At 43.3% G+C, this 72,089-nt stretch overlaps 2 protein-coding genes across 2 annotated transcripts; both read left to right on the top strand.

Moving 5' to 3' along the window:
• Positions 1 to 6,406: 6,406 nt before the first annotated feature.
• LOC311120973 (E3 ubiquitin/ISG15 ligase TRIM25-like) lies at positions 6,407 to 18,802 on the top strand. The gene is made up of 6 exons (XM_084195523.1): positions 6,407 to 7,029; positions 7,441 to 7,536; positions 16,020 to 16,253; positions 16,362 to 16,521; positions 16,647 to 16,706; positions 16,943 to 18,802. The coding sequence occupies exons 1-6, from the start codon at positions 6,433 to 6,435 to the stop codon at positions 17,452 to 17,454; spliced, it is 1,659 nt and encodes a 552-aa protein (XP_084051649.1). The 5' UTR covers positions 6,407 to 6,432; the 3' UTR covers positions 17,455 to 18,802.
• A 17,416-nt stretch (positions 18,803 to 36,218) lies between these two features.
• LOC311120972 (tripartite motif-containing protein 16-like) lies at positions 36,219 to 45,731 on the top strand. Its single transcript, XM_084195522.1, has 6 exons — positions 36,219 to 36,900; positions 37,159 to 37,254; positions 43,920 to 44,153; positions 44,268 to 44,427; positions 44,553 to 44,612; positions 44,849 to 45,731. The coding sequence occupies exons 1-6, from the start codon at positions 36,304 to 36,306 to the stop codon at positions 45,361 to 45,363; spliced, it is 1,662 nt and encodes a 553-aa protein (XP_084051648.1). The 5' UTR covers positions 36,219 to 36,303; the 3' UTR covers positions 45,364 to 45,731.
• The last annotated feature ends 26,358 nt before the right edge of the window (positions 45,732 to 72,089 follow it).

Here is a 72,089-nt window from a genome sequence, read left to right on the forward strand (position 1 = left end):
ATGGTGGAAAATAAGTATTTGGTCAATAACAAACGTTTCTCTATACTTTATTATATACCCTTTGTTGGCAATGACACAGGTGAAACGTTTTCTGTAAGTCTTCACAAGGTTTTCACACACTGTTGCTGGTATTTTGGCCCATTCCTCCATGCAGATCTCCTCTAGAGCAGTGATGTTTTGGGGCTGTCGCTGGGCAACACGGACTTTCAACTCCCTCCAAATATGTTCTATGGGGTTGAGATCTGGAGACTGGCTAGGCCACTCCAGGACCTTGAAATGCTTCTTACGAAGCCACTCCTTCGTTGCCCGGGCGGTGTGTTTGGGATCATTGTCATGCTGAAAGACCCAGCCACGTTTCATCTTCAATGCCCTTGCTGATTGAAGGAGGTTTTCACTCAAAATCTCATGATACATGGCCCCATTCACAGGCCTGATCACCCTGGACCAATGCCTGTTGGTAATTTCAGTAGAACCAAGCAACTCAAGTAGCTATTCAACCTCAAAACTACCTGGTTTTGCTATACATTCAAAACAGCAGTATAATGTGAATTTTTTTTATGGGCATTTAAAAATGACAGAAAATCTTTTCCAAAATGGTCTCAAATGAGCTGTACTCTCAGGCCCATGGGAGAAAGGGTTTTACTAGGCAGGGAGTGTAGAACAAGATGCATGGAGCTCCAGAGGTCACAAGGTCAATGTGGGCCTGCATGGATGTCAGCAGGGCATGAGGGAGAAGGCCCAAGTGAATAGGTGTGTCTGTGTGAGTGTGTGTGTGAGTGATGTATGTTGTTAAGCTATGGAATTAATTGTACAGCATTGGATTGGTGTTGGCATGGGGTAGAGGGAGTTTACATATACCAGTCATTTCCTTTTAAATCCATGAAGGGAAGTGGACAAGTTCACACTTAGAAAGGAGATAATAGTTCCACACCTCATGTGTCCTGATAACTACAGGAATGGAACCATATTGAGGTTGGCTGCTTTCTATACGGTTTGATGGGAGGAGAGAGAGAGAGAGAGACAGAGACAGAGAGAGAGAGAGAGAGAGAGAGAGAGAGAGAGAGAGAGAGAGAGAGAGAGAGAGAGAGAGAGAGAGAAGAGAGAGAGAGAGAGAGAGAGAGAGAGAGAGAGAGAGAGAGAGAGAGAGAGAGAGAGAGAGAGAGAGAGAGAGAGAGAGAGAGAGAGAGAGAGCAGAGAGAGAGAGAGAGACAGAGACAGAGAGAGAGAGAGACAGAGACAGAGACAGAGACAGAGACAGAGACAGAGACAGAGACAGAGAGAGACAGAGACAGAGAGAGAGAGAGAGAGATAGAGAGAGAGAGAGAGAGACAGAGACAGAGACAGAGACAGAGACAGAGACAGAGACAGAGACAGAGACAGAGACAGAGAGAGAGAGAGAGAGAGAGAGAGAGAGAGAGAGAGAGAGAGAGAGGAGAGAGAGAGAGAGAGAGAGAGAGAGAGAGAGAGAGAGAGAGGACATCAGGTAAAGTTCTGGAGATGAGGGAATATGTGTGCAGAAAGAAACCCTCCAGTATGGTTAACCCCAGTTAGGCCCAGTATGGACTATCAATACAAGTGACCATTTAGAATGTGACCCAGTTCAATGGGTCTTAACAGAACTGGGGGATGTCAGCCATGAAGTTGTCTAAACACAACTGGAATATAATTTGTTTGTGATTCATTGTTAATGGATTTTCCATTAGGAACACAGGGGGAAAACCTAACACAACAACACACATAACACACAACCAAAAAAAACAAAGGGGGAGGAAACCACTAAAGGCATTACCATATTGTCATTTTCTAACGACAGGGAGAAAACATGTAAAATCTAGAAGACTACTTTAGATCTGGTCAGAAGAAGCCTAGTGCACTACGTAGGGAACAGGGAGAGATTTGGGACAGAGACAGTAACTCCTGTATGGAAATCTTCATTCTAATGACAGTGAGCAAATCTCCACCCTATTCCCTATGTAGTGCACTACTTTAGATCTGATCAGAAGTAGCCTAGTGCACTACGTAGGGAACAGGGTGTCATTTGGGCCAGAGTCAGTAACTCCCCTGGGTATGAATTGTCTCTCTATCTTATCTGTCTATGCTTGGTTGACCTAGCAACTGGGTCTGTTTTAATGTCCAGACAGCATGTACCCAACAGTGAGGTCAGTGGGATTGGAGAGAGTCCCCTCTCCCTCTCTCTGTCTCCTCCCGAGTATCATTTCTTACTCGGCAGGATCCGTCCACGTTTTCGGAGGGCTCCTGGCAAGCGGGGAGTCGCCGACCCGTGTTCAATGTGCCGGTCCGCTTAGCGAGTGCGTCCCGCACGCCCCCATGTCTTCTTTTTTTTCATTTTCATATTTTTGAAAAAATAATTTTTCATATTTTTTTTTCTGCTTCAAAGTAGATTAAGTCAGCTTCTCCAACATTACGGTTTTTTCTCTGCTTCAAAGTAGATTAAGTGAAGCTTCACCTCCATTCAGGCAGTTATCACACCCCCCCACCCGGATTCGACCCCACTGGTCATTTAAAGACGTGTTTGGCTACGGGCACGTGGTAAGTTATGCGTTCACCTGGTAGTCGTCTTTTTTTTCATTTTCATATTTATGAAAAAAAATATTTTTTATTTTTTTGGTAGTCATTTAGCAGACACTCTTATCCAGAGCGACTTACAGTTAGTGATGCATATTTTCTTCATATTTTTTATTTTTTTTTATATATTTTTTTTTCTAGCTTTATAAAAAAACAAACGGATAAAAACCTGGTTTTCCTATTTGAAAAAAGTTGAAAGGCAACGTGGATCTACTGTGGTGTAGTTCTTCCCAGCATTGCAACCAAATCAGATTTGTATTACATATTGCCTGGAGTGATTTAAAAAGGAAAGAAAGCTCTAATCTTTACCCAAATGGTCTCAAATTATAGGCCTGATCACCCTGGACCAATGCCTGTTGGTAATTTCAGTAGAACCAAGCAACTCAAGTAGCTATTCAACCTCAAAACTACCTGGTTTTGCTATACATTCAAAACAGCAGTATAATGTGAATTTTTTTTATGGGCATTTAAAAATGACAGAAAATCTTTTCCAAAATGGTCTCAAATGAGCTGTACTCTCAGGCCCATGGGAGAAAGGGTTTTACTAGGCAGGGAGTGTAGAACAAGATGCATGGAGCTCCAGAGGTCACAAGGTCAATGTGGGCCAACATATTGGGTTATTCACGCAACCAAACTGTCTGGGTCAAAATAACCCAACATGTTCTTTCCACTACTTAACCTGCGCTGGGGTACTAAATAAACCAGATTGAGTGCAGTGCAGACATACCTTCACCCCAAGACCTATTCTGAACAGGAGTGCTGTGCTCGCCTAAGTGGTGGAGAAACTGAAGAAGACAGGACTCCAAGCTGCTTCTCCTGCTCACTGTCATGCTGGACCTTTAGATGTGGGGTGTGACATCCTCAGTGCAGACAGACCTTCACTCCAAGGCCTAATCTGAGGAAAAATAACATGTTGGCTGAGATGGTGGAGAAACTGAAGAAGACAGGACTCCAGGCTGCTCCCCCTCCTGCTCTGTGCTATGCTGGACCTGGAGATGTGGCGTGTGATTTCTGCACTGGGACCAGAAAGCAGAAAACCCTCATGTCCTGTCTGGTGTGTCTGGCCTCTTACTGTGAGACTCACCTCCAACCTCACTATGAATCTCCTGCTTTCAAGAAGCACAAGCTGGTCAAAGCCACCGTACAACTATAGGATCAGCTTTAATATTGCAGATATATTGGGGCTTCTATCTGTGTAATTGTCTGCATCATTTCCAATCCCCCATATATATGTTTTGTAAATATTATTTTAAATATATTTTCCTTCTTTATTATTTTCCCCTAACCCTACCACCCCTCCTAAACTAATGGACAACAATACTTAGGCTTCCACTTCCAGCTTATAAATGTACATACTACATATATTTCACAGACACTACATTTTACATTAGTTATCTTTTGTTTGTTTTTAGTCCCCGCCTTCAGCTACCCGAAGCCCCTCCCATCTATCTCTGAAGACCATCCAGTTTTGATTTCTAGCTGCCATACAGTGCATTCGGAAAGTATTCAGACCCTTTGACTTTTTCAACATTTTATTACGTTACAGCCTTATTCTAAAATTGATTAAATAAAACATTTTCCTCATCACTCTACCCACAATACCACATAATGACAAAGCGAAAACACGTTTTTATTTGTACACACTTATTGAAAATACAAGACAGAAATACCTTATTTACATAATTATCCAGACCCTTTGCTATGAGACTCAAAATTGAGCTCAGGTGCATCCTGTTTCCATTGATCATCCTTGAGATGTTTCTACAACTTGATTGGAGTCCATCTGTGGTAAATTCAATTGATTGGACATGATTTGTAAAGGCACACAGCTGTCTATATAAGGTCCCACAGTTGACAGTGCATGTCAGAGCAAAAACCAAGCCATGAGGGTGAAGGAATTGTCCGTAGAGCTCTGAGACAGGATTGTGTTGAGGCACAGATCTGGGGAAGGGTCCCAAAACATTTCTGCAACATTGAAGGTCCCCAAGATCACAATGGCCTCCATCATTCTTAAATGGAAGAAGTTTGTAACCACCAAGACTCTTCCTAGAGCTGGCCGCCTGGCCAAACTGAGCATCGGGGGAGAAGGGCCTTGGTCAGGGAAGTGACCAAGAACCCGATGGTAACTCTGACAGAGCTCCAGAGTTCCTCTGTGGAGATGGGAGAAACTTCCAGAAGGACAACCACCTCTGCAGCACTCCACCAATTAGGCCTTTATGGTAGAGTGGCCAGACGGAAGCCACTCCTCAGTAAAAGACACATGACAGCCCGCTTGGAGTTTGCCAAAAGGATCCTAAAGTATTCTCAGACCATAAGAAAGAAGATTCTCTGGTCTGATGAAACCAAGATTGAACTCTTTGGCCTGAATGCCAAGCGTCACGTCTGTAGAAAACATGGCACCATCCCTATGGTGAAGCATGGTGGTGGCAGCATCAGGCTGTGGGGATGTTTTTCAGAGGCACGAACTGGGAGAATAGCCAGGATCGAGGGAAAAATGAACAGAGCAAAGTACAGAGAGATCCTTGATGAAAACCTGCTTCAGAGCGCTCAGGATCTCAGACTGGGGCGAAGGTTCAACTTCCAACAAGACAACAACCCTAAGCACACAGCCAAGACGCAGGAGTGGCTTCGGGACAAGTCTCTGAATGTCCTTGAGTGGTCCAGCCAGATCCTGGAGTTGAACCCGATCGACCATCTCTGGAGAGACCTGAAAATAGCTGTGCAGCACTGATAGCAACAACAACCACCGCAGAAAAGTTGGCTGTGTTTACAGACAGACAGACATACAGACAGACAGACAGAGGTTGTTTACTATGACTGGATGAAGGGATACAGTGTTGAAGGCTTCCTTTAGGTCTCCTGGTCTCTTGGGATTTAAACAGTGAATACAGTGAGATAGTCCTAACCATTCAATCAATGTACAGAACAAACAGTCATCATTAACACTATACAGAGTGGAGCCTATGGATATAATATATTATCAAAGAATATAATACAATAGAATTTTATGAATAGAAAATAATAAATGTTTTGACATGAAAGCACAGCCAGATGATTTGACTTGACAGTGTGTCTCTATACCTCAGTCTCTAAAGACACCCAGCAATGGTTAGGATTATTAGAGAAGCTTTTCCTGCTGAAAGGCAGTTTCATGTCATCTGGTTGCAGAAAACAATTCATTGGATATGTTCATAACCCCGTCCACCTATAAGATGTGGGGGGTTTCTGTCTGACTAAGAAGAGATACAAAGAACTCTGATTATAAAACGTCTTCTCTTTTTAGTCCTAGATATGGCTAGGGTTAGGGTTACTGCTGAATGTAGTAACTCTAACCCTGACCCTAGGCCTAACAGTAATAACCACACTGTAATGTAAAGTATTACCTCATTCTCAATGATCAGTCAATACATACAGTATTCATTTAAACTACAGTATATTGTATCAATATCAAACCCCCCCCCCCCCCCATTACAACCACTTATTAATTATTATAGACACTTATAATCAGTGTTATAACACATAAGTGTATTATAAGGCATTATGAAGCTTATTAAAATAATTATAATATGTACTTCATAGGAACTGTTACCCTTTATATATTCTAACAACTCATATTTGTTAGATTTATTCCAAATGAAGGGCCCTAACCTAGAAACTAAAATATTTGTCTCCCTCTCCATGTTGAACGCAGTTCTCTCTCTATCCCTCCCTCCCTCCCTCCCTCTAACCTCACCTATCTGGCAGAACCAGGAAGTCCCTCCCCCTCCCAAAAACTCACTTATGTGGAAACGAAACTGATCTGAGTCTCTGAGTCGTCTGTCTGTGTGAGAGTGAACAACCATCCAAATGGCTCAGCAGGGAGTTCTGCTGGACCAGGACCAGTTCTGTTGTTCTGTCTGTCTGGATCTACTGAAGGAGCCGGTCACTATCCCCTGTGGACACAATTACTGTAGGAGCTGTATTGAGGACTGCTGGGATCAGGATGTTCTGAAAGGGGTCTATAGCTGTCCTCAGTGCAGAGAGACCTTCACTCCAAGGCCTAATCTGAGGAAAAATAACATGTTGGCTGAGATGGTGGAGAAACTGAAGAAGACAGGACTCCAGGCTGCTCCCCCTCCTGCTCTGTGCTATGCTGGACCTGGAGATGTGGCGTGTGATTTCTGCACTGGGACCAGAAAGCAGAAAGCCCTCATGTCCTGTCTGGTGTGTCTGGCCTCTTACTGTGAGATTCACCTCCAATCTCACTATGAATCTCCTGCTTTGAAGAAGCACAAGCTGGTCAAAACCACTGCACAACTACAGGAGAAGATCTGCTCTCATCATGACAAACTGCTGGAGGTTTTCTGTCGTACCGATCAGCAGTGTATCTGTATGCTGTGTACAATGGATGAACATAAAGGCCATGAAACAGTGTCAGCTGCAGCAGAGAGGACTGAGAAACAGGTAAGACCAGAACTACTTGTTGGTGACTGTCTGATAAACAAATAATTAAAGATACAGTAGGAAATAAGTCTGTTTGAATATGAGAGAAATCAAATGAAATTGATCCTCATCAGAACAAATATGAACACAAACCATGAGTATATTGAGTTTGATCCAAATGTATCACCATTTTCTAAAGTCAAACACTATTATCATTCTGAATCCAAAGTTCAGCCTTAACCCTTTGATACGTGTACGCCTACCATAAAAACTATAATCTTTCACATAGCAAGATAAACAAATATAATATTGGAAAGTGACTTCCTCAAGATTATATACCTTCCTCTCTTTGTGCACTATGTCCCATTACTATACTATTGATCTACTGGACAAATAAAGCTTGATAGCTCATTGAAGAGTGATTCTCCACAGAGGCAGCTGGGGATGAGTCAGCAGAAGGTCCAGCAGAGATTCCAGGAGAGAGAGAAGAAGCTGAAGGAGCTCCAACAGGCTGTGGAGTGTCTCAAGGTGAGTATTGTTGACCAGAGGAGACACACCATTTCACTTCTCTCCTCCAGTCAGAGAGAGAGAGAGAGGGGCCCGTCTCCAATCCCACTGGCTCCACTGTTGGGAACAGGCTGTCTGGACCCCTTTCAGAGAATAGACTGCTTAATGTAACCGGTGGGATATGAACCCGGGTCTACTGAGGAGAGAAACCAACATCTTGACTGTTTCACCAAGAGGTCATTCCCCATTAGGCTGACACTGATTTTGATGTCGCAGGAGGGGTTACCTCATCACATAACCTTGAGTAACCATGAAAGACTCAAGTCCCCTATACATTAAATGGAGCTCTCTCTCAATTTAATTCAAAGGGCTTTATTGGCATGGGAAACATATATGTTTACATTGCGAAAGCAAGTGAAATAGATAATAAACAATCAGAAATTAAAAGTCAACATTACACTCACAAAAGTTCCAAAGGAATAGAGACATTTCAAATGTTATAATTCAAGTGAAAACCGAGTGAGCCGTGCGCCAGACCGAGTTCTGGAGGTGAAATGGAAATGAATGAGGGAGAGTTAAGTGAGGTAGAAGGTGTGGTGAAGAGCTCAGAACCAGAGCCTGACATCAATGGACATGATAAAGAAGAATCTGGTGCAGTAGGAGTTACATTGTAGGAGAAAGTGGATCCATACCTTTTGGCTTATCCATTTGTGGTTTCAGGGTGGGTGGGAAAGGAGGTGGGTGCAGTTGAATCAGTGAAGGTAACCTGTAGTGGACTTGGGATATTTGTTTGTGTTTCTTCTGACCAGAGGGAGTGGGCGCTCCGTGTCACGCAACTTGGGTCAAGATCTGTTTCTTGCTTTGCTCTTAGGAACAGGGCACCATTGAAAGGAGTGATTTCTGGGGTAGCGTTAAGTGTAGAAGTGGAGCAATTAAGGTTGAAGACTGCTGGTGTTTGTGATTCCCGCCGTTTGGTGCAACGCAGATCCGGTGGTGAGCGTGGTGAAACAGAGGAGTCACTGTCAGTCCTTTTGAGGTTTGAGTCTTTACTCAACAAAGTCATGTTAGGATATATCAGTTATCCTGTTAGAGCTTTTGTGGTGAATCCACTGCTTTGTTTCAGGTGCAACGTTTATGGTCAGCAGTTTGTAGGAGGGAGATTCCAAGATGTGGGAAGTGTGCAGGAGGGCATGGGATAGAGGATTGTGTAGTTTCGGTGGATAAAGTTGTGTGTGTCAACAGTTGGGATACCCATGTTGCTGGGAATCGGAAGTGTCCGGTGCGAGAGAGGCAGGTTGAGGTGCCTAGAGTGAGAGTAGTGCAGAAGGTGTCGTATGCTGAGGCAGTGAAGAAAGTAGAGGAGGATGGGTCAAGGGTGAGAGATCCTGAGAGGATCCCTGTGAGTAGTAGATCTGTGCCAGCACAGAGGGATAGGCCAACGAGTGATATATGCTTTAGTAAAGTTAGCTTCTTAGCATTCATAGCAATGGTTATCAACTGTACCGCAGAAATGGAACGTAAATCACAGAAAATATATATTGTGGTGGCAGCTGCAGAGAAGTATTTGGGCATACAAGATTAGACTTCAGAAGAGTTCCAGGGTGTGTTGAGTGGTGGTGTCCCGTCCTCCCAGGCCGTTGGCATGGTGCAGGAGCAGATAGGGTCAAAGTAGTGGAATAGGGTAGTGGGTATTTAATGAGTGTTTGGTTAGTTGGAAGGTTTTTTATTAAATGTTCCTTTCCCCTTTTCCCATTTTGTATCACAAAGTAAAATAGATTTATATTATAGTCCAGTTGGGGACGTTAATGCAACATATTGGATGCCAACCGCCGTTAAACTCCAAAGAAGAAGAAACCTTATATTATGGCAATGTACAGTGTCTCTGCCTCTCTCATTCCATCACTTTTGCAGTAGTTGGTTGTGTGGGTCTCTGTCAGCACCCCATTCATAACCAATCGTTGATGGATATTTATAGAGCTCTGATCAGGACGACAATTGATAACGGGTGTATAGTTTATCGAACAAGGCAAAACTTGGCTTCAGAAGCTGGACAGAATCCAGTATATAGCTTTAAGGATATGTATTGGTGCATTTAAATCAACATCTGTATGTGCCTTACTGGTGGAGGCAGGAGAGATGCCTTTGGATATACGGCGTAAAAAATGGTCATTATCTTATTGGGTTGAAAGGCTGTGAGGTTGAGCATCCCACTGCTACTATTCTAGATGACTGTTGGGAATATACTAGTAGACAAGGCAGTGGTTTTGGTTGGACAGTTGGAAAGCTTGCTGATGAGAGTGGTTTGAGGGAGTTGGAGGTTGGCCCTTCTGTGGTGATAGGGGATGGTTCCTCCATGGTTACTCCCAGACCCTGTTGTTGATCTAACCTTGGTAGAGAAAAGGAAAGATTGGTCAGAAGTCAGTGATATAGAGAAACTGGTTGACAATTACATTGGTAGAAGTTTTTATGCTTTTCTACCACTTTTCACAGATGGATCCAAGGACCCAGATAGTGGGCTCACAGGAGCAGGCGTTTACGTTCCTGAATTTGATGTGCAGATATGTAGAAGACTAACAGATGAACTGTCAGTATACTCAGTTGAACTGTTGGTGATAATAGTTGCCCTCCAGTGGGTGGAGGACGTACAACCTGTTAGAATTATAGTATGCTCAGATTCTCTGTCTGTATTGAATAGTTTATCATCTGGTAAATCTAATAGGAGTGATCTGCTATTGGAGGTATTAATGTTATTATGGAGAATTGAGAGAATGGGTTTAGTAGTGAGATTCTGCTGGGTCCCAGCACATTCGGGTGTGGAAGGGAATGAAATTGTAGACCAGTTAGCTAAAAGAGCTTTGAAACGAGATATAATTTATATTAATGTTCCACTGGGTAGAGGTGAGGCCAAATGTAAGATCAGAGACATTTTGATAGATGTGTGGCAGAAGAGATGGTACTCTGAGCACAAGGGCCGGCATTTATATGAATAGTTTACAGTTTTACAGAAAGGTCGATGGACCAAGATTCAAAAGTCAGATTAGGAAGGAAGAGGTGGTGTTTACTAGATTGTGTTTAGGACATTGTACATTGATCTCGTCATTACATCTGGTTGGCAAGCATGGGAATGGTTTGTGTCTGGAAGGTACGGTCGATGAAACGGTGGAGCATGTGTTGTTATATTGTTGTAAGTATGTTGAAGAGAGGGAAAGATTGAAGTGTAGGGTCATTGAGGTTGGACTGGGTTGGGGGGGGGGGGGTTGGAAGGGATTTTGGGGATGGGGGAGGGTCTATTAGAAGTTAGTAGGGCTCTTCTTTATTTTCTCAGAAGTACTGAGTTAGGTAGGAGGATTTAGAAATGTTGGAAACCGTGATTGACCACACACTCCAGCACAGTAGGTGGCGGCATGCACCTTTAACGTTGGTTTGTGGACCGCCATTATATCATAGAAGAAGAAGTTGGTTGTGTGAGAGATTTGTGGTTTGTGAGGAGGGCTACTATTCTTTTTTCTTTTGGTTCTTGCGTATTTTCAGAATGTATTTTCTCATGGTGGAGGGTTTGTTTATTGGTTTCCACTGTTTATCATTTAGAGTTGAGGGGGGAGTAGGGGTAGTTTGTTAGGGCGGCGTGATGGCCTCAACCGAGTGGAGAAGAAACGCTGTCGCTTCGGGTGCGTTCCGGAGAAAGGTGTGGAGGAAGTCTTGTTGTGAGTGGGATTTTTGTGAGGGGTGTGTTGGTGCAGATTTCGCCTCTTTCGATAAGAGTTGTGGTGGCTAATCTGCCTCCGTTTATTACTTACGAACAGACCGCAAGTAGTTGGTTAGTTTTGGTAAATTTGCAAGTGGTTTTCGTGTGCTCTCGGCTGGGTGCCAAGCGGAATCTGTTAAACATGTTGTCTCTTTTCGTAGACAAGTGTTTGTTTCTTAACAAACCTCAAGGTTACACAGGGGAGGGGTGGAACACAGGGTTTGCTAGCACAGATAGTTTTCGGTGTTTCTAGTGTGGGGATCATCAGTTATAGGCTACAAGCAGCAATATGATTGATAGGTAGTAGAGGTATTGAACCCAAATAATCCCTACTCAGATGTGCTAACCTCAACCCTAGTAAACATGCATTATAAAAACCTTCTATATAAAATTATCTCATATTGGGAGTAAATAGCCTCTGAATAGAAAAGAAAAAACACTGCATCTTCCAGCCCACCAATAAATTACATAATGCAACCGTCGCGGTTAGCATATTTACCTCAACATGCCCCTCGCTTGCGTGAGAAGGCAGAGTGCTCGATGCTGGTTGATGAATTTGACAATTAATGTACTAGGAAAATATGTTTTTGTCGACCAGAGGTGACTGAATTAATGTTCAGGCGTATTGATAATCATTATAGTAATGAAGTATAATTTCAAAACATGACCATAAAAACAGGTAATAATAAACATGAATCATCATTATATTACTTCACAGTAATGTGTTTTCAGTCCTTCCTCTTGCGTTAGCAGTGTGGAAAGGGACAGTAAAAAGCTCAGGCAGGAGGAGTTTTCCTGTGAGGTGGAGTGGTGGTGTATCCAGGGAGAGAACTAAACTAATCTTCTGAAATGTCATTCATGGTCTTATGCTGCCATCTATTGGAATTATTAAGCAACTGCAGTAGTACTGAATAAAGTGCTTTTCCTTACTAATCCTTACTAAAGTAGTGATTACTCAGAATTGCAAAAAAATGGCAGGGGTACCAGGAGGGAGGAGAGTAAATGTTTTACATTTTAGTCATTTAGCAGATGCTCTTATCCAGAATGACTTACAGTTAGTGAGTGCATACATTTTCATACTGTCCCCCCATGGGAAACGAACCCACAACCCTGGTGTTGCAAGCGCCATGCTCTACCAACTGAGCTACACGGTAGTAGTGCATGGCCAAGTGGTGGTGCGCAGGCCGTGGAGAAAGCGGTGGTGGGGAGGGTTGCAGCTGGGCTACATGAGCTGAGGCAGGTTTCTGTAGTAACAGAGACTCCGGTGGGCGAAGGCTTGGTGGGCTCATCCCAGGAAATATTGCCTGTCATTGGGGAAGATGCACTGATCATGGGGGAAGTGCAGGGGGGCAGAGACTGGGGAGGAGGAGGACGGTACCGTGCCAATGGAGGAGGAGGAAGAGGGGGGAGGTGAGACTGCGGGAGCGGAGAACAAGGCGTCTCGTTTTCAGACGGCTCATTGGATCCAGAGCTGTCAGGCTGAGGGCCCAGTATATACGCTGAGAGAACTTTCTAGGTTCCTGATGGAGACTAAAGGGGGAAAAGAAGGTTCTGCTGGAGTCTTATTTGATTGATCCTGGAAGGTTTGTAAGGTCAGTACAACACGTGATGAAGAATGAGGGGTTTAGTGTCCTCTCACCCAGGAAGCGGTATAGGCTGAGAAAATGGGTCATGGGTTCTTAAGGGCATGTCTTCAGAATCTGCTTAAATGGATGGTTTTTTCTGGCATGGCGGCTTTATGGGCTTCTCTACTGGTTTCTGATTGTGGTGATTTCCCTCCCACCTCTTATGGAGATTTCACGGTTAGACTTCCTTAACATGAACGCCGGCAAAGACTGGGGGAATATGTCAAACAAAAACATTTAAATGCCATGGCAGAAATCTTAGTGCAGGGGTAGCAAAAGAGGTGTGTAAGGGTAGGTTGTTAGTGTTTAGAGCCCAAATAATGACCTTGTCTTTGCTTTCATAAATGTGTCTGCACCTGGTCCTCTGTAGCTCAGCTGGTAGAGCACGGCGCTTGTAACGCCAGGGTAGTGGGTTCGATCCCCGGGACCACCCATACACAAAAAATATATATATATATATGCACGCATGACTGTAAGTCGCTTTGGATAAAAGCGTCTGCAAAATGGCACATTATATTATAGTACAGGGCTCAGTTCTCTGTTTCACCAGAGGGGTTGGAAAAACAGAGTGGGGAAACCAAGAAAATCCCTTGTTTTACGTTTGTCTGATGGGCGGGTAACTTCTGTTGTGGGGGTGATGAGGGAGCCTGATGGGTGGGTAACTTCTGTTGTGGGGGAGATGAGGGAGCCTGATGGGTGGGTAACTTCTGTTGTGGGGAGATGAGGGAGCCTGATGGGTGGGTAACTTCTGTTGTGGGGAGATGAGGGAGCCTGATGGGTGGGTAACTTCTGTTGTGGGGAGATGAGGGTGCCTGATGGGTGGGTAACTTCTGTTGTGGGGGAAATGAGGGAGCCTGATGGGTGGGTAACTTCTGTTGTGGGGGAGATGAGGGAGCCTGATGGGTGGGTAACTTCTGTTGTGAGGAGATGAGGCTGCGGCTGTGGAGTTGTACTCTGATTTATAGAGGGCAGAACTCTGTGGTCCTCTGTAGAGCATGGCCCTTGTAATGCCAGGGTAGTGGGTTCGATCCCCGGGACCACCCATATGTAAAAATGTATGCACATGACTGTAAGTCGCTTTGGATAAAAGCGTCTGCTAAATGGCATATTATTATTATTATTATCCTGGGTGTTCTCAGATTCTGCTCACAGACCTTTCCAAACTCTCTCTGTCACAGATAAATCAAATAGACCTTTCCCTGGCCTTACACAAACTCTCAGCTGCTGTCTCTCAGACGGTCTGCCTGTGGATTTTTATAAAAAGTTATGGGGAATTATTTTACAGGACGTGTGTTGCGTGAGTGCGTCGGGTTGGGGGAGCTGTCGCTAAGCTGTAGACGGGAGGCTTTGACTCTCCTGCCCAAAATAAGGATTTGAGCGACATAAAGAACTGGAGGCCTGTGGCATTGCTCTGTGTGGAATATAAGGTCTTTACTAAGGTCCTTGTTAACAGACTGAAGTCCCACCTGGACTCTATTGTACACAAGGACCAAACGTACTGTGTACCAGGACGCTCAAACACAGACAATCTGTTCATAATCAGGAGAAAGCCTTTGATAGGCTGGACCATGAATATCTGTTCAATGTGTTGTTTTGGTTGTGGGGAGAATTTTGTGGCCTGTGTTAAAATGCTGTACGCTGGGGCTTCATGTATAGTCAAGGTGTGGGGAGGGCTCAGTAGGCCAGTCTGGGTAGGGAGGGGCATTCACCAGGGAAGCCCTCTGTCAGGGCAGCTATACACTCTTGTTATTGAGCCCTTTCTGGGCCTGCTACGCAGGAGGCTACAGGGAGTGTGGGAGCCAGGCATAGGGTTGGGGACAGGCATAGCAGTGTCAGCATACGCTGAAGACGTCTGTGTTGGTTAGGGATGAGCAGAACCTACAGGCCCTGGAGAATAGTTTGAGGGTGTACGAGGGGGCGTCTTCTGCTTAGGTAAACTGGGGCAAGAGTGAGGCTCTGTTATGTGGGGCATGGAGGGACAGGGCACCTCCGCAGCTTCCAGGGGGGTTGCAGTGGGGCTGTGAGTGGCTCAAGATGCTTGGGGTGTATCTGGGCTCGGAGGGTTGGGATAGGAAGAACTGGGAAGGAGTGTCACAAGCGGTGGTGTCGAGGCTGACGAAGTGGAGGTGGCTCATCTCCCAAGTGGCATACAGAGGGACGGTGCTGATCATCAACAACTTGGTGGCATCCTCTCTATGGCTTAAATTGGCCATTCTCAACGCCCCCGGTGGTCTGCTTGTGGACCTGCAGCGCAAGTTAGTGAATTTTTTCTGGTCAGGGTGGCAGCGTTCTGACTCAGCAGCACAGAGGCTACTGTACCGTACGGAGGTGGGCTGGAGGGAACCAGCATGTGCTCTGTTGAGGAGGGCTGGTGGTTTGGGGCTGGATCAGCAGCTCTTCATCATGCGGCCGGAGAGACTCAATACAGCAGGGGTCTCTGATTTCTATGCTGCAGTACTGAGGGCTGGAGCAGCCTGAGGAGGGGCCACCACCGTTTCCACCACTGCAAGTGACAGCAGAGACTGGGGACTGGCAGGAGAGTCTGGAGGACTTACTGACTTTAAACACTCTGAGCTTAGTGGGAGTGAAGGGGCATCAGTGGCAGGGGGTTGTGGGGGCTGAGAGCATGGCAGGGTATAGGTGGAGGGTGCTCTATAAGCTCCCAGTGCTGGAAAGGTCAGGGGTCGTCCAGTGGAGGGTATTACATGGAGCCCTGGACACCAATAGCTGGTTGGCTCGGGTTGACCTGGGAGTTGGGGAGGGGTGTCCGTTTTCTGCAATGACAGACTGTTCATCATGTTTTTTCTGTGTTGCCAGGGTAATGCCATTACTGTTGACGCCTTAGGGTTGAGTTTGAGTTGTACAAAATGATCAACAGTGTGGAGATGTTTCAGGAGGTATGGGGGCTCAGGGGGGCTGTCTGTACGGCTGGAGAGGAGGGGTTGGATGGACGGTTGGAATGTGGTGCTGGATGGTGTATTGTACTGTGGTGTTGGGTACTGGATAATGTGATTGTGTGGAGGTTGTGGTGGCACGCAATGTGCTTTTAGGGGTGGGGGTGTTAGTGTAAGGATGGCTCATTAAAGTAAGACAAGTCTCTCTCTCTCTCTCTCTCTCTCTCTCTCTCTTAACAGCGCTCTGCACAGGCAGCAGTGGAGGACAGTGATAAGATCTTTACTGAGCTGATCCGCTCCATTGAGAGTAGGCGCTCTGAGGTGAAGGAGCTGATCAGAGCCCAAGAGAAGGCTCAAGTGAGTCAAGCTGAAGGACTCCTGGAGCAACTGGAGCAGGAGATAGCTGAGCTGAGGAAGAGAAGCACTGAGCTGGAGCAGCTCTCACACACAGAGGATCACATCCATTTCCTCCAGGTAACTCAACTGCCTTGATACCTGTGATATGAAATTAAAACTCTCAATAATTTGGTTCTGCTCCCTCTCTCTCTCTCTCTCACCCTCTCTCTCTCTCTCTCCCCCCAGAGTTATCAGTCTCTCTCCGGTACCAGTGTATCTTCAGACTTACCCAGCATCGTTGTCCGTCCTCTTCAGTACTTTGGAGATGTGAGTAAGACTGTGTCTGAACTGAGAGAGAAACTAGAAGACGTCCTTAAAGGAGAATGGACCAAGATCTCCACTACAGGTGTGTTGAAAATAATAAGAACATCAACTTTAGACCATTGAAAGTTCCCTACTAGTCATATACATGTGGAATATGGTGTGATGATAACAATCCCTCTCTCTGTGAATGTGTTTGTGTGTCTGTAGTGAATATAGTGGATGTTGTACTGCCTCCAGAGCCCAAGACCAGAGAACAGTTCTTACAATGTGAGTCTCTTTATTCTGAAGTAACTGACAGTCTCTTTTTACTGACACTCCTAACAATCCCTCTAGAAATATATAGCAATAGTAGATCTAATCAAAGACTGGGTATCTATCTGACTCCTCATATTTCTCTGATTTGATCTCTGCTGTGCTCTAATCAAAGACAGGGTAGATACAGTATCTGACTTCACTTATTGTTCTAACTCCCCTCATTGGTCTCTGCTCTGCTCTTCTCCCAGATTCCTGTCAGCTCACACTGGACCGAAACACAGCACACAAACGCCTCTCTCTGTCTGAAGGGAACAGAAAGGTGACACGTACAGGCCAAGTCCAACCATATCCTGATCATCCAGACAGATTCACTAACTACTGTCAGGTTCTGTGCAGAGAGGGTCTGTCTGGACGCTGTTACTGGGAGGTGGAGTGGAGTGGGTGGTGTGTTACAGCAGTCTCATATAAAGACATCAGCAGAACAGGGACAGATGGTGGATTTGGATACAATAACAAGTCCTGGAGGTTAGAGTGCTCTAGAGGTGGTTATTGGTTCAGACACAATAATGTTAAGACTAAAGTATCAGGCCCTCAGTCCTCCAGAGTAGGAGTGGACCTGGATCACAAGGCAGGTACTCTGTCCTTCTACAGTGTCTCTGACACAATGACCCTCCTCCACAGAGTCCAGACCACATTCACTCAGCCCCTCTATCCTGGGTTTTGGCTCTATAATGGTACTGCTGAGCTGGTTAAACTGTAGTAGGGTCCACATAGATACTAGTCATGCTGGTGTAGTCTATAGCTGAGCTGGTTAAACTGTAGTAGGGTCCACATAGATACTAGTCATGCTGGTGTAGTCTATAGCTGAGCTGGTTAAACTGTAGTAGGGTCCACATAGATACTAGTCATGCTGGTGTAGTCTATAGCTGAGCTGGTTAAACTGTAGTAGGGTCCACATAGATACTAGTCATGCTGGTGTAGTCTATAGCTGAGGTGGTTAAACTGTAGTAGGGTCCACATAGATACTAGTCATGCTGGTGTAGTCTATAGCTGAGCTGGTTAAACTGTAGTAGGGTCCACATAGATACTAGTCATGCTGGTGTAGTCTATAGCTGAGCTGGTTAAACTGTAGTAGGGTCCATATAGATACTAGTCATGCTGGTGTAGTCTATAGCTGAGCTGGTTAAACTGTAGTAGGGTCCACATAGATACTAGTCATGCTGGTGTAGTCTATAGCTGAGCTGGTTAAACTGTAGTAGGGTCCACATAGATACTAGTCATGCTGGTGTAGTCTATAGCTGAGCTGGTTAAACTGTAGTAGGGTCCACATAGATACTAGTCATGCTGGTGTAGTCTATAGCTGAGCTGGTTAAACTGTAGTAGGGTCCACATAGATACTAGTCATGCTGGTGTAGTCTATAGCTGAGCTGGTTAAACTGTAGTAGGGTCCACATAGATACTAGTCATGCTGGTGGTGATGGTCCCCAGATGTGATGATTCATTCTGCTCTGTTTTTATGTACAATGATTTGATTTATTTGATCTTCAGAAGATGTTATGAATTAAAATTCAATGCATTCATATTATTTGTAAGTGCAACGTTTTAATCTTATACATTTACATTAATCATGATGCATGCTGTTAATGTATGTTGGTTGTCATTCAGAACCATTGAAATGTTTTCTCAATTGGTTCTCTGTCTCAATGTAATTTTCCTAAGTATCATGGAACAGGTAGTGTTACTTACTTGCTAATTGAACTATATGGGCCGGTTTCCCGGACACAGATGAAGCCTAGTTCTAGACTAAAAAGCATGTTCAATGGAGATGTCCGGGAAACCGGCCCTAAATTTGGCATCTTTTATTCTCCCATACTGCTCAGTCAAGCAATATTAAACCTGTCCAGCAGGTGGTGCTATTAACCAAACAATAAAAACATCAGCTATCTTGACTTGTCACTCAGTATATCAGTAATGTTCAGAATTGTACTTTAATATCATTGGAGATTGATGGTCTTTTTAATCCACTATCTAGAGTCAGGAACAGATGAAGTTAGGTCTGCTACTGTTCAGTTATTAAATATGATTCATGGTGATGGGAAATAAAAAATCCATCTAGTAGTAGTTTTCCTTTGCTATTTATTCCAAGGTGTATCTTTAACTTGTAAATGGATTGTGTTGAAGCTGGCATGTGGTGTGGATGATAGAATAGAGTGAATAGAGGAGCGAAGAGAGGAGGAGAGGAGAACATCATATAGAAGACAGATAAGATAGAGAGACAATTCATACCCAGGGGAGTTACTGCCTCTGGCTCAAATGACACCCTGTTCCCTACGTAGTGCACTAGGCTTCTTTTGACCAGATCTAAAGTAGTCTTCTAGATTTTACATGTTTTCTCCCTGTCATTAGAAAATGACAATATGGTAATGACTTTAGTGGTTTCCTCCCCCTTTGTTTTTATTGGTTGTGTGTTATGTGTGTTGTTGTGTTAGGTTATTCCCCTGTGTTCCTAATGGAAACTCCATTAACAATGAATCACAAACAAATTATTTTCCAGTTGTGTTTAGACAACTTCATGGCTGACATCCCCCAGTTCTGTTAAGACCCATTGAACTGGGTCACATTCTAAATGGTCACTTGTATTGATAGTCCATACTGGGCCTAACTGGGGTTAACCATACTGGAGGGTTTCTTTCTGCACACATATTCCCTCATCTCCAGAACTTTACCTGATGTCCCGTCTCTCTCTCTCTCTCTCTCTCTCTCTCTCTCTCTCTCTCTCTCTCTCTCTCTCTCTCTCTCTCTCTCTCTCTCTCTCTCTCTCTCTCTCCCTCTCTCTCCCATCAAACCGTATAGAAAGCAGACAACCTCAATATGGTTTCATTCCTGTAGTTATCAGGACACATGGGGTGTGGAACTATTATCTCCTTTCTATGTGTGAACTTGTCCACTTCCCTTCATGGATTTAAAAGGAAATGACTGGTATATGTAAACTCCCTCTACCCCATGCCAACACCAATCCAATGCTGTACAATTAATTCCATAGCTTAACATGGGAAATGCTCACTGCCTCCCATAAGAGTCATTGAAGCGTTGGATGAGATAGGACCCTGCCTTCACCAGGGGATATTTGTTGGACCCCGTCACAACAGGTGAGGAGGGCCTCATCCTCCAGCTGCCCAAAGAAAGCCAGGGACTGCCTTGTGATCCAGTCTCCAGCAGGGGGCAGCAAAACCCTATGGACCTGAAAGGGAAAGTGAGGAGTAAAAACCTAAGGTGAATTTACATTGATGTTTCCATAGAGACCTGAGTCGTATTCACTAGGCACCAAACTGAAGATAATTAGCTGAAACAGGGAGGGACTAACTGAACGAGAAAAGTTTTGGATGTTTGTACTTTTAGGACTTTTCTATTGGTTCCATTACAACAGGCAAACTCAATCAAGCACTGCTTATTAAGTATTCAACATTATTTTAAATAGTATTTGAACGCAGGTCTGTTTCCACATGCAATAAGCCTGTAACATCTTGTATGATCTTATGAGGTAAAGGTGTGTCAAATGGAAGGGCAAGTCTCACCACTGAGAGGAAAACATCACTGGTCCACCTCTGCATCAGGTCAGCTATGTTGTCAGTACTGTGTCGTCATTCTGTTACCAAACTTTGCATCTGCGCTGTTCTTCAAGTCAATGTGTTTATGTAATTTTTTTGTGTATATATTGTTAAAAGTAGTCCTTGTGCATAAAGGTGTAAGGTTTGTTTAACTTTGCAATCATTAGTTTTTGTTTGACGTCCATTTTAAAGTGAAAAATCTGAGTGTCAGCGTCACTCTATTTCCATGGAACTTCAGTTTTACATTCCTAGGACTGAGCAGCCCTTCACCCAGGTGTGATTGTACATAGATAACCCCCTGAGAGAGAGAGAGAGCGCTGTACTCACTCCCTATGTGTCTGTCTGCACTCAGGAAGACCTCAGCCTCCAGGCCCAGACTGTAGGCCATCACATGGAGCACCCGGAGACTCAGGTCCTTAGATCCACTCACTCCTTCCCACGATGGCCATTTCTATAGACCAGGAAGAGTTGTGTTAGGACAGTGAAATCAGAGCTATATACAATACAGGATAAAGAAGATGACATGTTTTGACAACTTTAAATGTATTCTAATTTGTGGCCTAGTGAGTTCTGTTCCAAGATGGAGGTCTATCAGAGTGGTTGAACTCTGTATATGGGGCAGAGTGAGGTAAATCACTTTGTACCTTGACCTTAACACTGATAACAACAACCACCACAGAGAAGTTGGCTGTGTCTACATCTGTCACAATAGAGAGACAGACAGGTTGTTTACTATGACTGGATGAAGGGATACAGTGTTGAAGGCTTCCTTTAGGTCTCCTGGTCTCTTGGGATTTAATCTGTGAATACAGTGAGATAGTCCTAACCATTCAATCAATGTACAGAACAAACAGTCATCATTAACACTATACAGAGTGGAGCCTATGGATATAATATATTATCTTATAATAGAATAGAATATAATTGTATAAATAGAATAGAGTAACTGTTTTGACATGAAAGCACAGCCAGATGAGTTGACTTGACAGTGTGTCTCTATACCTCAGTCTCTGAAGACACCCAGCAATGGTTAGGATTATTAGAGAAGCTTTTCCTGCTGAAAGGCAGTTTCATTTCATCTGGTTGCAGAAAACAATTCATGGGATATGTTCATAACCCCGTCCACCTATAAGATGTGGGTGGTTTCTGTCTGACTAAGAAGAGATACAAAGAACTCTGATTATAAAACGTCTTCTCTTTTTAGTCCTAGATATGGCTAGGGTTAGGGTTACTGCTGAATGTAGTAACTCTAACCCTGACCCTAGACCTAACAGTAATAACCACACTAATGTAAAGTGATATAACGTCTTGTCATAGTGTTGTGGGAACTAAGTTAAATCTGTTAGATAGGTAACTCTTGGTGCCACATGGTGCCACAGAGTCTGAATGCCAAGGATTCTATTATCTCGAGGGAGCTTACTAGGGTTTATCTTAGAATGATTGCTAGATGGAATATACTGACTTGGGGTACAAGGTAATAACATCAGAGTGGGGAGTGCCCACTGATGGTTACCAGACGTTGTTGAAGAAACGTGTAACATGAAATATATAAACTGAGAGATTTCCTTTGTCCAGAGTTCGGATGACAAGAGGCAAAGCACGTGCCGTTTGTTATACGAACCCGGTACCGTAATCAATTAAATACTTTGCATCAACTCTCCATCTAAGTGTTAAAAATCTTCTTGCATCATGAATTACTTGATACCAGAGGAACTCATCATAACAGATTGGCGTCTAAATGAACAGAATGCAGTTTACTGCTGAAATAACAGGTAAGCAGACTTTAATTATATTAATTTAAATGTGCATGTGTCTGCTCAAACGGTCAGAAACAGACTCCATGAGGGTGGTATGAGGGCCCCACGTCCACAGGTGGGGGTTGTGCTTACAGCCCAACACTGTGCAGGACGTTTGGCATTTGCCAGAGAACACCAAGATTGGCAAATTCGCCATTGGCGGCCTGTGCTCTTCACAGATGAAAGCAGGTTCACACTGAGCATGTGACAGACGTGACAGAGTCTGGAGACGCCGTGGAGAACGTTCTGCTGCCTGCAACATCCTCCAGCATGACCGGTTTGGCGGTGGGTCAGTCATGGTGTGGGGTGACATTTCTTTGGGGGGCCGCACAGCCCTCCATGTGCTCACCAGAGGTAGCCTGACTGCCATTAGGTACCGAGATGAGATCCTCAGACCCCTTGTGAGACCATATGCTAGTGCGGTTGGCCCTGGGTTCCTCCTAATGCAAGACAATGCTAGACCTCATGTGGCTGGAGTGTGTCAGCAGTTCCTGCAAGAGGAAGGCATTGATGCTATGGACTGGCCCGCCCGTTCCCCAGACCTGAATCCAATTGAGCACATCTGGGACATCATGTCTCGCTCCATCCACCAACGCCACGTTGCACCACAGACTGTCCAGGAGTTGGCGGATGCTTTAGTCTGGGAGGAGATCCCTCAGGAGACCATCCGCCACCTCATCAGGAGCATGCCCAGGCATTGTAGGGAGGTCATACAGGCACGTGGAGGCCACACACACTACTGAGCCTCATTTTGACTTGTTTAAAGGACATTACAAAGTTGGATCAGCCTGTAGTGTGGTTTTCCACTTTAATTTTGAGGGTGACTCCAAATCCAGACCTCCATGTGTTGATAAATTTGATTTCCATTGATAATTGTTGTGTGATTTTGTTGTCAGCACATTCAACTATGTAAAGAAAAAAGTATTTAATAAGATTATTTCATTCATTCAGATCTAGGATGTGTTCTTTTAGTGTTCCCTTTATTTTTTTTTGAGCAGTGTATATTATCATTGAGGAGCTATGGTGAGGAAGTGAAGGAATTTCATTATGGATCAGATGTTAAGACTACAAACCATTGTAATTGGGCTATTTGGGGGATTTCTTTGTCATTTCAATAGCATTGGGTCAATGGCATAGAGTAAAATCTGGGTTTCTGAGTGTAATTCAACTGTTGGTATGTGTTGCTTAGACATATACTGCAGCCAGTGTTTGTTTTGTGATGTAGACTGGAAGATTTAGCAGTTTGTTTGGTTCAAATTGAAAGACTCACTTATGCCACAGAAATAGCGTGACGATTTCGAGGTAGTAATTTTTTTTTTGTTGCCTAATGGTTTGCTAGCTTAAACGACTGAGAAATGGTGTCGTAATCTCAATCAATAGATTGAATATTAATAATATACAGTGAGGGAAAAAAGTATTTAATCCCCTGCTGATTTTGTACGTTTGCCCACTGACAAAGAAATGATCAGTCTATAATTTTATTGGTAGGTTTATTTGAACATTGAGAGACAGAATAACAACAAAAAAATCCAGAAAAACGCATGTCAGAAATGTTATAAATTGATTTGCATTTTAATGAGGGAAATAAGTATTTGACCCCCTCTCAATCAGAAAGATTTCTGGCTCCCAGGTGTCTTTTATACAGGTAACGAGCTGAGATTAGGAGCACACTCTTAAAGGGAGTGCTCCTAATCTCAGTTTGTTACCTGTATAAAAGACATCTGTCCACAGAAGCAATCAATCAATCAGATTCCAAACTCTCCACCATGGCCAAGACCAAAGAGCTCTCCAAGGATGTCAGGGACAAGATTGTAGACCTACACAAGGCTGGAATGGGCTACAAGACCATCGCCAAGCAGCTTGGTGAGAAGGTGACAACAGTTGGAGCGATTATTCACAAATGGAAGAAACACAAAAGAACTGTCAATCTCCCTCGGCCTGGGGCTCCATGCAAGATCTCACCTCGTGGAGTTGCAATGATCATGAGAACGGTGAGGAATCAGCCCAGAACTACACGGAAGGATCTTGTCAATGATCTCAAGGCAGCTGGGACCATAGTCACCAAGAAAACAATTGGTAACACACTACGCCGTGAAGGACTGAAATCCTGCAGCGCCCGCAAAGGTCCTCCTGCTCAAGAAAGCACATATACAGGGCCATCTGAAGTTTGCCAATGAACATCTGAATGATTCAGAGGAGAACTGTGTGAAAGTGTTGTGGTCAGATGAGACCAAAATTGAGCTCTTTGGCATCAACTCAACTCACCGTGTTTGGAGGAGGAGGAATGCTGCCTCTGACCCCAAGAACACCATCCCCACCGTCAAACATGGAGGTGGAAACATTATGGTTTGGGGGTGTTTTTCTACTAAGGGGACAGGACAACTTCACCGCATCAAAGGGACGATGGACAGGGCCATGTACCGTCAAATCTTGGGTGAGAACCTCCTTCCCTCAGCCAGGGCATTGAAAATGGGTAGTGGATGGGTATTCCAGCATGACAATGACCCAAAACACACGGCCAAGGCAACAAAGGAGTGGCTCAAGAAGAAGCACATTAAGGTCCTGGAGTGGTCTCCAGACCTTAATCCCATAGAAAATCTGTGGAGGGAGCTGAAGGTTCGAGTTGCCAAACGTCAGGCTCGAAACCTTAATGACTTGGAGAAGATCTGCAAAGAGGAGTGGGACAAAATCCCTCCTGAGATGTGTGCAAACCTGGTGGCCAACTACAAGAAACGTCTGACCTCTGTGATTGCCAACAAGGGTTTTGCCACCAAGTACTAAGTCATGTTTTGCAGAGGGGTCAAATACTTATTTCCCTCATTAAAATGCAAATCAATTTATAACTTTTTGACATCCGTTTTTCAGGATTATTTTGTTGTTATTCTGTCTCTCACTGTTCAAATAAACCTACCATTAAAATTATAGACTGATCATGTCTTTGTCAGTGGGCAAACGTACAAAATCAGCAGGGGATCAAATACTTTTTTCCCTCACTGTAGATATACATTGAATGTATGATCGTCCAAAAAGAGTAGATGTTTGTTTTACTTCCTGTAGCCTAATTAGAAGGGACAGTTACCTAAATCTACTGACTTCTAATAATAGGGGACTGGTGATTGGATAGAGCTGTAGCCATGACAACATTCTAGGGAAGGGGCACAATATAGAGCAGTGGCTGTAGTGTTGAGAGAGTTGTTATTCTGAAACGAGCTACAGTACTGGGGAGGCAAGTAGGCACAGATAGAAAATAGAACGTAGGAATATTTGATAAAATAGGGTGGGGTCTAGTGACCCGAAGCTGAATAAATCATTGGGGAAATACCTAAGCACAGGAGAGGAAAGTGGTTTTATAGGTTTGAGATGAGATAAATAAAGAATGTAATACCAAAGCACAGGAAAGGGAGTGTGTTTTCTTAATGGGAAGTGAAGCAAGGGGACAAAGAGAATAAACAGACTATTAAAAACACAAGGGATAAAAACTCATTGTTGAAAAGAAGCAGAGTATGAAGATATATTAGGGAGAGAGATACCATTTAACTGAGGGCTAGAAACACTTTTTGCTGAGAAAGCTAACATAAATAATTTACCTTGCATCCTAACAGAGACACTGAACCAAAACATAAAGCTACAACAGCAATCTAGGATTGTAAAAGTTGTCAAGGTAGTTTTTAACCTTACGATAGAGGTAAACGCAGAACGCTGTTTGAGAATGGGTTTTATTTTTTGTCTACTAGTAAGAATGGAAGAGTTTCCATGGTTTTGTCTGCGGGTGTTAGCGACTGGGGCTCGCTGAACTCCAGGGGGCTATAAGGGACATAATGGGTTCAGTTTGGTGTATTGGGATCACTGGTTGCTGCGGAAAAGGAGGAAGTCAAAGGGGGGGTGAGTGTAACCAGTGTGGAATGGATAGTACTTAGCGGGGAGAACTACTAGCGTTTCCATTGGTGACGTAACTCGCTCTGAGACCTTGAAGTAGTTGTTTACCTTGCTCTGCAAGGGCCGCGGCTTTTGTGGCGCGATGGGTAACGGTGCTTCAAGGGTTACTGTTGTCGATGTGTGCAGAGGGTCCCTGGTTCAAGCCCATGTAGGGACGGAAGCAAAACTGTTACATTGATGCTATTGACCCGGAGCACTAGTTGCTGTGGTTAGATTATAGGAAAGGGATTGTCCTACCAATCCATGGCGGCCTAGGATAACGTAGTAATTAAAGTGGATTCACTGTGAATAGATGTTTTGTTTGTTTTGACTATAATTTAACAATAATTTGACACCTGCTAAAGTAACATTGGATGGAAAGACAGCGGTAGAGAATAATTTAAATTGTAGAGGGTTTTCTGGGTTAAAAAGTAAGTAGGTTAATTGGGAAATGAGACATGTCGAATTGGATTGTTTGAGTAGACTAGTATTAAAATAATGCCTTCTAGTAATGTGTATGCAAATATGTTATTAGGTAGTAGTGGTTTGTGGATAGAATTGACTAATGCCATGATTTAGTCCACGGGTGAAAGAGAGTCATGCTCGTTGGGCTATATCAGGATGTATAGGACACAGAGGGTAATGTGAAGCAGAGATCTGAATAGGTGAATTAATTAATTCTAAAAACGATCATCTGTTTCTGTTATGTTGAAATTAGGGGATGGCAGGTAGTTTCGACTATTACGCTGATCGGGCAGCGCTAACTTTTTGAAGGTTCTAGATTTGTTGGTCAACAGGTTTATATTTTTACTAAATCAATGCAACAGATAGCGATTAAATTAACGGAAAGGGGTTATAGGTTTATTCCAATTAATGAAACGTGTTATTATCTGATGTGTCTTGAGTGGGAGTTTTTTTTCCAGGATTGATGGAAGGTCCCTACAGTATATGTTAAAGGAAAAGTAGGAGACAACGTCTCAAACAACTTTTTTAATAGATGCCTGGGATAAAATATCACGGCTTCCTTACCCGGAGTAATTGATTATATTGGCGAATGAATAAAATATGACATTTAGAGGGGTGACAGGAACAATATAAGGGGAAACAGATATTTCCTATGTTGTTGATCAAGTAATGGTACTAGGATAATTTGACATGGGAGCAAATAGAGCCGATTTTGGGGTTGAATAATCCTTGCGAGAATTACAGAAAGTGGATTCTAAAGGGTACTCAGTTGAAAATACTCATTGCAAACTCAGAGAACATTGGGTGGTTTTCATCTTGTGAGAGATTTTAGGTCATCTTATTCTGGAGTAGAAACGAGGAATTGGATTGAAAGAAACAATTAGTGATATGAGGTAGTACAGTGGAATTATCTGCATCGTGTTTTGTGTGTAATTACTATTTTGGGGATTGCTGATTATAACTGAATGTTGTTCAGATGTTCCCGAGTATGTGGTCTCACTGAGTGGACCATTTAATTTCGTTGAGGGGGTTTTCACGGGGTAGAAATTATATGTCTTAAAGGGACACACACATGGAATTTTTTGAAGTTATATTTTCTGAGTGAGTTTTAATTAATCATATGTGATTTATTTTGATAAGAACTGTAATGAAGTCTTACTGTACACTGGGGATACGATATGTATGAAATGTTTTGACTGTTGTTAAGGATTAGTCTACTATAGAATGAAGCACTTCTTTGAATGATTTGATTGACCTCTGACCTCTGTCCTGACTTTCTAGTGTGATTTGATCACCCACACTGGAAACCCGAGAGACATAGGATGGTGAATTTAAGGTAATTTATTATAACGAGTTGAGGGTAATTTGTAATACTGATAATTATGACGAAGGTTATGGTTCATAATCGTATATATGATTCGGACTATGACAAGGACAGAGAGGGAGTGCTAGCCCTGAATGAGGGATACCTGTCGCTAGTCAATTTTACTATTCTTTAATTACTTTATGGGATACAATTAAGTTAAGATATTATCAAAGGTTGTCATTTTAATTTCATTTATTATTTTGGTTTAACAGGCAATGTTGTTGTTTTGTTTTTTGAACACATGAATCACGATGTGAGGGCCTTTTTGGTAAATATGCAAATTGTATTAAGAATGTGAGCAGTAGTTATTAATGTGTTATGGGTTAGATAAAATGTTTATGTGCAAGTGTATTTGTGGTAGGAGGCAGGGTGTAGAGGAGGCCTGTGTCTGAAACTAGTTGACTACAACGGGCTGTAAGGATTTGCACTTCTTAATCTCAAGGTTTCTCTTGACTGAGGAGAAGACATGGTACAGTAGCATACTGTGTCTCACCTAACAATGTTCTTAAGACTTTCTTCCCATGGGTGAAGGCAACTTTGCCCAACCTAACAGGAGAATCTGGGCATTTTCTGCCACCCTGGAGGCTTTGTGGCGGTAAAGGATTACAGAAGTAAGAGCTGGACAGACCCTAGGTGGAGAGGTCAGTACTAGGTGTTACTGGCTACCTCGATGGAGGGGAAAGTAGCAGAGAGAGATACCTAGATCCATGTCTCTCACTGTAGGAGAGGTCCAAACCCGGAAGAGGAAGATGGCCTCGCCATTGGGTAGCGTTATTTTCTTTTTGTGTCTGTATGTGTCTGTGTGTCTTTGCAGTAGTGACTCTCAGCTTCCCTATTGGTATGCTGCCAGAAGGACACTATCCACAGACCGATGTCGGTGGATTGAGAGGGACTCTGACTGATCCGAGACCCTAGTGACGGAAGAAGGTTCAGAGCTAAAGGGACCGTACAACGTCATCCAGGCTACACCAACGGCTGTACGGATAGAGGGAAGATCAACCTCGTATCATCTAAACCACTGCACCAGAGTACCACGAGGAAACCGACGACCTGGAGAGGAGGAAGATGAGGATGCTGGGGATGATCAGAATCGGGAGATGGGAGACGATGGCAATGGGATGGCTAATGATGAGCTACGTGCTCTGGCTGATTCCACAGGGTGATAAGGAGAGTATATTAGAAATTGGTATTAAGAATAATTGGTAAAACATAATAATTTGTCATATAGTCAATGCTTATATGGATTTCTTGGATTAGAAATGAACTCAGCTGAACTGTTATGATCTGTCCTCTCTCTCAAGGTAACTACAGATGGAGTCTGGAATGCATAGCAGAGATAATTAGGTCAAGAACAGTGGGAACCTCAAAACCCCTCTAAACCGGCTGAAGATGAGCATCAGAGGCGTTGAAGACGTTCCTGTACAGCACCACTTCTACCTGCAGCCGATGTACAGCATCCAATAGAAGCTATCAACTGTCTTTTATCTCATGCTTTTCTCACGGGAGACAGGAGTCCATGTGGAGTGTGAGAGGAGTCCATGTGGAGTGTGACAGGAGTCCATGTGGAGTGTGACAGGAGTCCATGTGGAGTGTGACAGGAGTCCATGTGGAGTGTGACAGGAGTCCATGTGGAGTGTGACAGGAGTCCATGTGGAGTGTGACTGGAGTCCATGTGGAGTGTGACAGGAGTCCATGTGGAGTGTGACAGGAGTCCATGTGGAGTGTGACAGGAGTCCATGTGGAGTGTGACTGGAGTCCATGTGGAGTGTGACAGGAGTCCATGTGGAGTGTGACAGGAGTCCATGTGGAGTGTGACAGGAGTCCATGTGGAGTGTGACTGGAGTCCATGTGGAGTGGGCATGGAGAGAGATCCGTTCAAATACAACATTTCTCATGTTGTTGGTATACTGGTTGGCAAATGGACGAGACAGAATGGGGGGTAGAGATTGTAGCTGCTCGGATGAGACATTGAAATTGGGACATTGTTATGGGCAATTCAAGTTGAAATATAAAGCTATCTGAATAACATAATGAAGAAACGCCAGAAGATTGAGTGCCGGGGAAGGACGGGGTTGTCACGCCCTGACCTATAGAATTCTAGTTAGTTTGGTCAGGGTGTGAATATCATGTGTGTGTTTTTCAATGTGGACTTTCTATGTTGTGTGTTTCTATGTTTGGCCGGGTGTGATTCCCAATCAGAGGCAGCTGTCGCTCGTTGTCTCTGATTGGGGATCATACTTAGGCAGTCAGTTTTCCTGCCTGGGTTGTGGGATCTTGTTTGTGCTCTGTGAGTTTGTCTTGTTAGTGTATAGCCTTCCGACGTCACGTTTCGTTGCCTTTTGTTGTTTTTGTATGTTTATTCAGTTTAATAAACATGTATGCATTTCACGCTGCGCCTTGGTCTGACCCGTTCTTCAACGACCGTGACAGGGGTTGGTCAGCTGTGTCCATAATTAATTTGGACTTCTCTAAATGTGATAATTTGGGTATGAGGTTGATGTAGAAGGTAAATGTATAGTAATTTGGACTAAGAATGCATTGTGATCTGTAGTTATTATCATGATGAGGAAGGTAATTCTGGATAGTTATACTGTATGTTCATATAAATGTACATTCTGCCAGTGGCAATGGGTGCTAAGTTGAGCGTTTTAACTTTGAGTGATAGGAACAATGTGAATCACCAAGAATTGTCATTCTAAATTTGTGTTGGATAATTTATTTGATTTTGGTTATGATTTATAAGATGACTGAGTGATTTAAGTAAGTTGACACTGCAATTCATGTATTAGATATTGATTATTTTGATTGTTATACTAATTGGGATATGGGTAAAGAAGGTATGTGTGCTAAAGATGTTGAAACTATTCTCAGCATGCCCTGGCAGTGCTGCTACAATCGCAAGATACATGTCTTAAATAGATATTATGGTTAAAACAATGCTACATTAGTTATAATGTGTTAGGATACACTTATGATTTATCGCGAGTAGACAATTTGGAATATTACTGTTTGAAACATGTAAGGTTGATGCAAGGATTGTGCCTGATATCAGGAACATGTTGATTCACTGGGTTTGGTCACTCTATACATTATTATATTGGGACCTATGAAATCCCAGAGAGGGGAGATTGAGGTGTATTTTTACATTGAAAGGTTTAAACATTGGTACATATGTGTTGTTAGAACTTAATGGGTTCATATCACTGGGGTTTGGTGTGTGAAAGAGGAATGTTTGTTTTCTATCTTTATCTGATCTGACCTCGGGTTGAATTCCTCGCTCCTAACTAATCCAAGGCAGTCCTGATTTATCAGGGACTGGAACCAGAGTGTTATCCTTTGTCTCTATCTAAGGAATATTACTGGAACGGAGTCGGGGTTGAACAGAGTTCAGACTAAACATGGTATCTACTAACAGTATTGGGTTTTCAAGCAATTGGGTCTGAAAGGGCCCTCATTAGACAATATGTAATGGATACTCGCATAGCATTGGATGCTATTACAGCAGCTCAAGGGGGCGTGTGTGCGATTGTAGGAGGAGATACATGTTGGGCATACTTGCCATCAGAATCAGGAAGGTCTTGGGAAGCTAAGGGAAATATTAGAGAAATACAGGATGGAATTAAGAATACGAATAGAGATGCAAAAATATTAAGGGGATATAGCAATTTGAACGCTGTTGAAGTCTTTTCAAGGTTTGTTAGTGGTAATTCAATAGGAACATGGATGGCAAGCATTCTAGATCCCCTAGTGGCCATAGTAATTATTGTAGCCATAGTGATGGGGTGTTGCCATAGTAATTATTGTAGCCATAGTTATGGGGTGTTGTTTTCCCATATTTCAGGGATTGATTTTGAGATCTGTACTAACGATTACGAACATGCCAGTGATTACAGCTAGACATGTATAAGGCTAATCCCCGCCTTATCTTAACTCATTGGTCACCATAGCAACACCCACCCGTAGTATGCGCTCCAGCAGGTATATCTCACTGGTCATCCCCAAAGCCAACACCTCCTTTGGTCGCTATTCCTTCCAGTTCTCTGCTGCCAATGACTGGAACGAACTGCAAAAATCTCTGAAGCCGGAGACTCTTATCTCCCTCACTAACTTTAAGCATCAGTTGTCAGAGCAGCTTACCGATCACTGCACCTGTACACAGCCCATCTGTAATTAGCCCACCCAACTACCTCATCCCCATATTGTTATTTATTTTGCTCATTTGAACCCCAGTATCTCTATTTGTACATCATCTTCTGCACATCTATCACTCCAGTGTTAATACTAAATTGTAATTATTTTGCACTATGGCCTATTTATTGCCTTACCTCCATAACTTACTACATTTGCACACACTATATATAGATTTTCTATTGTGTTATTGACTGTACGTTTTGTTTATTCCATGTGTAACTCTGTGTTGTTGTTGTTTTTATCGCACTGCTTTGCTTTATCTTGACCAGGTCGCAGTTGTAAATGAGAACTTTTCTCAACTGGCTTACCTGGTTAAATAAAGGTTAAATTAAAAATTAAATAAAATAAAAAATAAATGTATCAGTCAATATTAATGCAAGGAGGAAAAGTACAAATTCATCATCTATATCATCTTATGTAAAGTGTAGAGTCCATTGATATTGTTGATTGAGGATTTGGGAATGTGATGTGGGAATTGTATAACGTTGAATATAAGGTTTACAGGATGCGTAACGGGGAACGTGACTATTTTAGTAGATCAGATAGCGCCCCAAGTAACCAGAGAAAAGCTTGGGGTTCCTCTGAATCAAGAAAATGAAGAATTCCGTTTTTATTATATGTTTTTCTTGTATGGTCTATGTGGGATTTTTTCTTATGTATAAGTGAGGTTTTGCCTACATAGATATAAAGCGTGAATATAGTAGTTAATCATGTATCGATCTTTTACTCGGACTGACTCCATAGAGGTTTGAGATGTTTGATCGTGCAGGAGCCAGGTGACTGAGAATCTATACCTTTTGTTGATAAATAAATGGAGAATCTGGTTGGATTCAGGTATAGAAAGTAGAGGGGGATGAATTCTCCGGTATCTAGCATAGTTTAGGCTCTAATCAGATATCTATACTACTGATTTGGGAACATTTTAGTTAATATGAAGTTTTGTGTGAATTGTTGGGTTTAAGTAATGTTATACAAGGGGAATTTTACTTACAACAAAAGAAAAAGAAATGGGGGATTGATATAACGTCTTGTCATAGTGTTGCATGAGCAATGTTAAATCTGTTAGATAGGTAACTCTTGGTGCCACAGAGTCTGAATGCTAAGGATTACAGTATGTCTAGGGAGCTTACTAGGGTTTACCTTAGAATGATTGATAGATTAAATATACTGACTTGGGGTACAAGGTAATAACATCAGAGTGGGGAGTGCCCACTGATGGTTACCAGACGTCGTTGAAGAAACGTGGAACATTAAGTATATAACATTTCCTTTGTCCAGAGTTCGGATGACAAGAGGCAGAGCACGTGGCGTTTGTTATACGAACCCGGTACCGTAATCATTTAAATACTTTGCATCAACTCTCCATCAAAGTGTTAAATATCTTCTTGCATCATGAATTACTTGATACCAGAGGAACTCATCATAACAGCTACTAAAAATGTCCCCCATGTGTACAACTTCTGTAAGTGCCTCTACTCTACTGCTCTATGCCACTACCCAAATGTGATGATATGAATGCAATGCTTTATTATGAAGGATATTTCTTTCTTCATGAATTCAGGTACCTCAGAACTCCCCAGGTCACCACCCTCTCGAGCTCACTGTTTGTTCCGGCACCTCCCGATTGACAAATTAAGCACTGCTGGGTTCAAATACTATTTGAAATCTTTCAAATACATTGAGTGTTTGCTTTTGCCTGCCTGGAGTGTCGGGTGGGCGGGGTTTTGGACTTTTCTCACTTTTCTATTAGCTCCATTGCACCAGACAAGTTTAATCAATCTTTTGAAATGGTTTCAAATAGTGAAATTGTAAAATAAGGTTCAGGAGGGCAGATTAATTCCCTTCAATGATATTACTTGCTGACGCGTTCCGAAGAAAGCTTCTTCGTCAAAGCACAATTATAACAGTGTTAGAATGTTACAAATACACATTGACATGAAAAGGGAAGCATGATTATAGATTCATATTTAAATCCTCAGAATTCATACAGTATAGAACACCATCTAGAAGACATAGACATATCATTACATACAGTATAGAACACCATATAGAAGACATAGACATATCATTACATACAGTATAGAACACCATCTAGAAGACATAGACATATCATTACATAGAGTATAGAACACCATCTAGAAGACATAGACATATCATTACATACAGTATAGAACACCATCTAGAAGACATAGACATATCATTACATACAGTATAGAACACCATATAGAAGACATAGACATATCATTACATACAGTATAGAACACCATCTAGAAGACATAGACATATCATTACATACAGTATAGAACACCATCTAGAAGACATAGACATATCATTACATATAGTATAGAACACCATATAGAAGACATAGACATATCATTACATACAGTATAGAACACCATATAGAAGACATAGACATATCATTACATACAGTATAGAACACCATCTAGAAGACATAGACATATCATTACATACAGTATAGAACACCATATAGAAGACATAGACATATCATTACATACAGTATAGAACACCATATAGAAGACATATACATATCATTACATACAGTATAGAACACCATCTAGAAGACATAGACATATCATTACATACAGTATAGAACACCATCTAGAAGACATAGACATATCATTACATACAGTATAGAACACCATCTAGAAGACATAGACATATCATTACATACAGTATAGAACACCATCTAGAAGACATAGACATATCATTACATACAGTATAGAACACCATATAGAAGACATAGACATATCATTACATACAGTATAGAACACCATATAGAAGACATAGACATATCAATACATAGAGTATAGAACACCGTATAGAAGACATAGACATATCATTACATACAGTATAGAACACCATATAGAAGACATAGACATATCATTACATACAGTATAGAACACCATCTAGAAGACATAGAAATATCATTACATTACATACAGTATAGAACACCATATAGAAGACATAGACATATCATTACATACAGTATAGAATGACATATAGAAGACATAGACATATCATTACATACAGTATAGAACGCCATATAGAAGACATAGACATATCATTACATACAGTATAGAACACCATCTAGAAGACATAGACATATAATTACATACATTATAGAACACCATATAGAAGACATAGACTTATCATTACATACAGTATAGAACACCATATAGAAGACATAGACATATCATTACATACAGTATAGAACACCATCTAGAAGACATAGACATATCATTACATACAGTATAGAACACCATATAGAAGACATAGACATATCATTACATACAGTATAGAACACCATCTAGAAGACATAGACATATCATTACATACAGTATAGAACACCATATAGAAGACATAGACATATCATTACATACAATATAGAACACCATATAGAAGACATAGACATATCATTACATACAGTATAGAACACCATATAGAAGACATAGACATATCATTACATAGAGTATATCATAGATGACATGTATAAATCCTTCCTATATATTTCCTGTAACACTTTCCATTACAGTAGCCTTATTACTGGCTAGGGTTACTGCTGCTAGTACAGTGGAAGAATGAGGCATCACAGTACTTTTACACCACTGGACTAACAGGAATAATTACACACCAATAAACACACTGTAATGTAAAGTGTTACATCATTCTCAATGATAAGTCAATACATACGGTATTCATTTCTTATAGTTAGTGTCATAGCACAAGTTTAAGGCATTACACAATTAATTAAAAGCATTATACAAATGTACTTCATAGAAACTGTTACCTTTTATATATTCTAACCACTCTATTTAATGTATTCCATATTAAGGGCCCTAACCTAGGAACACAAATCTTTGTCTCTATTAACATTGTGTACAGTTTTCTCTCTCTCTCTCTCTCTCTCTCTCTCTCTCTCTCTCTCTCTCTCTCTCTCTCTCTCTCTCTCTCTCTCTCTCTCTCTCTCTCTCTCTCTCTCTCTCTCTCTCTCTCTCTCTCTCTCTCTCTCTCTCTCTCTCTCTCTCTCTCTCTCTCTCTCTCTCTCTCTCTCTCTCTCTCTCTCTCTCTCTCTCTCTCTCTCTCTCTCTCTCTCTCTCTCTCTCTCTCTCTCTCCCTCTCTCTCCCTCTAACCCCACCCCTCTGGCAGAACCAGGAAGTCCCTCCCCTCCACAAACTCTCTTCTGTGGAAATGAAACTTATCTGATTCTCTGTGTCGTCTTTCTGTGTGAGAGTGAACAACCGTCCAAATGGCTCAGCAGGGAGTTCTGCTGGACCAGGACCAGTTCTGTTGTTCTGTCTGTCTGGATCTACTGAAGGAGCCGGTGGCTATTCCCTGTGGACACAGTTACTGTAGGAGCTGTATTGAGGGCTGCTGGGATCAGGATGTTCTGAAAGGGGTCTATAGCTGTCCTCAGTGCAGAGAGACTTTTACCCCAAGGCCTGTTCTGAAGAGAAACATCGTGCTGGCTGAAGTGGTGGAGAAACTGAAGAAGACAGGACTCCAGGCTGCTCCCCCTCCTGCTCTGTGCTATGCTGGACCTGGAGATGTGGCGTGTGATTTCTGCACTGGGACCAGAAAGCAGAAAGCCCTCATGTCCTGTCTGGTGTGTCTGGCCTCTTACTGTGAGACTCACCTCCAACCTCACTATGAATCTCCTGCTTTCAAGAAGCACAAGCTGGTCAAAGCCACCGCACAACTACAGGAGAAGATCTGCTCTCATCATGACAAACTGCTGGAGGTTTACTGTCGTACCGATCAGCAGTGTATCTGTTATCAGTGTACAATGGATGAACATAAAGGCCATGATACAGTGTCAGCTGCAGCAGAGAGGACTGAGAAACAGGTAAGACCAGAACAACTTGTTGGTGACTGTCTGATAAACAAAGAATTAAAGATACAGTAGGAACTAAGGCTGTTTGAATATGACATCATTCAAATGAAATCAATCCTCTGCAGAATAAATATGAACACAAACCTGGAGTATATAGAGTTTGATCCAAATGTATCACCATTTTAGACCTTCCTCTATGTCACATTACTATACTATTATTCTACTGGACAAATAAAGCTTGATAGCTCATTGAAGAGTGATTCTCCACAGAGGCAGCTGGGGATGAGTCAACAGAAGGTACAGGAGAGATTCCAGGAGAGAGAGAAGGAGCTGAAGGAGCTCCAACAGGCTGTGGAGTCTCTCAAGGTGAGTATTGTTGACCAGAGGAGACACACCATTTCACTTCTCTCCTCCAGTCAGAGAGAGAGAGAGAGGGGCCCCTATCCAATCCCACTGTTGGGAACAGGCTGTCTGGACCCCTGTCAGAGAATAGACTGCTTAATGTAACTGACTGGTTATGAACCCGGGTCTACTGCGGGAGAAACCATCATCTTGACCAAAAGGACATTCCCTATTGTTCTGACTGATTTAAAGTCGCAAGCGGCTCTACCTCTTGAGTAACCATAACCATGAGTAACCATGAGCGACTCATGTCTGCTATACATTAACAGGGAGCTCTCTCTCTCGATTCAATTAAATAGGCTTTATTGGCATTGGAAACATATGTTACATTACCAAAGCAAGTGAAATAAATAATAAACAAATCAGAAATGAACAGTAAACGTTACACTCACAAAAGTTTCAAAGGAATAGAGACATAAAAATAAAAGTCAGACCGAGTTCTGGAGGTGAAATGGAAATTAATGAGGGAAAGTTAAGTGAGGTAGAAGGTGTGGTGAAGAGCTCAGAACCAGAGCCTGGCATTAATGGACATGATGTAGAAGAATCTGGTGCAGTAGGAGTTACATTGTAGGACAAAGTGGATGCATACCTTTTGGCAGATCCATTTGTGGATTCAGGGTAAGTGGGAAAGGAGTTGGGTGCAGTTGAATCAGTGAAGGTAACCTGTAGTGGATTTGTGATATTTGTTTGTGTTTCTTCTGACCAGAGGGAGTGGGCGCTCCGTGTCACGCAACTTGGGTCAAGATCTGTTTCTTGCTTTGCTCTTAGGAACAGGGCACCATTGAAAGGAGTGATTTCTGGGGTAGCGTTAAGTGTGGAGGTGGAGCAATTAAGGTTGAAGATTCCTGGTGTTTGTGATTCCCGCCGTTTGGTGCAACACAGACCCGGTGGTGAGCGTGGTGAAACAGAGGAGTCACTGTCAGTCCTTTTGAGTTTTGAGTCTTTACCCGACAAAGTCATGGTAGGATATATCAGTTATCCTGTTAGAACTTTGTGCCGAATCCACTGCACTGATTCAGGTGCAATGTTTATGGTCATGTTGCAGCAGTTTGTAGGAGGGAGATTCCAAGATGTGGGAAGTGTGCAGGAGGGCATGGGATAGAGGATTGTGTAGTTTCGGTGGATAAAGTTGTGTGTGTCAACTGTTGGGATGCCCATGTTGCTGGGGATTGGAAGTGTCCGGTGCGAGAGAGGCAGGTTGAGGTGGCTAGAGTCAGAGTAGTACAGAAGGTGTCGTATGCTGAGGCAGTGAAGAAAGTAGAGGAGGATGGGTCAAGGGTGAGAGATCCTGAGAGGATCCCTGTGAGTAGTAGATCTGTGCCAGCACAGAGGGATAGGCCAACGAGTGATATATGCTTTAGTAAAATTAGCTTCTTAGAGTTCATAGCAATGGTTATCAACTGTACCGCAGAAATGGAACGTAAATCACAGAAAATAGATGTTGTGGTGGCAGCTGCAGAGAAGTATTTGGGCATACAAGATTAGACTTCAGAAGAGTTACAGGGTGTGTTGAGTGGTGGTGTCCCGTCCTCCCAGGCCGTTGGCATGGTGCAGGAGCAGATAGGGTCAAAGTAGTGGAATGGGTAGTGGGTATTTAATGAGTGTAGGGTTAGTGGGAAGGGTGTTTTTTGTATTATTATAATTTCCCCTTTTCCCATTTTGTATCACAAAGTATAATGGATTTATATTATAGTCCAGTTGGGGGAAATGTCGGTGGACCAAGATTCAAAGGTCAAATTAGGAAGGAAGAGGTGGTGTTTTCTCGATTGTGCTTAGAACATTGTACATTGAACTCGTCATTACATCTGGTTGGCAAGCATGGGAATGGTTTGTGTCTGGAGGGTACGTCGATGAAACGGTGGAGCATGTGTTGTTATATTGTTGTAAGTATGTTGAAGAGAGGGAAAGATTGAAGTGTAGGGTCATTGAGGTTGGGGGGGTTGGAAGGGATTTTGGGGATGGGGGAGGGTCTATTAGAAGTTAGTAGGGCTCTTCTTTATTTTCTCACAAGTACTGAGGTAGGTAGGAGGATTTAGAAATGTTGGAAACCGTGATTGACCACACACTCCAGCACAGTAGGTGGCGGCATGCACCTTTAACGTTGGTTTGTGGACCGCCATTATATCATAGAAGAAGAAGTTGGTTGTGTGAGAGTTTTGTGGTTCGTGAGGAGGGCTACTATTCGTTTTTCTTTTGGTTCTTGCGTATTTAATGAATTTATTTTCTCATGGTGGAGGGTTTGTTTATTAGTTTCCACTGTTTATCGTTTAGAGTTGAGGGGGGAGTAGGGGTAGTTTGTTAGGGCGGCGTGATGGCCTCAACCGAGTGGAGAAGAAACGCTGTCGCTTCGGGTGCGTTCCGGAGAAAGGAGTGGAGGAAGTTTTGCTCATGGTCGGCGAACAGGTTGGAGTGGAACATCTGCACTCTGCATCCAGAATGAACAAGGCGGTGGTTGTGTTAATGAAAAAGGTATGTCTTGTTGCGAGTGGGATTTTTGTGAGGGGTGTGTTGGTGCAGATTTCGCCTCTTTCGATAAGAGTTGTGGTGGCTAATCTGCCTCCGTTTATTACGTACGAACAGACCGCAAGTAGTTGGTTAGTTTTGGTAAATTTGCAAGTGGTTTTCGTGTGCTCTCGGCTGGGTGCCAAGCGGAATCCGTTAAACATGTCTGTTTTCATAGACAAGTGTTTGTTTCTTAACAAACCTCAAGGTTACACAGGGGAGGGGTGGAACACAGGGTTTGCTAGCACAGATAGTTTTCGGTGTTTCTAGTGTGGGGATCATCAGTTATAGGCTACAAGCAGCAATATGATTGATAGGTAGGACAGGTATTGAACCCAAATAATCCCTACTCAGATGCGCTAACCTCAACCCTAGTAAACATGCATTATAAAAACCTTCTATATAAAATTATCTCATATTGGGAGTAAATAGCCTCTGAATAGAAAATAAAAAAACACTGCATCTTCCAGCCCACCAATAAATTACATAATGCAACCGTTGCGGTTAGCATATTTACCTCCACATGCCCCTCTCTTGCCTGAGAAGGCAGAGTGCTCGATGCTGGTTGATGAATTTTACAATAAATGTACTAGGAAAATACGTTTTTGTTTTCCAGAGGTGACTGAATTAATGTTTAGGCGTATTGATAATCATTATAGTAATGAAGTATAATTTCAAAGCATGACCATAAAAACAGGTAATAATAAACATGACTCATCATTATATTACTTCACAGTAATGTGTTTTCAGTCCTTCCTCTTGCGTTAGCAGTGTGAAAAGGGACAGAAAAAAGGGCTGGCAGGAGTTTTCCTGTGAGGTGGAGTGGTGGTGTATCCAGGGAGAGAACTAAACTAATCTTCTGAAATGTCATTCATGGTCTTATGCTGCCATCTATTGGAATTATTAAGCAACTGCAGTAGTACTGAATAAAGTGTTTTTCCTTACTAATCCGTACTAAAGTAGTGATTACTCAGAATTGCAAAATAAATGGCAGGGGTACCAGGAGGGAGGAGAGTAAATTTTTTACATTTTAGTCATTTAGCAGATGCTCTTATCCAGAGCGACTTACAGTTAGTGAGTGCATACATTTTCATACTTTCCCCCCATGGGAAACGAACCCACAACCCTGGCATTGCAAGCCCCATGCTCTACCAACTGAGCTACACGGTAGTAGTGCATGGCCAAGTGGTGGTGCGCAGGCCGTGGAGAAAGCGGTGGTGGGGAGGGTTGCAGCTGGGCTACATGAGCTGAGGCAGGTTTCTGTAGTAACAGAGACTCCGGTGGGCGAAGGCTTGGTGGGCTCATCCCAGGAAATATTGCCTGTCATTGGGGAAGAGGCACTGATCAGGGGGGAAGTGCAGGGGGGCAGAGACTGGGGAGGAGGAGGACGGTACCGTGCCAATGGAGGAGGAGGAAGAGGGGGGAGGTGAGTCTGCGGGAGCGGAGGACAAGGCAGTCTCGTTTTCAGACGGCTCATTGGATCCAGAGCTGACAGCCAGTCAGGCTGAGGGCCCAGTATATACGGTGAGAGAACTTTCTAGGTTCCTGATGGAGACTAAAGGGGAAAAAGAAGGTTCTGCTGGAGTCTTATTTGATTGATCCTGGAAGGTTTGTAAGGTCAGTACAACACGTGATGAAGAATGAGGGGTTTAGTGTCCTCTCACCCAGGAAGCGGTATAGGCTGAGAAAATGGGTCATGGGTTCTTAAGGGCATGTCTTCAGAATCTGCTTAAATGGATGTTTTTTTTTCTGGCATGGCGGCTTTATGGGCTTCTCTACTGGATTTTGATTGTGGTGATTTCCCTCCCACCTCTTATGGAGATTTCACGGTTAGACTTCCTTAACATGAACGGCAGCAGAGACTGGGGGAATATGTCAAACAAAAACATTTAAACGTGATTTTTTAGCAAGAGACACACAGTGATGTGATTAATGAAGTGTATTGGGGGTCTGGTGGAAAGGGGGCGCAGGTGCTGAGCCATGGCACAAATCTTAGTGCAAGGGTAGCAAAAGAGGTGTGTAAGGGTAGGTTGTTAGTGGTTAGAGCCAAAATCAATGACCTTGTCTTTGCTTTCCAAAATGTGTCTGCACCTAGTACAGGGCTCAGTTCTCTGTTTCACCAGGGCCCAGGCAGGTGTCCTATTGGAAATTCCATGTAAAGCTCTTCCAAGATGTCACTTTTTGCTCAAGCTTCCAAGGCTTTTGGGAGAGGTGGGGACAGCAGAAGGGGGAGTAACTTCTGTTGTGGGGGAGAGGAGGGAGCCTGATGGGTGGGTAACTTCTGTTGTGGGGGAGATGAGGGAGCCTGATGGGTGGGTAACTTTTGTTGTGGGGAGATGAGGGAGCCTGATGGGTGGGTAACTTCTGTTGTGGGGAGATGAGGGAGCCTGATGGGAGGGTAACTTCTGTTGTGGGGGAGATGAGGGAACCTGATGGGTGGGTAACTTCTGTTGTGGGGAGATGAGGGAGCCTGATGGGTGGGTAACTTCTGTTGTGGGGAGATGAGGGAGCCTGATGGGAGGGTAACTTCTGTTGTGGGGGAGATGAGGCCGCGGCTGTGGAGTTGCTCTACCAGCTGAGCTACAGAGGACCACGTAATGTCGCGGTCGTATGCTGGGGCTTCATGTATGGTCAAGGTGTGGGGAGGGCTCAGTAGGCCAGTCTGGGTAGGGAGGGGCATTCACCAGGGATGCCCTCTGTCAGGGCAGCTATACACTCTTGTTATTGAGCCCTTTCTGGGCCTGCTACACAGGAGGCTACAGGGAGTGTGGGAGCCAGGCATAGGGTTGGGGACAGGCATAGCAGTGTCAGCATACGCTGATGACGTCTGTGTTGGTTAGGGATGAGCAGAACCTACAGGCCCTGGAGAATAGTTTGAGGGTGTACGAGGGGGCGTCTTCTGCTTAGGTAAACTGGGGCAAGAGTGAGGCTCTGTTATGTGGGGCATGGAGGGACAGGGCACCTCCGCAGCTTCCAGGGGGGTTGCAGTGGGGCTGTGAGTGGCTCAAGATGCTTGGGGTGTATCTGGGCTCGGAGGGTTGGGATAGGAAGAACTGGGAAGGAGTATCACAAGCGGTGGTGTCGAGGCTGACGAAGTGGAGGTGGCTCATCTCCCAAGTGGCATACAGAGGGACGGTGCTGATCATCAACAACTTGGTGGCATCCTCTCTATGGCTTAAATTGGCCATTCTCAACGCCCCCGGTGGTCTGCTTGTGGACCTGCATCGCAAGTTAGTGAATTTTTTCTGGTCAGGGTGGCAGCGTTCTGACTCAGCAGCACAGAGGCTACTGTACCGTACGGAGGTGGGCTGGAGGGAACCAGCATGTGCTCTGTTGAGGAGGGCTGGCGGTTTGGGGCTGGATCAGCAGCTCTTCATCATGCGGCAGGAGAGACTCAATACAGCAGGGGTCTCTGATTTCTATGCTGCAGTACTGAGGGCTGGAGCAGCCTGAGGAGGGGCCACCACCGTTTCCACCACTGCAAGTGACAGCAGAGACTGGGGACTGGCAGGAGAGTCTGGAGGACTTACTGACTTTTAACACTCTGAGCTTAGTGGGAGTGAAGGGGCATCAGTGGCAGGGGGTTGTGGGGGCTGAGAGCATGGCAGGGTATAGGTGGAGGGGCTCTATAAGCTCCCAGTGCTGGAAAGGTCAGGGGTCGTCCAGTGGAGGGTATTACATGGAGCCCTGGACACCAATAGCTGGTTGGCTCGGGTTGACCTGGGAGTTGGGGAGGGGTGTCCGTTTTCTGCAATGACAGACTGTTCATCATGTTTTTTCTGTGTTGCCAGGGTAATGCCATTACTGTTGACGCCTTAGGCTTGAGTTTGAGTTGTACAAAATGATCAACAGTGTGGAGATGTTTCAGGGGGTATGGGGGCTCAGGGGGGCTGTCTGTACGGCTGGAGAGGAGGGGTTGGATGGACGGTTGGAATGTGGTGCTGGTTGGTGTATTGGACTGTGGTGTTGGGTACTGGATAATGTGATTGTGCAGAGGTTGTGGTGTCACGCAATGTGCTTTTAGGGGTGGGGGTGTTCGTGTAATGAGGATGGCTCATTAAAGTAAGACAAGTCAGTCTCTCTCTCTCTCTCTCTCTCTCTCTCTCTCTCTCTCTCTCTCTTAACAGCGCTCTGCACAGGCAGCAGTGGAGGACAGTGATAAGATCTTTACCGAGCTGATCCGCTCCATTGAGAGATGGCGCTCTGAGGTGAAAGAGCTGATCAGAGCCCAAGAGAAGGCTCAAGTGAGTCAAGCTGAAGGACACCTGGAGCAACTGGAGCAGGAGATAGCTGAGCTGAGGAAGAGAAGCACTGAGCTGGAGCAGCTCTCACACACAGAGGATCACATCCATTTCCTCCAGGTAACTCAACTGCCTTGATACATGTGATATGAAATTAAAACTCTCAATCATTTGGTTCTGCTCCCTCTCTCTCTCTCTCTCTCTCTCTCTCTCCCTCTCGCTCTCTCTCTCCAGAGTTCTCAGTCTCTCTCCAGTACCAGTGTATCTTCAGACTTACCCAGCATCGTTGTCCGTCCTCTTCAGTACTTTGGAGATGTGAGTAAGACTGTGTCTGAACTGAGAGAGAAACTAGAAGACGTCCTTAAAGGAGAATGGACCAAGATCTCCACTACAGGTGTGTTGAAAATAATAAGAACATCAACTTTAGACAATTGAAAGTTCCCTACTAATCATATACATGTGGAATATGGTATGATGATAACATTCCCTCTCTCTGTGAATGTGTTTGTGTGTCTGTAGTGAATATAGTGGATGTTGTACTGCCTCCAGAGCCCAAGACCAGAGAACAGTTCTTACAATGTGAGTCTCTTTATTCTGAAGTAACTAACAGTCTCTTTTTACTGACACTCCTAACAATCCCTCTAGAAATATATAGCAATAGTAGATCTAATCAAAGACTGGGTATCTATCTGACTCCTCATATTTCTCTGATTTGATCTCTGCTGTGCTCTAATCAAAGACAGGGTAGATACAGTATCTGACTTAACTTATTGTTCTAACTCCCCTCATTGGTCTCTGCTCTGCTCTTCTCCCAGATTCCTGTCAGCTCACACTGGACCCAAACACAGCAGACACATGCCTCTCTCTGTCTGAAGGGAACAGAAAGGTGACCGATACAGACCAAGAACAACCATATCCTTATCATCCAGACAGATTCACAAACCACTACCAGGTTCTGTGTAGAGAGGGTCTGTCTGGACGCTGTTACTGGGAGGTGGAGTGGAGTGGGGGGTTTGTTATTACAGCAGTCTCATATAAAGACATCAGCAGAACAGAGACAGATGGTGGATTTGGATACAATAACAAGTCCTGGAGTTTACAGTGTTATAGTGGTGGTTATTGGTTCAGACACAATAATGTTAAGACTAAAGTATCAGGCCCTCAGTCCTCCAGAGTAGGAGTGTACCTGGATCACAAGGCAGGTACTCTGTCCTTCTACAGTGTCTCTGACACAATGACCCTCCTCCACAGAGTCCAGACCACATTCACTCAGCCCCTCTATCCTGGGTTTTGGCTCAATAATGGTACTGCTGAGCTGGTTAAACTGTAGTAGGGTCCACATAGATACTAGTCATGCTGGTGTAGTCTATAGCTGAGCTGGTTAAACTGTAGTAGGGTCCACATAGATACTAGTCATGCTGGTGTAGTCTATAGCTGAGCTGGTTAAACTGTAGTAGGGTCCACATAGATACTAGTCATGCTGGTGGTGATGGTCCCCAGATGTGATGATTCATTCTGCTCTGTTTTTATGTACAATGATTTGATTGATTTGATCTTCAGAAGATGTTGTGAATTACAATTCAATGCATTCATATTTTTTTAAGTGCAATGTTTTAATCTTATATATTCACATTAATCATGATGTATGCTGTTAATGTATGTTGGTTGTCATTCAGAACCATTGAAATGTTTTCTCAATTGGTTCTCTGTCTCAGTGTCATTTTCCTCAGTATCATGGAACAGGTAGTGTTACTTACTTGCTAATTGAACTATATGGGCCGGTTTCCCGGACAAAGATGAAGCCTAGTTCTAGACTAAAAAGCATGTTCAATGGAGATGTCCGGGAAACCGACCCTAAGTTTGGCATCTTTTATTCTCCCATACTGCTCAGTCAAGCAACATTAAACCTGTCCAGCAGGGGGTGCTATTAACCAAACAATAAAAACAGCACATATCTTGACTTGCCACTCAGTATATCAGTAATGTTCAGAATTGGACTTTAAAATATCATTGGAGATTGATTGTCTTTTTAGTCCACTATCTAGAGTCAGGAACAGATGAAGTTAGGTCTGCTACTGTTCAGTTATTAAATATGATTCATGGTGATGGGAAATAAAAAATCCATCTAGTAGAAGTTTTCCTTTGCTATTTATTCCAAGGTGTGTCTTTAACTTGTAAATGGATTGTGTTGAAGCTGGCATGTGGTGTGGATGATAGAATAGAGTGAATAGAGGAGAGAAGAGAGGAGGAGAGGAGAACATCATATAGAAGACAGATAAGATAGAGAGACAATTCATACCCAGGGGAGTTACTGACTCTGGCCCAAATGACACCCTGTTCCCTACGTAGTGCACTAGGCTACTTCTGATCAGATCTAAAGTAGTGCACTACATAGGGAATAGGGTGGAGATTTGCTCACTGTCATTAGAATGAAGATTTCCATACAGGAGTTACTGTCTCTGTCCCAAATCTCTCCCTGTTCCCTACGTAGTGCACTAGGCTTCTTCTGACCAGATCTAAAGTAGTCTTCTAGATTTTACATGTTTTCTCCCTGTCGTTAGAAAATGACAATATGGTAATGACTTTAGTGGTTTCCTCCCCCTTTGTTTTTATTGGTTGTGTGTTATTTGTGTTGTTGTGTTAGGTTTTCCCCCTGTGTTCCTAATGGAAAATCCATTAACAATGAATCACAAACAAATTATATTCCAGTTGTGTTTAGACAACTTCATGGCTGACATCCCCCAGTTCTGTTAAGACCCATTGAACTGGGTCACATTCTAAATGGTCACTTGTATTGATAGTCCATACTGGGCCTAACTGGGGTTAACCATACTGGAGGGTTTCTTTCTGCACACATATTCCCTCATCTCCAGAACTTTACCTGATGTCCTCTCTCTCTCTCTCTCTCTCTCTCTCTCTCTCTCTCTCTCTCTCTCTCTCTCTCTCTCTCTCTCTCTCTCTCTCTCTCTCTCTCTCTCTCTCTCTCTCTCTCTCTCTCTCTCTCTGTCTCTGTCTCTGTCTCTGTCTCTGTCTCTGTCACTGTCTCTCTCTCTCTCTCTCTCTCCCATCAAAACGTATAGAAAGCAGCCAACCTCAATATGGTTCCATTCCTGTAGTTATCAGGACACATGAGGTGTGGAACTATTATCTCCTTTCTAAGTGTGAACTTGTCCACTTCCCTTCATGGATTTAAAAGGAAATGACTGGTATATGTAAACTCCCTCTACCCCATGCCAACACCAATCCAATGCTGTACAATTAATTCCATAGCTTAACAACATACATCACTCACACAGACACACCTATTCACTTGGGCCTTCTCCCTCATGCCCTGCTGACATCCATGCAGGCCCACATTGACCTTGTGACCTCTGGAGCTCCATGCATCTTGTTCTACACTCCCTGCCTAGTAAAACCCTTTCTCCCATGGGCCTGAGAGTACAGCTCATTTGAGACCATTTTGGAAAAGATTTTCTGTCATTTTTAAATGCCCACAAAAAATTTCACATTATACTGCTGTTTTGAATGTATAGCAAAACCAGGTAGTTTTGAGGTTGAATAGCTACTTGAGTTGCTTGGTTCTACTGAAATTACCAACAGGCATTTGTCCAGGGTGATCAGGCCTATAATTTGAGACCATTTGGGTAAAGATTAGAGCTTTCTTTCCTTTTTAAATCACTCCAGGCAATATGTAATACAAATCTGATTTGGTTGCAATGCTGGGAAGAACTACACCACAGTAGATCCACGTTGCCTTTCAACTTTTTTCAAACAGGTTAAATCCTTCCAAAATGTCATATGAGGTGCAGCAGGCTAGGAGAAAGGGGGGAGAGAGTGGCCAGCCTCCACAGGGGATATAGAAATACATTGCCTGCTGCCCTAACTTCAACTTGATGCCTATGTGGGTTTATATTGCCATATCAAACTGTCTTCTTTGTCAACCCATCAGGCCACTATAAGGATTACCTGTGTTGAGTTTAAGCTTCCTGGAGCAACCGGAAGTGGGAAGATTGACCCTAAACATGGTTTAGATGTATCCACCAGCAGATAGTGAAAACGCTACATTCAACCCTCTGTAAAAAGTTTAGTTTTTCACGGATTGACCTAAAACTCAGGATTCTGTAAGAGCTTGTCCCAATGAGGATATGTGTTTAATTACAGCTTCCTGTGACAACCGGAAGTGCCTTACATTGTGGTCATAGGTGCTGTTTCGAAGGGTTAAAAAGGTCACATCCTTCCAAAATGTCACATGTGTGATTAGGCAACCCTCATGAACCCGTACATATTAGAAAACCAGGTTTTTATCCGTTTGTTTTTTTATAAAGCTAGAAAAAAATATATATAAAAAAAATTAAAAATATGAAGAAAATATGCATCACTAACTGTAAGTCGCTCTGGATAAGAGTGTCTGCTAAATGACTACCAAAAAAATATATATATATTTTTTTTCATAAATATGAAAATGAAAAAAAAGACGACTACCAGGTGAACGCATAACTTACCACGTGCCCGTAGCCAAACACGTCTTTAAATGACCAGTGGGGTCGAATCCGGGTGGGGGGGTGTGATAATTGCCTGAATGGAGGTGAAGCTTCACTTAATCTACTTTGAAGCAGAAAAAAAAATATGAAAAATTATTTTTTCAAAAATATTAAAATGAAAAAAAAGAAGACATGGGGGCGTGCGGGACGCACTCGCTAAGCGGACCGGCACATTGAACGCGGGTCGGCGACTGCCCGCTTGCCAGGAGCCCTCCGAAAACGTGGACGGATCCTGCCGAGTAAGAAATGATACTCGGGAGGAGACAGAGAGAGGGAGAGGGGACTCTCTCCAATCCCACTGACCTCACTGTTGGGTACATGCTGTCTGGACTATTTTCAGAGAATAGACTGCTTAATGTAACCGACGGGATATGAACCAGGTCTACCGCGGGAGAAAGCAACAGCTTGACCGTTACACCAAGAGGACATTCCCTATTGGGCTGAGGCATAGCCTATTTTTCACATCTGATTTAATTTCATACAACTTAATATTGCTACACTAAAAATCTTTGTCTGGACAATAGCCCATTACTCAGCTTTTATTAGAAAATGAATGGCATGCCACTGTGATCATTTTCTGTGACGACAGAGTAAATTATTATGCAGCCTCAGAGGGGTGCCCAAACTTTTTCAGACGACTGGATGTACTTCATAGAAACTGTTACCCTTTATATATTCTAACCACTCTATTTAATGTATTCCATATTAAGGGCCCTAACCTAGGAACACAAATCTTTGTTCCTATTAACATTGTGGACAGTTCTCTCTCTCTCTCTTTCTCTCTCTCTCTCTCTCTCTCTCTTACTCCACTGTTTTCACTCTTTCTCTCTCTTCACAGCTCTCTCTCTCTTTCGCTCTGACTCACTCCACTGTTTTCACTCTCTCTCTTCTCACAATTCACTTTCTCTCTCGTTCTGTCTCACTCCACTGTTTTCACTCTCTCTTTCTCTATCCTCACAACTCTCTCTCTGCCTCACTCGACTGTTTTCACTATTTCTCTCTCCTCACAACTCTCTCTCTCTCTCTCACTCCACTGTTTCACTCTCTCTCTCCTCACAACTCTCTCTCTCGCTGTCTCACTCCACTGTTTTCACTCTTTCTCTCTCCTGACAACTCCCTCTCTCTCTTTCTTTCTCTCTCTCTCTCTCTCTCTCTTTCTCTCTCTCTCACTCCACTGTTTTCACTCTCTCTCTCTCCTCACAATTCTCTCTCTCTCTCACTCTGTCGCACTCCATTGTTTTCACTCTCTCTCCTCACAATTCTCTCTCTCTCTCACTCTGTCTCACTCCACTGTTTTCACTCTTTCTTTCTCGCTCTGCCTCACTCCACTGTTTTCACTCTTCATTTATAGGTTATATTCTTCAAGAATCAATGGATGTTGCATCTGCTAATTGCCCCTTTTAAATGAATCACTAATCACATTAAATAAATCACAATCTCCCGAAATGACTTTGTCAAAGCAACAGAAAACTTGGGGGAATTCTGGGGTTAAGTGGGTTAAAATAGTCCTAGAAGTCACAGAGGGTGCACAGAGGGACATGCCAAAATGCAGAATTTTAGCACTTTTGCAAGTCTTTATTCATATAAAAAAATCTGATTTATTGAATTTTACATGTGGTCTATATTAAAGGGCACTTCATTTAATATAACAGGCTTTTAAAAATGCAATATTGTTGCACAATTTGTATGTAGCCCTTTAAAGTATACAGGTTGAAAATGGCACTGATAAACGCCTAAATTGGTACGCAGTGGCTGTACAGTAACATGCTATACATGACTTCAGACCACAGGCTCTACGCTTCAGAGGACTAAATGTATTTTGAAAGATGAGACGTTGAGGACTATAATAAATACTGCTTTGATGTCATACAAGCAAGCAAAACACCCATGAGTCCAAATGTGCACTTCAAATTTTCTTATTATAAAACTCATGTCAAATACAGTGTCAACATTTATGATCACTATATTTGATGTATAGTTACAAGATGACATGACGTCATACCCTGGGTTATTCTGAACAGAATGAGCCTGTTTGTCTACTGTGAATAAACTTAGCCGTGGCATACGCACCTGAATGCACTCATGATTCCTATGCGCATCAAAATTACAATCTGTTTCCAGGAATGTTATTGTGAAAGCCTAACTCTGTAATATACTTTTTTATAACTTAGCTAATCATGTTGGCAATAGAACCAGATGATGCCATCTTCCTAAAAAATGTCTCAGGTGTTGTCAGGCCATTGTTCTGATGTTTGAAGCTCCTCAAGTTGAGGAATTTCACACCTCTGTGTGGGGTTTCACAAGCCGTTAGGTTTAGATAGGAATTATAATTATGTCCAGTAGTCTGAATTGTGGCAGGGATGAGGAGGCTCAGTTTGTAGAGCATGGTATTTGCAATGCCAGGGTTTAGGGTTTGATTCCCACTTGGGGGCAGGTATGAAAAAAATAATTACACAAAAAATATATTAAGTCACTCTGGATAAGAGTGTCTGCTAAATGACTAAAAATAAACTACAGGGGTGCCCAAGGGCGCTGTTACTTTCATTCGAAAAATGTTGCAATGCTGTGTTGATCTGCTGTGGAGGTGTTTTTCCCAGCATTGCAACCTCCCTCCTCCCTGACCCAACAGCATAATGCAAGGAGAATGGCATGTTATATAGAAATATTGATTTGGAGAATGGCGTGTTATATATGAACATTCATTTGGAAGACAATTGCCCACCCAAGGTGTTGTCGCCTAGGCCATTGCTCTGATGTTTGAGGCTCATCTAGCTAAGGGATTTCACATGTCTGTGTGTGGTTTACACAATATGTAAGTTTTATGTCCAGAAGTCTGAAATTAATATATTTCCAGATTATGGTTGGGGGGCATATAAAGAGCAACATATGTGAAGATCAGCAGGCTCTGAATGGAGGTGAAGCTTCACTTAATCTACTTTGAAGCAGAGAAAAAACCGGAATGTTGGAGAAGCTGACTTAATCTACTTTGAAGCAGAAAAAAAAATATGTTTTTTTTTTTTTTCTAAAATATGAAAATGAAAAAAAAGAAGACATGGGGGCGTGCGGGACGCACTCGCTAAGCGGACCGGCACATTGAACGCGGGTCGGCGACTCCCCGCTTGCCAGGAGCCCTCCGAAAACGTGGACGGATCCTGCCGAGTAAGAAATGATACTCGGGAGGAGACAGAGAGAGGGAGAGGGGACTCTCTCCAATCCCACTGACCTCACTGTTGGGTACATGCTGTCTGGACTATTTTCAGAGAATAGACTGCTTAATGTAACCGACGGATATGAACCAGGTCTACCGCGGGAGAAAGCAACAGCTTGACCGTTACACCAAGAGGACATTCCCTATTGGGCTGAGGCATAGCCTATTTTTCACATCTGATTTAATTTCATACAACTTAATATTGCTACACTAAAAATCTTTGTCTGGACAATAGCCATTACTCAGCTTTTATTAGAAAATGAATGGCATGCCACTGTGATCATTTTCTGTGACGACAGAGTAAATTATTATGCAGCCTCAGAGGGCTGCCCAAACTTTTTCAGACGACTGGATGTACTTCATAGAAACTGTTACCCTTTATATATTCTAACCACTCTATTTAATGTATTCCATATTAAGGGCCCTAACCTAGGCACACAAATCTTTGTTCCTATTAACATTGTGGACAGTTCTCTCTCTCTTTCTCTCTCTCTCTCTCTCTCTCTCTCTCTCTCTCTCTCTCTCTCTCTCTCTCTCTACTCCACTGTTTTCACTCTTTCTCTCTTCACAGCTCTCTCTCTCTTTCGCTCTGACTCACTCCACTGTTTTCACTCTCTCTCTTCTCACAATTCACTTTCTCTCTCGTTCTGTCTCACTCCACTGTTTTCACTCTCTCTTTCTCTATCCTCACAACTCTCTCTCTCTCTCTCTCTCACTCCACTGTTTCACTCTCTCTCTCCTCACAACTCTCTCTCTCGCTGTCTCACTCCACTGTTTTCACTCTTTCTCTCTCCTGACAACTCCCTCTCTCTCTTTCTTTCTCTCTCTCTCTCTCTCTCTCTCTCTTTCTCTCTCTCTCACTCCACTGTTTTCACTCTCTCTCTCCTCACAATTCTCTCTCTCTCTCACTCTGTCGCACTCCATTGTTTTCACTCTCTCTCCTCACAATTCTCTCTTCTCTCTCACTCTGTCTCACTCCACTGTTTTCACTCTTTCTTTCTCGCTCTGCCTCATTCCACTGTTTTCACTCTTCCTCGCTCCTCACAACTCTCTATCTCTTTCTCTCTCTCTCTCTCTCTCTCTCTCTCTCTCTCTCTCTCTCTCTCTCTCACTCTCTCTCTCTCTCTCTCTCTCTCTCTCTCTCTCTCTCTCTCTCTTAGATGTTCAATGTTTCTTAAAAAAAAAAAAAAGGAATAGTTTCACCATTATTCAAATGAGGGACACATTTTTTCTTTGTTTTACCTTAAAGCAGCAATCAGCAGTAGAAACAATAACAAAGCGTACTCCCAACTCTTGTTTTAGTAAAAAGCTGAGGGATGGGGCTGGAGAAATGTAATCCCTTTCAAATTCAAATACAGAGCTATGGACGCAAGGACTGACCATCCATGACATAAAAAATGATAGTTTTAACAATATTTGAGGCTATACAGTATTTGTTTACATTTACTTTGTTTACAAACATCGGAGTAAACCAAGCTTATATTTTGGGTTCTGATGGGGTACGACAGTTGAACTAAGCTCATGAGGCATTTATAGGTTATATTCTTTAAGAATCAATGGATGTTGCATCTGCTAATTGCCCCTTTAAAATGAATCACTAATCACATTAAATAAATCACAATCTCCCGAAATGACTTTGTCAAAGCAACAGAATAACTAGGGCTTTGCAATGATCCTGAAAACTTGGGGGAATTCTGGGGTTAAGTGGGTTAAAATAGTCCTAGAAGTCACAGAGGGTGCACAGAGGGACATGCCAAAATGCAGAATTTTAGCACTTTTGCAAGTCTTTATTCATATAAAAAAATCTGATTTATTGAATTTTACATGTGGTCTATATTAAAGGGCACTTCATTTAATATAACAGGCTTTTAAAAATGCAATATTGTTGCACAATTTGTATGTAGCCCTTTAAAGTATACAGGTTGAAAATGGCACTGATAAACGCCTAAATTGGTACGCAGTGGCTGTACAGTAACATGCTATACATGACTTCAGACCACAGGCTCTACACTTCAGAGGACTAAATGTATTTTGAAAGATGAGACGTTGAGGACTATAATAAATACTGCTTTGATGTCATACAAGCAAGCAAAACACCCATGAGTCCAAATGTGCACTTCAAATTTTCTTATTATAAAACTCATGTCAAATACAGTGTCAACATTTATGATCACTATATTTGATGTATAGTTACAAGATGACATGACGTCATACCCTGGGTTATTCTGAACAGAATGAGCCTGTTTGTCTACTGTGAATAAACTTAGCCGTGGCATACGCACCTGAATGCACTCATGATTCCTATGCGCATCAAAATTACAATCTGTTTCCAGGAATGTTATTGTGAAAGCCTAACTCTGTAATATACTTTTTTATAACTTAGCTAATCATGTTGGCAATAGAACCAGATGATGCCATCTTCCTAAAAATGTCTCAGGTGTTGTCAGGCCATTGTTCTGATGTTTGAAGCTCCTCAAGTTGAGGAATTTCACACCTCTGTGTGGGGGTTTCACAAGCCGTTAGGTTTAGATAGGAATTATAATTATGTCCAGTAGTCTGAATTGTGGCAGGGATGAGGAGGCTCAGTTTGTAGAGCATGGTATTTGCAATGCCAGGGTTTAGGGTTTGATTCCCACTGGGGGGCAGGTATGAAAAAAATAATTATACAAAAAATATATTAAGTCACTCTGGATAAGAGTGTCTGCTAAATGACTAAAAATAAACTACAGGGGTGCCCAAGGGCGCTGTTACTTTCATTCGAAAAATGTTGCAATGCTGTGTTGATCTGCTGTGGAGGTGTTTTTCCCAGCATTGCAACTTCCCTCCTCCATGACCCAACAGCATAATGCAAGGAGAATGGCATGTTATATAGAAATATTGATTTGGAGAATGGCGTGTTATATATGAACATTCATTTGGAAGACAATTGCCCACCCAAGGTGTTGTCGCCTAGGCCATTGCTCTGATGTTTGAGGCTCATCTAGCTAAGGGATTTCACATGTCTGTGTGTGGTTTTCACAATATGTAAGTTTTATGTCCAGAAGTCTGAAATTAATATATTTCCAGATTATGGTTGGGGGGCATATAAAGAGCAACATATGTGAAGATCAGCAGGCTCTGACGTTTTTTGGGCTAAAATATAGACATCCAGAAAGGTCTCAGGACAAGGCCCAAAATGAAGCCTGGTCTTAAATTTGAGGTGCTTTTGGGTGAGAGCATTAGATCCGGTAAGGATAGAAAAACATTTCAACCACAGGAACGCTCCTAAGGTTCTCCCGATCTGTGCAAGCCTACCCATGACCATGTGGAATTAATCCTTAACAGTGAAAACAGGGTGCATTTATTCAAACAGTTGACCGTGAACTCTTTTCCATAGAAATACATTGCCTGCTGCCCTAACTTCAACTTGATGCCTATGTGGGTTTATATTGCCATATCAAACTGTCTTCTTTGTCAACCCATCAGGCCACTATAAGGATTACCTGTGTTGAGTTTAAGCTTCCTGGAGCAACCGGAAGTGGGAAGATTGACCCTAAACATGGTTTAGATGTATCCACCAGCAGATAGTGAAAACGCTACATTCAACCCTCTGTAAAAAGTTTAGTTTTTCACGGATTGACCTGAAACTCAGGATTCTGTAAGAGCTTGTCCCAATGAGGATATGTGTTTAATTACAGCTTCCTGTGACAACCGGAAGTGTCTTACATTGTGGTCATAGGTGCTATTTCGAAGGGTTAAAAAGGTCACATCCTTCCAAAATGTCACATGTGTGGATTAGGCAACCCTCATGAACCTGTACATATTAGAAAACCAGGTTTTTATCCGTTTGTTTTTTATAAAGCTAGAAAAAAATATATAAAAAAATTTTAAAAAATGAAGAAAATATGCATCACTAACCGTAAGTCGCTCTGGATAAGAGTGTCTGCTAAATGACTACCAAAAAATATATATACATATTTTTTTCATAAATATGAAAATGAAAAAAAAGACGACTACCAGGTGAACGCATAACGTACCACGTGCCCGTAGCCAAACACCTCTTTAAATGACCAGTGGGGTCGAATCCGGGTGGGGGGGTGTGATAACTGCCTGAATGGAGGTGAAGCTTCACTTAATCTACTTTGAAGCAGAGAAAAAACCGGAATTTTGGAGAAGCTGACTTAATCTACTTTGAAGCAGAAAAAAAATATGATTTTTTTTTTTTCTAAAATATGAAAATGAAAAAAAAGAAGACATGGGGGCGTGCGGGACGCACTCGCTAAGCGGACCGGCACATTGAACGCGGGTCGGCGACTCCCCGCTTGCCAGGAGCCCTCCGAAAACGTGGACGGATCCTGCCGAGTAAGAAATGATACTCGGGAGGAGACAGAGAGAGGGAGAGGGGACTCTCTCCAATCCCACTGACCTCACTGTTGGGTACATGCTGTCTGGACTATTTTCAGAGAATAGACTGCTTAATGTAACCGACGGGATATGAACCAGGTCTACCGCGGGAGAAAGCAACAGCTTGACCGTTACACCAAGAGGACATTCCCTATTGGGCTGAGGCATAGCCTATTTTTCACATCTGATTTAATTTCATACAACTTAATATTGCTACACTAAAAATCTTTGTCTGGACAATAGCCCATTACTCAGCTTTTATTAGAAAATGAATGGCATGCCACTGTGATCATTTTCTGTGATGACAGAGTAAATTATTATGCAGCCTCAGAGGGGTGACCAAACTTTTTCAGACGACTGGATGTACTTCATAGAAACTGTTACCCTTTATATATTCTAACCACTCTATTTAATGCATTCCATATTAAGGGCCCTAACCTAGGAACACAAATCTTTGTTCCTATTAACATTGTGGACAGTTCTCTCTATCTCTCTCTCTCTCTCTCTCTCTCTCTCTCTCTCTCTCTCTCTTTCACTCTCTCTTACTCCACTGTTTTCACTCTTTCTCTTTCACAGCTCTCTCTCTTTCGCTCTGACTCATTCCACTGTTTTCACTCTCTCTCTTCTCACAATTCACTTTCTCTCTCGTTCTGTCTCACTCCACTGTTTTCACTCTCTCTTTCTCTATCCTCACAACTCTCTCTGCCTCACTCGACTGTTTTCACTATTTCTCTCTCCTCACAACTCTCTCTCTCTCTCTCTCACTCCACTGTTTCACTCTCTCTCTCCTCACAAACTCTCTTTTCGCTGTCTCACTCCACTGTTTTCACTCTTTCTCTCTCCTGACAACTCCCTCTCTCTCCTCTCTCTCTCTCTCTCTCTCTCTCACTCTCTCTCTCTCTCTCTCTCTCCTCTCCTCTCTCTCTCTCTCTCTCTCTCTCTCTCTCTCTCTCTCTCTCTCTCCTCTCTCTCTCTCTCCTCTCTCTCTCTCTCTCTCTCTCTCTCTCTCTCTCTCTCTTAGATGTTCAATGTTTCATGAAAAAAAAAAAAAAAGGAATAGTTTCACCCATTATTCAAATGAGGGACACATTTTTTCTTTGTTTTACCTTAAAGCAGCAATCAGCAGTAGAAACAATTAACAAAGCGTACTCCCAACTCTTGTTTTAGTAAAAAGCTGAGGGATGGGGCTGGAGAAATGTAATCCCTTTCAAATTCAAATACAGAGCTATGGAAGCAAGGACTGACCATCCATGACATAAAAAATGATAGTTTTAACAATATTTTGAGGCTATACAGTATTTGTTTACATTTACTTTGTTTACAAACATCGGAGTAAAACAAGCTTATATTTTGGGTTCTGATGGGGTACGACAGTTGAACTAAGCTCATGAGGCATTTATAGGTTATATTCTTCAAGAATCAATGGATGTTGCATCTGCTGATTGCCCCTTTAAAATGAATCACTAATCACATTAAATAAATCACAATCTCCCGAAATGACTTTGTCAAAGCAACAGAATAACTAGGGCTTTACAATGATCCTGAAAACTTGGGGTAATTCTGGGGTTAAGTGGGTTAAAATAGTCCTAGAAGTCACAGAGGGTGCACAGAGGGACATGCCAAAATGCAGAATTTTAGCACTTTTGCAAGTCTTTATTCATATAAAAAAATCTGATTTATTGAATTTTACATGTGGTCTATATTAAAGGGCACTTCATTTAATATAACAGGCTTTTAAAAATGCAATATTGTTGCACAATTTGTATGTAGCCCTTTAAAGTATACAGGTTGAAAATGGCACTGATAAACGCCTAAATTGGTACGCAGTGGCTGTACAGTAACATGCTATACATGACTCAGACCACAGGCTCTACGCTTCAGAGGACTAAATGTATTTTGAAAGATGAGACGTTGAGGACTATAATAAATACTGCTTTGATGTCATACAAGCAAGCAAAACACCCATGAGTCCAAATGTGCACTTCAAATTTTCTTATTATAAAACTCATGTCAAATACAGTGTCAACATTTATGATCACTATATTTGATGTATAGTTACAAGATGACATGACGTCATACCCTGGGTTATTCTGAACAGAATGAGCCTGTTTGTCTACTGTGAATAAACTTAGCCGTGGCATACGCACCTGAATGCACTCATGATTCCTATGCGCATCAAAATTACAATCTGTTTCCAGGAATGTTATTGTGAAAGCCTAACTCTGTAATATACTTTTTTTTAACTTAGCTAATCATGTTGGCAATAGAACCAGATGATGCCATCTTCCTAAAAAATGTCTCAGGTGTTGTCAGGCCATTGTTCTGATGTTTGAAGCTCCTCAAGTTGAGGAATTTCACACCTCTGTGTGGGGGTTTCACAAGCCGTTAGGTTTAGATAGGAATTATAATTATGTCCAGTAGTCTGAATTGTGGCAGGGATGAGGAGGCTCAGTTTGTAGAGCATGGTATTTGCAATGCCAGGGTTTAGGGTTTGATTCCCACTGGGGGGCAGGTATGAAAAAAATAATTACACAAAAAATATATTAAGTCACTCTGGATAAGAGTGTCTGCTAAATGACTAAAAATAAACTACAGGGGTGCCCAAGGGCGCTGTTACTTTCATTCGAAAAATGTTGCAATGCTGTGTTGATCTGCTGTGGAGGTGTTTTTCCCAGCATTGCAACCTCCCTCCTCCCTGACCCAACAGCATAATGCAAGGAGAATGGCATGTTATATAGAAATATTGATTTGGAGAATGGCGTGTTATATATGAACATTCATTTGGAAGACAATTGCCCACCCAAGGTGTTGTCGCCTAGGCCATTGCTCTGATGTTTGAGGCTCATCTAGCTTTCTTGCTTGTTGTTTTAGTGTTTTACGCATTGTGCGTATATGCTCGCCTCAGATTGTTTTTGAGGTAGTTTGTTTACCGTTTCCTTTTTGGATTTTTGAGTAAACTCTGTTGGACTGAGCCTCGGTGTCCTGCGCCTGACTTCCACACCTACATGGAGTCAGCAGGAACAGCGGCGGCACCCGATTCCCTGGAATACCGGATTAATTCCCAGGGCGCCATGATCCGGCAACTCGGGGCCGCCATGGACGAGGTGTCCAACAGACTGCGCCGTTTGATGAATCGGGAGGTGCCCACGCCTTCTCACACCATCCCAGCACCAACGGCCAGTCCTCCTCTCTCAGCACCGGAACCCAGTGGCATTCGGCTCTCGCTCCCGAGGGCATATGACGGTTCTGCAGCCGGGTGTCAGGGCTTCCTCCTACAGGTAGAACTTTACCTTGCCACTATACACCCGGCGCCCTCGGGATACGAGAGCGTCTCCGTCCTCATCTCCTGTCTCTCCGGAAAGGCGTTGGAGTGGGCCAACGCCGAATGGAGGGGAATAGACGCCGCCACCATCACCTACGCAGAGTTTTCCCGCCGCTTCAGGACTGTCTTCGATCATCCACCTGAGGGGAAAGCGGCGGGAGAGCGTCTATTCCACCTCCGACAGGGGAAGAGGAGCGCACAGGAGTTCGCACTGGAGTTCCGGACATTAGCAGCGGATGCGGGATGGAATGAGAGGGCCCTCATTGACCACTATCGGTTTAGCCAACGAGAGGACGTTCGTCGTGAGATGGCCTGCAGGGACACCAACCTGTCGTTCGACCAGCTGGTGGACATCTCCATCAGTCTAGACACCCTGCTGGCTACCCGCGGACGTCCCGAGTGGGGGTCGTCCATTCCTCCAGCACCTCCGAGCCTATTCCTATGGAGCTCGGGGGTGCTGGCGGTAGAGAGAGGAGGAGGGAGAACCCGAGGAGGGCCACCCCCTGCACCAACTGTGGCCGTGGAGGACACACCGCGGCCAGGTGCTGGGGAGGGTCTTCTGAGAGAGGGGACAACAGGTCACGCACTGGGGAGTCATTTCAGGTGAGTAGGCGCCCCACTTACCCAGAGCTCTCTGTTGGTCACATGAGTATTCCTGTGCGTTTTCCACAGGTGGCACCTCATTCCCAGCATAAGGCGCTAGTAGATTCAGGCGCAGCTGGGAACTTTATTGATCGGGCATTTTGTGCTAGGTTCGGAATTCCCCTTCGGCCGGTAGAAGTTCCATTCCCTGTCCATGCATTAGACAGCCGGCCGTTGGGGTCGGGTATGATCAGGGATGTCACAGCACCGCTGACGATGACTACGCAGGGGGGTCATGAGGAGATCATTCAGTTCTATCTGATTGACTCTCCTGCGTACCCAGTGGTGTTGGGGCTTCCCTGGTTAAGCACCCACGATCCTACCATAGCGTGGCAACAGAGGGCTCTTATGGAGTGGTCTGCCCAGTGTGTAGGGAGATGTCTAGGTGTTTCCATAGGGGCGACCTCGGTAGAGAGTCCGAACCAAGTGCCCGCAATGCGCATTCCCCCCGAGTATGAGGATTTAGCACTAGTGTTTAGTAAATCAAGGGCAGCACGGCTACCTCCTCATAGACAGGGGGACTGTGCGATAAATATCCAGAATGGAGCAGCTCTTCCCAGGAGTCATGTGTATCCCCTGTCTCAAGAGGAGACTGCGGCTATGGAGACTTACATAGCCGAGTCCTTGGCACAGGGATACATACGGCCCTCTACTTCTCCGGTCTCCTCGAGTTTCTTCTTTGTGAAGAAGAAGGACGGGGGATTGCGCCCGTGTATTGATTACCGTAGTCTCAATCAGATCACAGTAAAATACAGTGTCCCACTGCCGGGTCTCCCTACTGCCCTACAGACCGCCGAGGCCCTCTTTACCCACGTGTTCCGGCACTATGGGGTCCCCGAGGATATTGTGTCCGACCGAGGTCCCCAGTTCACCTCCAGAGTCTGGGGGGCTTTCATGGAACGCCTGGGGGTCTCGGTTAGCCTTACCTCGGGGTACCATCCAGAGAGCAATGGGCAGGTTGAACGTGTGAACCAGGATGTGGGTAGGTTTTTGAGGTCCTATTGCCGGGACCGGCCGGAGGAGTGGTCGAGGTATATCCCCTGGGCAGAGATGGCCCAGAACTCTCTCCGCCACTCCTCCACCGGATTAACACCTTTCCAGTGTATTTTAGGGTATCAGCCGGTCCTGGCACCGTGGCACGAGAGCCAGACCGAGGCCCCTGCGGTGGACGAGTGGATTCGGCGCTCGGAGGAGACGTGGGACGCTGCCCATGTCCATCTGCAGCGTGCCATCCGTCAACAAAAGGCGAGCGCCGATCGCCACCGCAGTGAGGGGCCGGTGTACGCACCGGGAGATCGAGTCTGGCTCTCGACTCGAAACCTGCACCTCCGCCTGCCCTGCCGGAAGCTGGGTCGGCGGTTTGTGGGGCCCTTCAAAGTCCTGAGAAGATTGAACGAGGTGTGTTACAGATTACAACTACCTATTGAGTACAAAGATATTAACCCCTCGTTCCATGTGTCTCTTCTCAGGCCGGTGGTAGCTGGTCCACTCCAAGAGGAGGAGATAGGAGAGACCCCTCCACCCCCTTTGGACATCGAGGGGGCACCGGCGTACAGGGTCCGGACTATATTGGACTCGAGGCGCCGGAGGAGTGGTCTCCAGTATCTCGTGGAGTGGGAGGGGTACGGTCCGGAGGAACGGTGCTGGGTGCCTAGGAGGGACATTCTCGACCCATCCCTCCTGACAGAGTTCCACCGTGGGCATCCCACGCGCCCGGGTCCGCGTCCTCCTGGCCGTCCCCGAGACCGGGGTCGGCGCACGGCTGGAGCCGCGCGTCAAGGGGGGGGGTACTGTCACGGTTTCGGCCGAGGCTGCTCCTCCTCCTGGTTCGGGCAGGCTTCGGCGTTCGTCGTCCCCGGAATACTAGCTGCCACCGTTGTATGTTTCGTGTATTGATTGCTTTAGTCTGTCTGGTACACCTGTGTCTGTTTGTGTCCTAATTACGTGTCCTATAAGTTCCCTGTTTTGTGTTAGTTAGATTGTGTGTTGTTGTTCGCCTGTCGTTGTGCTGCGTGTTTTGTTTCTTGCTTGTTGTTTTAGTGTTTTACGCATTGTGCGTATATGCTCGCCTCTGATTGTTTTTGAGGTAGTTTGTTTACCGTTTCCTTTTTGGATTTTTGAGTAAACTCTGTTGGACTGAGCCTCGGTGTCCTGCGCCTGACTTCCACACCACATACACCTCACCACATGACAAAGGGATTTCACATGTCTGTGTGTGGTTTACACAATATGTAAGTTTTATGTCCAGAAGTCTGAAATTAATATATTTCCAGATTATGGTTGGGGGGCATATAAAGAGCAACATATGTGAAGATCAGCAGGCTCTGACGTTTTTTGGGCTAAAATATAGACATCCAGAAAGGTCTCAGGACAAGGCCCAAAATGAAGCCTGGTCTTAAATTTGAGGTGCTTTTGGGTGAGAGCATTAGATCCGGTAAGGATAGAAAAACATTTCAACCACAGGAACGCTCCTAAGGTTCTCCCGATCTGTGCAAGCCTACCCATGACCATGTGGAATTAATCCTTAACAGTGAAAACAGGGTGCATTTATTCAAACAGTTGACCGTGAACTCTTTTCCATAGAAATACATTGCCTGCTGCCCTAACTTCAACTTGATGCCTATGTGGGTTTATATTGCCATATCAAACTGTCTTCTTTGTCAACCCATCAGGCCACTATAAGGATTACCTGTGTTGAGTTTAAGCTTCCTGGAGCAACCGGAAGTGGGAAGATTGACCCTAAACATGGTTTAGATGTATCCACCAGCAGATAGTGAAAACGCTACATTCAACCCTCTGTAAAAAGTTTAGTTTTTCACGGATTGACCTGAAACTCAGGATTCTGTAAGAGCTTGTCACAATGAGGATATGTGTTTAATTACAGCTTCCTGTGACAACCGGAAGTGCCTTACATTGTGGTCATAGGTGCTATTTCGAAGGGTTAAAAAGGTCACATCCTTCCAAAATGTCACATGTGTGATTAGGCAACCCTCATGAACCTGTACATATTAGAAAACCAGGTTTTTATCCGTTTGTTTTTTTATAAAGCTAGAAAAAAATAAATAAAAAAAATAAAAAATATGAAGAAAATATGCATCACTGTAAGTCGCTCTGGATAAGAGTGTCTGCTAAATGACTACCAAAAAATATATATAGATTTTTTTTCTCGTAAATATGAAAATGAAAAAAAAGACGACTACCAGGTGAACGCATAACTTACCACGTGCCCGTAGCCAAACACGTCTTTAAATGACCAGTGGGGTCGAATCCGGGTGGGGGGGTGTGATAACTGCCTGAATGGAGGTGAAGCTTCACTTAATCTACTTTGAAGCAGAAAAAAAAACGTAATGTTGGAGAAGCTGACTTAATCTACTTTGAAGCAGAAAAAAAAATATGAAAAATTGTTTCTTCAAAAATATGAAAATGAAAAAAAAGAAGACATGGGGGCGTGCGGGACGCACTCGCTAAGCGGTCCGGCACATTGAACGCGGGTCAGCGACTCCCCGCTTGCCAGGAGCCCTCCGAAAAGGTGGACGGATCCTGCCGAGTAAGAAATGATACTCGGGAGGAGACAGAGAGAGGGAGAGGGGACTCTCTCCAATCCCACTGACCTCACTGTTGGGTACATGCTGTTTGGACATTAAAACAGACCCAGTTGCTAGGTCAACCAAGCATAGACAGATAAGATAGAGAGACAATTCATACCCAAGGGAGTTACTGACTCTGGCCCAAATGACACCCTGTTCCCTACGTAGTGCACTAGGCTACTTCTGACCAGATCTAAAGTAGTGCACTACATAGGGAATAGGGTGGAGATTGGAGATTTTGCTCACTGTCATTAGAATGAAGATTTCCATACAGGAGTTACTGTCTCTGTCCCAAATCTCTCCCTGTTCCCTACGTAGTGCACTAGGCTTCTTCTGACCAGATCTAAAGTAGTCTTCTAGATTTTACATGTTTTCTCCCTGTCGTTAGAAAATGACAATATGGTAATGACTTTAGTGGTTTCCTCCCCCTTTGTTTTATTGGTTGTGTGTTATGTGTGTTGTTGTGTTAGGTTTTCCCCCTGTGTTCCTAATGGAAAGTCCATTAACAATGAATCACAAACAAATTATATTCCAGTTGTGTTTAGACAACTTCATGGCTGACATCCCCCAGTTCTGTTAAGACCCATTGAACTGGGTCACATTCTAAATGGTCACTTGTATTGATAGTCCATACTGGGCCTAACTGGGGTTAACCATACTGGAGGGTTTCTTTCTGCACACATATAAACCAGAACTTTGCCTGATGTCCCGTCTCTCTCTCTCTCTCTCTCTCTCTCTCTCTCTCTCTCTCTCTCTCTCTCTCTCTCTCTCTCTCTCTCTCTCTCTCTCTCTCTCTCTCTCTCTCTCTCTCTCTCTCTCTCTCTCTCTCTCTCTCTCTCTCTCTCTCTCTCTCTCTCTCTCTCTCTCTCTCTCTCTCTCCATCAAACCGTATAGAAAGCAGCCAACCTCAATATGGTTCCATTCCTGTAGTTATCAGGACACATGGGGTGTGGAACTATTATCTTCTTTTCTAAGTGTGAACTTGTCCACTTCCCTTCATGGATTTAAAAGGAAATGACTGGTATATGTAAACTCCCTCTACCCCATGCCAACACCAATCCAATGCTGTACAATTAATTCCATAGCTTAACATGGGAAATGCTCACTGCCTCCCATAAGAGTCATTGAAGCGTTGGATGAGATAGGACCCTGCCTTCACCAGGGGATATTTGTTGGACCCGTCACAACAGGTGAGGAGGGCCTCATCCTCCAGCTGCCCAAAGAAAGCCAGGGACTGCCTTGTGCTCCAGTCTCCAGCAGGGGGCAGCAAAACCCTATAGACCTGAAAGGGAAAGTGAGGAGTAAAAACCTAAGGTGAATTTACATTGATGTTTCCATAGAGACTTGAGTCGTATTCACTATGCACCAAACTGAAGATAATTAGCTGAAAGTCATCATTAACACTATACTGAGTGTAGCCTATGGATATAATATATTATCATATAATATAATACAAATGATCTTGGACATCGTTCAGTAATTGAGTCATGTAGGGGATGGATGATCTTGGACATCGTTCAGTAATTGAGTCATGTAGGGGATGGATGATCTTGGACTTCGTTCAGTAATTGAGTCATGTAGGGGATGGATGATCTTGGACATCGTTCAGTAATTGAGTCATGTAGGGGATGGATGATCTTTGACATCGTTCAGTTCTTGCTCTGACGGGTCTGAGTTTGTGTGAGGGGCGTGTTTTTCTTTCAGAGGTTGTGATGATTGGTTGTGGTAGGAAGTTCCTGTTGTCAGACTGGAGGAGATGATGGTCAAACTGGAGGCAGACTGTTGGGTTCTTCTCTCAATCAGGGGTCAGAGGTTGAGGGTTCAGTGTGCTGATGCATAGCTGCTGTATCATGTGGGACTTTATACATCTCAATTTGAATTGAAATTCCAGCCTGTAAACTCAGTGTCATTTTCCCCCTTAATGGCCCCATACAGACTCAGGTTGTACCACTGATATACAAAGCATTTGACACAACGGTTGGGTCATTATTTTGTTCCAAACAACTGTTGTGTTAAATGCGTTGTACAACCTGAGAGGGTATGTGGACAATATGTGTTTGTTTTCAGGTTGAAGTTGCCCTCCATCCAGCCGCCCTCAAGAGTAGGAGTGAGGAGAATTCTATCAACTCATGTGTTTACAGACATGTTACTTCAGTATGATCCTATGAACCAATCGGAAGTCAGATGTGTCTTCTACATAAAACATTACATGTCATTGATAGGACCATGGGAAAGGTGTGTCCCCATAAACCATGTTATAAACTTATTGTCCTCATGTGTGTGTGTGTGTGTGTGTGTGTGTGTGTGTGTGTGTGTGTGTGTGTGTGTGTGAGAACAGTTAATGTACTATATGAAAAAGTACCTGATTAAATAAAAACACATTTTATGAAACCCTTGACTAAGACTGTTGAATCCCTCCCTGATAGTCAAAATATCATGAGAGAAACATATTGTTCCTTCATAGACCGACTGCTTTGTGAGGTTCAACCAACCTTTTGTTGGTGTCTTCATATTCTCAGAAAGGGGGACATTGGTGAATCTGAATAGATAAGGCCTAAAAAAATACTAACTCTATATGCTGTGGTCTACATCCTGGGGTTTACCCAGGACATCCTCCAGTATTACTACCATCACCACAGCAGCTAGATAACTGTGGTCTACATCCTGGGGTTTACCCAGGACATCCTCCAGTATTACTACCATCACCACAGCAGCTAGATAACTGTGGTCTACATCCTGGGGTTTACCCAGGACATCCTCCAGTATTACTACCATCACCACAGCAGCTAGATAACTGTGGTCTACATCCTGGGGTTTACCCAGGACATCCTCCAGTATTACTACCATCACCACAGCAGCTAGATAACTGTGGTCTACATCCTGGGGTTTACCCAGGACATCCTCCAGTATTACTACCATCACCACAGCAGCCAGATAACTGTGGTCTACATCCTGGGGTTTACCCAGGACATCCTCCAGTATTACTACCATCACCACAGCAGCTAGATAACTGTGGTCTACATCCTGGGGTTTACCCAGGACATCCTCCAGTATTACTACCATCACCACAGCAGCTAGATAACTGTGGTCTACATCCTGGGGTTTACCCAGGACATCCTCCAGTATTACTACCATCACCACAGCAGCTAGATAACTGTGGTCTACATCCTGGGGTTTACCCAGGACATCCTCCAGTATTACTACCATCACCACAGCAGCTAGATAACTGTGGTCTACATCCTGGGGTTTACCCAGGACATCCTCCAGTATTACTACCATCACCACAGCAGCTAGATAACTGTGGTCTACATCCTGGGGTTTACCCAGGACATCCTCCAGTATTACTACCATCACCACAGCAGCCAGATAACTGCCTATGCAAGACTCTAAGCCAAACATACTGCAAGCCAAACATGTTGAATAGCAGGTTTATTCGTAGGGTCACAGTCATCATGTGACTCCCTAATGGATTACAATGAAAACCTAGTAGTCTGATGTAGGACACTTTTATCCAAAGGTGAATGTCTTTAAGCTGCATTTTTCTCATGATGTATAGCATGTGTCAAATAAGTCAAGTTGGGGAACCACTATGTCAAATTCTCCAAACATGTTTAATCCATCATGTGACACCTGCAGTGGCGATTTTAGCATGTAAGTCTTGGTGGGGCAAATAAATAAAAAAGTGGGATGCATGCCAGCAAAGCCACTACACAACACAACACTAAACAATACATGAATTGCACTATAACGCTGACAAACGGTGCCCACAAACTGCTAGGGCCTCCATAAAGCTGTCCCAACAGCAGTCCCAACAGCAGTCTCTATACCTTACCATTGCTACACCTGGCTATCAGTGGAGCCTTGTCTGGCAGCGAAACAGTTCCTTCAGCCTAATTTGCTGCCTTTTAAAAAATATATAGCTGATATGGCTGACTTGCTTAAACAAATGTGGTTTCTACTGACAATTGAGATGTACAAACTACGGCATAAGGGGATGACGAGCGGATAAGAGGCAATCTGTAATTTCGATTAAGACATTAATGAGCGATCTAGGACGAAGGTAGTCAATATAACTATTTGTTCAGCACTTTTGAAATGTACAGCGACAGAATTCAGAACATGGGCCGTTCTTACAGTGTTCTCCCTGTACATCAAGTCAGAACCGTAGGATAAATAAAGGGGGCATATAAGCAGACAATGAAAGCTCTTACAATATTCGATGATTACATTTCTCTAAAACAGGTTATAGGCTACATGTGCACCACCAAGTCAGAACAGTAGGCGAAATTAAGAGGGGAAAATATACCAAATGATTAGGGTGAGGCACATGTAGCATGGGGGCGTGCGGGACGCACTCGCTAAGCGGACCGGCACATTGAACGCGGGTCGGCGACTCCCCGCTTGCCAGGAGCCCTCCGAAAACGTGGACGGATCCTGCCGAGTAAGAAATGAGGCGGTGGTAAGAAATGATACTCGGGAGGTGTTTACCCAGCTGCCGAGTATACCAGGTGATGTAGGACAGGTTCACTCACACACACACTCACACAGACACACCTATTCACTTGGGCCTTCTCCCTCATGCCCTGCTGACATCCATGCAGGCCCACATTGACCTTGTGACCTCTGGAGCTCCATGCATCTTGTTCTACACTCCCTGCCTAATAAAACCCTTTCTCCCATGGGCCTGAGAGTACAGCTCATTTGAGACCATTTTGGAAAAGATTTTCTGTCATTTTTAAATGCCCACAAAAAATGTCACATTATACTGCTGTTTTGAATGTATAGCAAAACCAGGTAGTTTTGAGGTTGAATAGCTACTTGAGTTGCTTGGTTCTACTGAAATTATCAACAGGCATTGGTCCAGGGTGATCAGGCCTATAATTTGAGACCATTTGGGTAAAGATTAGAGCTTTCTTTCCTTTTTAAATCACTCCAGGCAATATGTAATACAAATCTGATTTGGTTGCAATGCTGGGAAGAACTACACCACAGTAGATCCACGTTGCCTTTCAACTTTTTTCAAATAGGTTAAATCCTTCCAAAATGTCATATGAGGTGCAGCAGGCTAGGAGAAAGGGGGGAGAGAGTGGCCAGCCTCCACAGGGGATATAGAAATACATTGCCTGCTGCCCTAACTTCAACTTGATGCCTATGTGGGTTTATATTGCCATATCAAACTGTCTTCTTTGTCAACCCATCAGGCCACTATAAGGGAAGCCATTACATAAGTATGACAGGATCATTTCATTTTGGTATGACAACTTACAGCTATAACAATGTCACTGTAAGATATATAGATCTTAACATTGGCCTGCTGAATGTACACTATTGGTCATTTGTAGCCGAGGACATTATAATGGTTATTTTAGGTTAGTCATACCATATTTGATCCCAGGCCTAAATGCTACATTACATATAATACATATAAGCCGAGAGGAAGTGGGTCTACAACAGACCCACGTTTGTAAAGTCTGTTCAATAATATTATCCTTTAGATATTTTGTCTCAAATTACCCCTCTCATAATGACCAACCGCCCTGCCCACCGGCACATTAAGTTTAAATGGAATTGTATTTAACTTCTGGCTTCCCACGGACTGTTGTTGTGCAACCGAGTACATTTGAAAGCAACGCTAGTGTGTGTACTGTAAATACAGCTGCGTTGCTAAAAGTAACTAGTACATTGGGTGCAGTAGGTCTTTAGACTCTCCTGGAGGTGGTTTGTAAATCTTCCCTAGCGTGAGGTCATTTTTTTCTTATTTCTCGGGACTCTCGTTTGAGGTCAAGCAGGTCATAAACAGTTTCTCTGTATTGTAAAATTATGCTTTTGTTAATTCCATGAAGTTTGGACGTTGAAAGGGATTGAATGCATTTCTCACAAAATGTATTGCTGCAAAGCAGATCAATCTATGGTGCTAGTTAGTCACTGCAGTAGATCATTCAAGAAAACAACGTCTTCAATGGCCAGTACTGTATAATCAATGATCTCACTAACAAAGCATCATTGGTTTAATTGGAACACAACACATCTCTGTCATGTAGCGGCTGTGTGAGCAATGACAGCTTTGTCAGAGTCCCATTACAATGAACTGGGAGTCTGTAGTTGTACATAGTGAAGCATTGAGGATGAGTAGAATGCCGTCTTGGAGTGATGTCATAATGGGGTCATAAGAAGATAGAATCCTCTCGCCATTAGGCCAGAATCTTAGGTGGGAGAACATTCAGAGAGAAGGTTAGTTGGAGAAAGTCATCATATTGGTAAGTCATGTTTCTAGAATTGTTCCTAAAGTTATGGTGAATCTACTATAATGGAGAGGACGGTTTTAGGCAAATATGTGATAGAATTTCATATCACTTTGCGTAGCCTACTGCGAGTATCAAATTCCTGTCTTATGTTTAAATGAATATTTTCATGGTTAAATATTGGTATGCATTCATTTATCTAAACTGATTATTGTATGATCTAGATTACCGAACCTGAGAGTGATTTCTGATGAGATTGAATTGATTGGTACTGTCTTAAAACACATTTAACAGCATAGTGTACTATACTATAAACATTTTTGAAAAGATTTACACAAAATCTATAGTATAAAGAGAAGTTTGCATAATTGGTTGGTCACAGCTTGTTTAGTTTGGATACAGGGCTGTTTTATGGTGAGATGCAAAATAATGTGTTAGAGGCACTAGAAATGTAGGCATTGATGAAAGGCACCGCATAGGGTAAAAGGCTTTACATTTTACATTTACATTTTAGTCATTTAGCAGACGCTCTTATCCAGAGCGACTTACAGGAGCAATTAGGGTTAAGTGCCTTGCTCAAGGGCACATTAACGTCATTTAGCAGACGCTCTTAGCCAGAGCGACTCACAAATTGGTGCGTTCACCCTATAGCCAGTGGGATAACCACTTTACAAATAGTAGTTTGAATGGCTATAGGGACACTGAGAGGTCATGTTTATTGGACATACTGTCACTATAATCACAGGATGCATAGCCGCGGGAAGTAGTTGTCACGATCGTCGGGAACAGAGGAGGACCAAGGCGCAGTGTGGAATGCGAACATATTTATTAATTGATGATCACACGAACAAAAACTAAACGTGACGTCCCTGGTTACATTCACAAACCAACACGGAACAAGAAACCACACCAAATGAATGCCTAACGGCTACCTAAGTATGACTCCCAATCAGAGACAACGAGCTACAGCCGTCTCTGATTGGGAGCCACCCTGGCCAACATAGATATACAAAACCAGAACAAACACAAATGAAAACTCACACCCTGGCTCAACATACTAGAGTCCCCAGAGCCAGGGCGTGACAGTACCGAGTGGAGGACAGAGGAGCCTCTTAAAGAAGAAGTTACAGGCCTGTGAGAGCCAGAAATCTTGCTTGTTTGTAGGTGACCAAATACTTATTTTCCACCATAATTTGCAAATAAATTCATTAAAAATTCTACAATGTGATTTTCTAGATTTTTTTTTCTCAATTTGTCTGTCATAGTTGACGTGTACCTATGATGACAATTACAGGCCTCTCTCATCTTTTTAAGTGGGAGAACTTGCACAATTGGTGGCTGACTAAATACTTTTTTCCCCCACTGTAAATGTAAATTCTGTCAATTTGGAATTTACGTTAAGGTCAAATTAATCTTTGGCAATTGGGTAAAAAATTAATGTGGAACTGTTAAAAGTGATTTGCTTAATTTCTTTTGATGCCGATGCTGTCTTTAGGTTGTTTAAGGATTTGTTTTCCATTAGCAGCATCCTGTAGGTTGCTAATATTTAGGAACTCTCTTTTAGAGCTCATTCGTATTGGAAGTGCACAGTATTGGTCAGGGCGACTTGCATGTTGAGGTGGGCCTGCTAAGGAAGGAGGTGGGCCTGCTGAAGCAATTGGCCTGTATGGGGGAGATGAGATGGATAGAGAGACAGTCTCTGGAGATGAATAGAGAGATGGTGTTGAAGGAAGTGGAGAGGGACAGACTTGAGAGGATGAAGAGGGAGGAGAAGAAGGAGCATGTAAAAATAAATCAGATGAAGGATGAAGAGTTGCTGTTGATGGATATTAGAATGAGGGAAAGGGAGAGAGAGATGGAGGAGGAAAGGAGGAGGTTAATGGAGAAATCTGAGAGGCAAAAGGTAGAGAAACAGATGGCGCTCCAGAAGAAAAGACAGGAGGAGAGAGACAAGTGGGAGATATCTGAAAAGAAGAGAGTGGAAGAATGGAAAGAGTTTTACTGGAAGGAAGAAGAAAAGCGAAAGGAACATGCATGGATGAAAGCAGAGAGGAAGGCAAAGAGAAAGGTGGAAGAAGCAAATAGAAAGGTGGAAGAAGCAAAGAGAAAGATGGAAGAAGCAAAGAGAAAG

Source organism: Coregonus lavaretus (assembly GCF_964263955.1).
Source record: "Coregonus lavaretus genome assembly, contig: HAP1_SCAFFOLD_1213, whole genome shotgun sequence".
Classification (NCBI taxonomy): domain Eukaryota; kingdom Metazoa; phylum Chordata; class Actinopteri; order Salmoniformes; family Salmonidae; genus Coregonus; species Coregonus lavaretus.

Bases quoted from the DNA above. Each gene is read 5' to 3' on its own strand.
- LOC311120973 (XM_084195523.1), top strand. From the start codon at position 6,433: ATGGCTCAGCAGGGAGTTCTGCTGGACCAGGACCAGTTCTGTTGTTCT. The intron at 16,522-16,646 runs GTGTGTTGAAAA...GTGTGTCTGTAG, and splicing joins GACCAAGATCTCCACTACAG to TGAATATAGTGGATGTTGTA. The intron at 16,707-16,942 runs GTGAGTCTCTTT...CTCTTCTCCCAG, and splicing joins CAGAGAACAGTTCTTACAAT to ATTCCTGTCAGCTCACACTG.
- LOC311120972 (XM_084195522.1), top strand. From the start codon at position 36,304: ATGGCTCAGCAGGGAGTTCTGCTGGACCAGGACCAGTTCTGTTGTTCT. The intron at 37,255-43,919 runs GTGAGTATTGTT...CTCTCTTAACAG, and splicing joins AGGCTGTGGAGTCTCTCAAG to CGCTCTGCACAGGCAGCAGT. The intron at 44,613-44,848 runs GTGAGTCTCTTT...CTCTTCTCCCAG, and splicing joins CAGAGAACAGTTCTTACAAT to ATTCCTGTCAGCTCACACTG.